Raw genomic sequence first — 72,089 nt, forward strand, 5'->3', positions numbered from 1 at the left:
CATTTTATTTTCCCTTGGGCAATTGATCAGCTACTTCTTTGATCCTTACAAACTGTGTTGTCCGCTGTTCGAATCCCCGTCCGGCAAAAGGTAAAATTAAAATAAAAAAAATCATAAAATTGAATAATTTCTTCTACAATGTTTGTATTACAGAAAAAGGTGCTAAGAACTAAAAAATCTCGTGGAAGTGGGAAAGATGTGAGGGAATATACAATTAGGCAGAAACAAAATTTTGAGCATTCAGGTCGAAAACCTATGTTGTTAGCACCTATATTACCTGTTTATTTTCATAATTCATTATCATTGTAAATATATAAATAAATAAATAAAATTTTGAGCACAATATTGTTTGGGAGAATTTTTTTTAAGCATATAATATTTTTGGGTGCAAAATGCTTCCAAACATATTATATGTTCACATAATAACATATTGTTTTTTGGAAGACAACATTATTGAATTTGGATGCAAAAATACAAAATGTTTGGAACTTAGACTACCCAAACATATATTGTTTAGACCAATATGCTTTCAAACATATTATATATTGGTAGAGATCAAACATATAAATGTTTGGGCAATACCCAAAAATGTATATGCTTGAAGCAAAATATGTTTGGGAGTATATGTTACAGAAGCAATTTTTTGTGAGGGTGTACCAACTGTGGCAACCGTGGTAGTAAAAAAATATTATATTCTAAGTTATATACGTTGCATATTCATGTTTTAAGATAATAGAGTACTTAGAACCATTTTTGTTTTGTAAAATTTTTTAAATTTAACGAAAAATATAGTAGGGAAAATTGTTTGGGAATGTATGGGAAAGTAGGGAACTTTTTTGTCCTTGTAGGGTGAACCGAACATTTTCCGTGGCAACATTGACTATGAGCTATAGTCAGATTGACACAAAGCACCCATAGACATGTACCCCTTAATTTTCTTAAATATGCAACTGCGGTTTATCTCCCAGACCTATATGTTACCCCACAAATGCTTATGATTACTAATTCTGTAATAGTGGTTTAGGGTATGATATAGTCGGCCCCGCCCGACTTTCTACTTTACTTACTTGTTTTTCATATATTCCAGATATGTTCTGAAGATTCCGAAAAGGTGTTCAACATTATATACTACTATATTAAATTTTTACTATGAAACTGTAAAATATGTCTTATTAAACACTTAAAGTCAGAAAAGAACAGTGCTTGATATAAACGAAATGAACTGTGCTGTTGGTTCAATAATACTTTTTTTTACTAAAAAAATAACATTTTGTAACAAACAAATTTTTTTGGTGAAAAAAAAGTTTAAAATTCTCGAAGAAATTCAAAAAACTCTAACAAAAGAAAAACGTTTTCGGTACACGTTTTTTTCTTTGCGTGTAGTTATAATTTATTTTTTTTTTCGAAATTTTCCACAGCCCAATGAAATTTTCCTCTTGTTTGGTATATCTCAAACAGTTTTTGAACTAAATGTGGGTATAAAGTTCAATGACATAAGTTCAATGTGAAATAACGCAAAAGAAAATCTTCGTACGATTTCCAAAAACAATAAGAATGAACTACTGCATGGTTAAAATGACCATGATTGTGCGCCGATAATTTTTTTCTTTACTTTTAGTTCATTTTTCCTTCTACGAGAGGGTGTAATTTCTTGAGCTGTGAAAATCTTAAAATGTGAATATAAATTTAGTTCAATTTTCACACTAGGTAGTTCATTCTTGCTATAAAGCAGTTTCATTTTTTTCGGTGTATTTCAGAGACTTTGAAGATTTACTGCATTTGAATTTTTTTCTGTGTACTATAGGACACTATGCAAGCAACAAGATACAAGTAATGCTAGACCAAACAAAATATCTGAACAACAAATTTATATGTTTTCCATAAGCCAAAAATTACACCAGTAATAGCAAAAACAACATTGAGGACCAATAGATTCACCCCAAACAACTACCGCAATAAGGTAGAAGACATTTTTCTATTACGACAAAATACTATTACGAACTACAAATGCGATTAAGTTCGGTTGTATGTTAGGTATTTGTGGTGCCGGTGCTGGCGGCGGAGGGTTAGATGAATCTACAAAAATATTCTTGTAAAAATATATATCATTACAATAGTGACAACAACAAGATTCTTGTAACCAAAATAAGAAAAAAAAGAGGTGCTGACTAAAAACAAAAAAAAAAAAAACGCACACACACACCAACAACGATGAGGGCTACAAACTTGCCAAACTAGCTGCAGATACTGGGGGTAAATGGTGGTATATGGGCAACAAACCACAGCTAGAACTTCAATTTGCTGCCAACGAAAAAATATAACCAACTAGCCACACGACCAACATCACAAAAGAATGGACCAATAGGACTTACAATGCATAGAGCATAGCCAAGTTTAGATTGTTAACTGCATTGTCAAAGCCAAAGTTATAGCCATAAGCTATAGCTAAGTGATGTCGCATATGGTCATTGAAAAAGGCGCGCATGCGCAGCATGCGTTTATGTTGGCACTGCATGCAAACGTGTGCATTGCTGAAGGTAGTATTTTGCAGTGCAATGATAATAGAGATGGTCGAAAAGAAATCAATTTAGGAAGTGTACCTTTCCTTCGTTCATTCGCGTTTGTTCTCATTAACATTTTGGTTTTGGAAATAAATCATGAACAATGCAACACCATTTTAGCATTTGTATAAAATACACAGAAAAATAAAACATGGGTTAATGGGAAGAACTAGGTTATGTGGCAGCCCGATGTATCAGGCTCACTTAGACTATTCAGTTAATTGTGATATCACAGTGGTGTACTTCTCTCTTATCACTGAGTGCTGCCCGATTCCATGTTAAGCTCAATGACAAGGGACCTCCTTTTTATAGCCGAGTCCGAACGGAGTTACACATTCCAGTGAAACCACTTAGAGAAGCTTGAAACCCTCAGAAATGTCACCAGCATTACTGAGGTGGGATAATCCACCGCTGAAAAACTTTTTGGTGTTCGGTCGTAGCAGGAATCGAACCCACGACCTTGTGTATGCAAGGCGGGCATGCTAACCATTGCACCATTTCAACTGACTCGGATGAAATTTGCTCCTCCAAGAGGCTCCACAACCAAATCTCGGGATCGGTTTATATGAGGGCTATATATGATTATGGACTGATATGGACCACTTTTGGCATGGTTGTTAAACATCGTATACTACCACCACGTACAAAATTTCAACAGGTCGGATGAATTTTGCTTCTCCAAAAGGCACCGGAGGTCAAATCTGGGGATTGGTTTATATGGGTGCTATATATAATTATGGACTGATATGAACCAATTCCTGCATGGTTGTTGGATACCATATACTAACATCACGTACCAAATTTCAACCGAATCGGATGAATTTTGCTCTTCGAAGGGGCTCCGGAGGTCAAATCTGGGGATCGGTTTATATGGAGGCTATATATAATTATGGACCGATGTGGACCAATTTTTGCATGGCCGGTAGAGACCGTATACTTACACCATGTACCAAATTTCAGCCGGATCGGATGAAATTTGCTTCTCTTAGAGGTTCCGCAAGCCAAATCGGGGGATCGGTTTATATGGGGGCTATATATAATTATTGACCTATGTGGACCAATTTTTGCGTGATTGTTAGAGACCATATACCAACACCATGTACCAAATTTCAGCCGGATCGGATGAAATATGCTTCTCTTAGAGGCTCCACAAGCCAAATCTGGGGATCGGTTTATATGGGGGCTATATATAATTATGGACCGATATGGACGAATTTTTGCATGGTTGTTAGAGACCATATACCAACACCATGTACCACATTTCAGCCGGATCGGATGAAATATGCTTCTGTTAGAGGCTCCACAAGCCAAATCCGAGGGTCCCTTTATATGGGGGCTATACGTAAAAGTGGACCGATATAGCCCATTTTCAATACCATCCGACCTACATCGATAACAACTACTTGTGCAAAGTTTCAAGCTTGTTTCGTTCGGAAGTTAGCGTGATTTCAACAGACGGACGGACGGACGGACATGCTTAGATCGACTCAGAATTTCACCACGACCCAGAATATATATACTTTATGGGGTTTTAGAGCAATATTTCGATGTGTTACAAACGGAATGACAAAGTTAATATACCCCCATCCTATGATGGAGGGTATAAAAAGAATTGTGTAGCAAACAAAATTTTGCAAAATTTTTTATAGAAATAAAATTTTGCAAAATAACATATTCTATAGAAACAAAATTTTGACTAAATTTTATATAGAACAGAATATTTCTATAGTAATAAAATTTCGAATACATTTTTATAGCACTGAGCATCAGTAAGAAAAAAAATTTTGAGAAAATTTGCTATAGAAATAAAATTTGACAATTTTTTCTTATAGAAATAAAATTTTGAAAAAATAATCAATAAAAGTACAATTTTAGAAAAATTTTTTTGTAGTAAATAAAATTCTGCAAAATATTATACAGAAACAAAATTTTGATTAATTTTCTATAGAAATTAAATTTTGACAAAATTTTCTAATAAAAAAATTTATTACTATAAAATTTTTGCAAAATTTTCTATAGAAATAAAATTTTGACCAAATTTTCTAATAAAAAATCTATTACTATAAAATTTTGACAAAATTTTCTATAGAAATAAAATTTTGACTTAAATTTTTATAGAAATAAAATTATCAATAGAAATAAATTTAAAAAAAAAATTGTGTAACAAATAAACTTTTGCAAAATTTTCTATAGAAATAAAATTTTGCAAAATATTCTATAGAAACAAAATTTTGACTAAATTTTCTATAGAAATAAAATTTTGGCTAAATTTTCTATAGAAAAAATATTTCTATAGTAATAAAATTTTGACTAAATTTTTATAGAAACATAATTTTGACAAAATTTGCTATAGAAATAAAATGTTGATAAAACTTTTTATGGAAATAACATTTTGACAAAATTTTCTATAAAAAACAACTTTGAAAAAATGTTCTGTCTATATTCCACATATGTATATGGCCTTGAAATAAATTTAAAAAAAAAAATAATTTCTGGCATTAAAATGGATCGCTCCAGCCCATTTGCTAGTCTAACATTCTAGGAAACATCAAAAGATAGCCGTAGTTGGAAGTTGATTTTCATTTACAATCATGCTGCACATTGATCGAATGAATAACGCAATGGAAACTAATTTGCGTAAAAACTTGCTTAGTTACAAAAATGTGAAGTGTTTTAAAAAATTTGGTTTAGCCGGAGTCGAGCAAAATTTTTACGACTCCGACTCCAGCAAAATCTTCAGACTCCGACTCCGGCTCCACAGCCCTGGGTTTTACTGCAATGTGGAACGCCGTTCGGACTCGGCTATAAAAAGGAGGTCCCTTGTCATTGAGATTAACATTAACACTTTATTTTAAAGGCGTTTTTTACTTGAAACATAGTACAATTTCTATTGGAAGTCGAGTCTTAATTTGGAAAATAAAGTTGTCATTAACTCGTTTTTAAAGGTCTTTAATAGCATATGAAGAAAAAAGCTGAAAAAGTGAAAAATTAAAATTTGCTTCCTAGAAGCAAGTACACAGAAACAAAATTTAAAAGAGAATTGTGTCTTAAAAGTATCCTTACTTGTATTCTTCGCTTCTTTAGCTCGGAATCAATACCAACATTTTTAAAGTAAAGACAAAATCTTAGGAAGGGGGCATGCTTTTTTTCAGTGTAAAATCTGTAGATTTTCACCCAAATTATTAAAATGATTACGAGAAGTATAGTCGGAAATAAATATTTCGATGGTGGTATGTATAAAAAATCGGTTCAGATTTAGATATAGCTGCCATGTATATTTATAACCGATGTGGTAATAAATGACGTATTTATCAACCGATCTGCTTCTAATTTCGTATAATCGAATGCTTTATTAGCCTCGTAAATTTTGCAGAATATCAGTCAAATCGACCGATTTACAGTCAATTCGACCGATTTTCATTCCTATGGCTCCAGAGGCCAATGTTTTGTTCCGCTTTACGTGAAATTTTGCACAGGGAGTAGAATTAAAATAAATATGCGTACCGAATTTGGTTGAAATCGGTTCAGATTAAGGTATAACTTTCGCCCGATTTACGTTATGTTCCCATGGCCAGGCACCCATATTAGGTGAATATTGTACTGCTCAGCCATCTCGTTGAGAGATTTGCGGCAGTCGATTGCCGTTTTCGAGTTAAGGAACACAGAGTCCAAGGATTTTATTGCAGGTTGACTGTCTGAGTATATATTAATGCCAATATTGCTTGGAGCATTACTTCTCAGCCAATTCACCACTTCTTTTATTGCTAATATTTCAGACTGAAAAACACTACAGTGATCAGGTAATCTTTTCGCTATTCGAAGTTCCAGATCTTTAGAATATACTCCGAAACCCACTTGGCCATCCAATTTGGAGCCATCAGTGTAGAAATCTATATATCTTTTATTCCCCGGGGTCCGTGTACACCAAGCCTCACTGTTGGGAATTAGAGTCTCAAACTTTTTGTCGAAAAGTGGACTCGCCAAAGTGTAATCCACTACGTTAGGCACATCTGGCATTATTTTGAGGACCGAACTGTGACCGTAATTTTTTTCCGTTGTTGCAGCTGACTGTTTGGCCAAAATGTCTAAAAGCAATATATGCAGCATGACATTAAGGGAATCTGTTCCTGTCTTACTGAATGCGCCTGAGATACACTAGCACGCCATACGCTGAACTTTATCTAAACCTGCCGTATATAGCCAATGCACAATTTTTGGTTTTTGTCCCCACTTTTACCCTATTGCCTTTTTGCCTTTTTGCACGAGTACAAAGCTACCATGGCTTTTCTCGCCCTTTCTTCAATATTAAGCCTACAGTTCAGCTTCCTGTCCAAAATAACGCCAAGGTATTTTGCACACTCACCAAAGGGAATTTCAATACCCCCTAAGGATATGGGCTTAACCGTGGGAGTTTTGCGATCTTTGCAGTACATGACTAATTCTGTCTTGGCAGGATTTACTCCAAGACCATTCTCTTTCGCCCATTTCTCAGTCATCCGGAGGGCTCTGATTGTGGATGGCAATTTTACCCTGACTGCCAGGGCCACATCGTCTGCGTATGCCACCACTTTTATCCTTTCTTTTTCTAGGGAAACCAGAAGGTTGTTTATAGCAACATTCAAAAGAAGATAGAACTCTTCTTTGGGGAGTGCCTCTGTTCACATACCTTTGTATGTTTGCTTGTCCTAGTGTGGCTGACATACGTCTCCTTATTAGCAGTTCGTCTAGCAGCCTAAGTATACCTGGATCAACATTCAGAGTTGCCAGTCCATTTAATATCGAGCTCGGATGGACGTTATTGAATGCCCCCTCGATGTCTAGAAACGCCACGATTGTGTATTCATTGACAGATAGTGAGCTTTCGATAAAACTGACTAGTTCATGCAAAGAGGAGTATACCCGCCCTTCGAGTATGCATGCTGTCGTTTCGAGAGCAAACTTGAATCGACGAGAGCAAATTTGAATCGACGCTAGTTGGTCGGAAATCCTTCGCACTCGAGTGAGACGCTTTTCCTGCTTTAGGTATGAAAACGACTTTTGTTTCCCTCCACTTTTCTGGAATATATGCTAAGTTTATACATCCTTTATATATCACAGTCAACCAAGGAAAATTATGTCAGTCACTGCTTGTAACTTCGCCGGAGTAATTCCATCAGGTCCGGGGGATTTGAATGACCCAAAGCTATTTAACGCCCATTTTATTCTAGATTCCGATACAAGTTTTTCGATAGGAAATGACCGCTGAGACACTGTAGCACCGCCAGAACATGGTCCAACAGTCTGATTTCCAGGAAAATGTGTGTCCAATAGTATCTCCAGCGTCTCCTCACTGGACGTTGTCCAATTACCCTCCGATGTTTTTATGAAACCTGGAGCGGAGTTAGTGGATGCTAGTACCTCCCGTAGTCTGGAAGCCTCGGGCGTAGTATCAATACTGCTGCAGTAAACATTCCAAGAGTTATGCTGAGCCTTTCTGAGTTCTCGCTTGTATCCTTTCAGATTCTTATTGTAAGCGTCCCAATCCTCAGGAGCTCTGGTGGACTTTGCTTTGTTAAAGAGCTTCCAGCAGGATTTCCTCATATTACTTAACTCCGTAGACCACCATGGTGGTCGATTTTTCCCCCTTGGCTTCACTCTAGGGCATGCAGCTTTAAGTGAGATGTTGAAGGCCTTAGTAATCCGCTCCACTGCGTGTTCGATATCTTGCACAGTGCTCATATTTGTCTCTGGTATTTCCGGTATCATCATATTGAACGATTCCCTATACCTATTCCAATCAGCTTTCCTAACATTAGGCGGAAATATGGTCTTTGAAGTACGAAAAGCCAATCTGAAACTGATGTAGCGATGATCTGAGAAGCTATGTTCCCTCAAAACTCGCCACTCAGATATCTTATCATTCTGTTCCGGAGAGGCCAATGTGACGTCCAAAACCTCTTTCCTGTTTTTGGTGACGAAGGTTGGTGCATCGCCTTTATTGCAAACTACCAAGTTACTACGCAAAATAAACTCATTAGCGACTCTCCCCTTGCATTAATATCACTACTTCCCCAAATACTATGATGTGCATTTGCATCGCATCCCATAATGAGTTTTGTCTTTGTTTTCAGTAACCTCCTCCTCGTTCTTAGCAATTATACATGCTCGATTTTTATCTTTACCGGTATTATGCAAAAGTTTGAAACCCGGAGTGCTTAATTCACAGATCTTATTCTTATATATGTATGGTTCTTGCATAAGAACTATATCTATGTCTCCTTTCATCAGGAGAACTTTTAAGGCAGCACAAGCGGCCTTACAATGGTTGGATGGACGCACATTTCGTAATTTGGGCTTTGGCCAAATAAATTTGACAAACCTTGACCATGGTCAAGTGTAGTTTTGACCACTACTACACTTGACCATGGATTGAATACACTTGACCATGCATTGACTAAACTACACTTGTAGTTTAGTCAATGCATGGTTTTAAGCTGAAATAAAAAAAACATCAACGATTAAAGAAAAAACCAACAATAACAAAACAAAACGAATGAAAAAAGAGGAAGCACGCTCAAAATAAACCTAGCCAACTGCACTCAAATCGGTGATTTGACGATGGCAAAGGAAAAGAGATATGTTTGTACGAATTTATTTCGGCATAAGCCGGCTATCATGTAAATCTTTTTTCGGAAGGATCAAGTGTGGTTTACTTTTGGGTTTAGTGAACTGCCTGAATTTATTCTGATAATTGGTTGATAGTTTTGCTGCAAGTAGAGGATGCTGATGAGGTATGTGGTAATTCCGAAACGTGCGTCCATCCATCCATCTTGCAGTCTATAGGGCTTTGCCCAAATAAATTTGACAAACATTATTTTCCTCTGTTAGGTTAGGTTAGGTTAAAGTGGCAGCCCCATTAAGATTCAGGCTCACTTAGACTATTCAGTCCATTGTGATACCACATTAACTAAAAGTACCTATTACATATGGGCACTTCTAGTTTTAACCGCTGAACCTTCTTGATTATTTTTCTTTGTTGAACCAACCAGATTGTTCCAAAAATATTAGCAGACTGCTTAAGTTAACGTTTTCCAGATCCGCCAGTAATCTGAAGCTATATGCTCCTAAAAGTTGTTTGCGCTTTACACAAAATGCAGGACACTCACACAAGAGGTGTTTAATTGATTCTTTTTCCTCAGCATCATGACAGCTCATACAATAGTCATTATACTTCGCGCCAATAGTTTTTGCAAAATCTCCTATCAGGCAGCGACCCGTTATAGCAGATATCAGGAGTGATACCTGACGTCTCGAGAACATTAGCATATCTAGTGTGCGGTTTAAGTTGAAATGGGGCCATATTTGCTTGGTGTCGTTACAACCCTTGCAATTCTCCCATCGAACATTTGCCATCATAACAGCCTTCTCACGCAGCATGAGCTTGCAGGTAGCTAGGGGCATACCAACAAATTCTAGTTCCCCTGGAATATGTAAGGTAGTTCCTAGCCTTGCCAACTCATCCGCTTCGCAGTTCCCCGGTATGTTCCTATGGCCAGGCACCCATATTAGGTGAATATTGTACTGCTCAGCCATCTCATTGAGAGATTTGCGGCAATCGATGGCCGTTTTCGAGTTGAGGAACACAGAGTCCAAGGATTTTATTGCAGGTTGACTGTCTGAGTATATATTAATGCCCACATTTTTTGGAACATTACTTCCCAGCCAATTCGCCACCTCTCTTATTGCTAATATTTCAGCCTGAAAAACACTACAGTGATTAGGTAATCTTTTCGCTATTTGAAGTTCCAGATCATTAGAATATACTCCGAAACCCACTTGTCCATCCAATTTGGAGCCATCAGTGTAGAAATCTATATATTCTTTATTCCCCGGGGTCTGTGTGCACCACGCCTCACTGTTGGGGATTAGAGTCTCAAACTTTTTGTCGAAAAGTGGACTCGCCAAAGTGTAATCCACTACGTTAGGCACATCTGACATTATTTTGAGGACAGAACTGTGACCGTAACAATTTTCCGACCACAGCGATAGTTCGCGCAACCGCACAGCCGTTGTTGCAGCTGACTGTTTGGCCAAAATGTCTAAAGGCAATAGATGCATCATGACATTAAGGGAATTTGTTCCTGTCTTGCTGAATGCGCCTGAAATACACAAACACGCCATACGCTGAACTTTATCTAAACCAGTCGGTTTCTGAAGTGCCGGCCACCAGACTACAACACCATATAGCATTATAGGTCTAACCACTGCCGTGTATAGCCAATGCACAATTTTTGGTTTTAGTCCCCACTTTTTTCCTATTGCCTTTTTGCACGAGTACAAAGCTACAGTTGCCTTCCTCGCCCTTTCTTCAATATTAAGCTTAAAGTTCAGCTTCCTGTCCAAAATAACGCCAAGGTATTTTGCACACTCACCAAAGGGAATTTCAATACCCCCTAAGGAAATAGGCCTAACCGTGGGAGCCTTGCGATCTTTGCAGTACATGACTAATTCTGTCTTTGCAGGATTTACCCCAAGACCATTGTCTTTCGCCCATTGTTCAGTCATCCGGAGGGCCCTCTGAATAATATCTCTGATTGTGGATGGGAATTTTCCCCTGACTGCCAGAGCTACATCATCTGCGTATGCCACCACTTTTATCCTTTCTTTTTCTAGAGTAACCAGAAGGCTATTTATAGCAACATTCCAAAGAAGAGGTGATAGAACTCCTCCTTGGGGAGTGCCTCTGTTCACATACTTTTGTATGTTTGCTTGTCCTAGTGTGGCTGAAATACGTCTCTTCATTAGCAGTTCGTCTAACAGCCTGAGTATACATGGATCAACATTCAGAGTTGTCAGTCCATTTAATATCGACCTCGGATGGACATTATTGAACGCCCCTTCGATGTCTAGAAACGCCACGATTGTGTATTCTTTGACAGATAGTGAGCTTTCAATAAAGCTGACTAGTTCATGTAGTGCGGTCTCAGTAGACCTGCCCTTCGAGTATGCATGCTGTCGTTTCGAGAACAAACTTGAATCGATGCTAGTTCTAAGATAAATATCTATCATCCTCTCCAGAGTCTTAAGTAGGAATGATGATAAGCTGATTGGTCGGAAATCCTTCGCCCTCGAGTGAGAGGCTTTTCCCGCTTTAGGTATGAAAACGACTTTTGTTTCCCTCCACTTTCCTGGGATATATGATAAGTTGATACATCCTTTATATATCACCGACAACCAGGGGATAATTTTGTCAGTTACAGCTTGTAACTCCGCCGGAGTAATTCCATCAGGTCCAGGGGATTTGAATGGTCCAAAGCTATTTAGCGCCCATCTTATTCTAGTTTCCGATACAATTTCCTCGACAGGAAACGACCGCTGAGCAACTGTGGCACCGCCAGTACATGGTTCAACCGTCTGATTTCCAGGAAAATGTGTGTCCAATAGTACCTCCAGCGTCTCCTCACTGGACGTTGTCCAATTGCCCTCCGATGTTTTAATGAAACCTGGAGCGGAGTTGGTGGATGCTAGAACCTTCCGTAGTCTGGAAGCCTCGGACGTATTCTCAATACTGCTGCAGTAAGCATTCCAAGAGTTATGCTGAGCCTTTCTCAGTTCTCGCTTGTATCCTCTCAGATTCTTCTTGTAAGCGTCCCAGTCCTCAGGGGCTCTGGTGGACTTTGCCTTGTTAAAGAGCTTCCTGCAGGATTTCCTCATATTACTTAATTCCGTAGACCACCATGATGGTCGATGTTTCCCCCTTGGCTTTCCTCTAGGGCATGCAGCTTTCAGTGAGATGTTGAAGGCCTTAGTAATCCGCTCCACTGCGTGTTCGATATCTTGCACATTTCTCATATTTGTTTCTGTTATTTCCGGTATCATCATATTGAACGATTCCCTATACCTATTCCAGTCAGCTTTCCTAACATTTGGCGGAAATATGATCTTGGTGATATGAACATCAAATTTGAAACTGATGTAGCGATGATCTGAGAAGCTGTGTTCACTTAAAACCTGCCACTCAGATATCATTTCATTCAGTTCTTGCGAGGCCAAGGTGATGTCCAAAACCTCTTGCCTGTTTTTAGTGACAAAGGTTGGGACATCTCCCTTGTTGCAAACTACCAGATTAGTACGCAAAATAAACTCTATTAGCGACTCTCCCCTTGCATTAGTATCACTAATTCCCCATATACTATGATGTGCATTCGCATCGCATCCCATAATGAGTTTCGTCTTTGTTTTCAGTGACTCCTCCACTAAGGTCTTAACGGCATATGGAGGCATCTCCCTGTCATGTCCCATGTAGACCGAAGATACCCAATATTTGCATTTGGCTATTTCTAAACTTGCAACGACAGTGTCTGTATTGCACATTGAAGGAAGCAGAAACAAGTTGAGCTCGTTTTTAGCAATTATACAGGCTCGATTTACATCATTACCAGTATACTGCAATAGTTTGAACCCCGGAGTACTTAATTTACATATTTTGTTTTTATAAACATATGGTTCTTGAATAAGAACTATATCTATGTCCCCTTTCATCAGGAGAACTTTTAAGGCAGCACATGCAGCCTTACAATGATGAAGATTTATCTGGAGGATCCGTAGGACCATCGAGATTTTCAACAACCGTCACATCAGCCGCTTCAATCGAGTCATCAAGAATGTCCTCTTCAGAGATATCGGTGACTCTCGCAATAACCATAGGTTCAACTTTGGTGAGTTCTGATGCAGTAGAAGCCTCCTCACGCATACGGTATCTATCCATGCCTTCAAATGTCTTGGTATCCCCCTCGACTTCGCAAGAGGATCCGCTTACTTCTGATTCAGACAGAGGCTTGTCCATTTCTGAATCCTTTAGCTGATCGTTTTTATACACCTTCATTTGGATATAATGAAAGCCATAACATACACGGCCCTGGGACTTTGCTAGATGTGGCAAAGACTGAGTGTTCAATATAAACACTGCATGCCGTCTTGGCCCATCCACTTCATCCAAACGGCCAACCTTCCAATCAGCTGTTGGAAGATCTGGATTGCATTGTTTCAGTCTATTTAAAATAGATTCAGGGTCAGGAGGGTTTGCAGGTATCCACGCATGTGCTCTTGGTCTAGCCGGTATGTCTTTCTTCTCGACTAACTCTAGAGCAGCTCCTTCCCAAACTTCACCAATTAGTATCAGAGCAGCTTTAAAACATTCTATAGACCTCTGGTCCTCAAATGCGACTAGCTTAAATCGTCCTTGATACCAACCAGCCTCTTGGTGTCGAGGATCTGGGCCGGGAAACTTTTCCAGCACCTGTGAGTAGACGCCAGACAAAGCATTCTCAATTTCCCCCCATTTTTGCTTTGGAACCATACCGTCCAATGCTCCTTTATTTATGATAGCCATCACAAGGCTGTCTTTAGCAACTGAGGCAAACGATCGTTGATCCCTTTTGGAGGATGGCAGCTCATCCGGTGATCGTTCCCTTTTTCCAGCCTCAAGAATTCCTTGAGCCCATTTTAAGGAATCGCTTTGTTTAGCCGACAACGTGCTTGGGTCGACTGATCCTAATTTCTTTAGGATAAACAAAGCATTTCTGCGTTCTTTGAATCTCTTTCTTGAGGGATTACCTCCTTTTGATGCCGTTACCTTGGAAAAGGTCCGACTTGTCAAATTGTCGCTACCTGTCGACCCGTCTACAGGTCGACTAATTGGGCCTAACTCTTGGTCATTGCCCAAATTTATAACTCCAGTCGATACCCGTCCACTGGGCCCTGAAGTTAGCAACCCAGTGGATGTCTTTGAATTTCTCTGCATGGTGGCCTAATATCCCACCACACTTGAAATTCGTAGTAGGTACTTATTACGATGATTTTATCCGCTATTAAAAAACACGTCCGTTCCGTTCGACGGTTGAAATATATATCCTCTGTTGGTTAAGCTACACTTGTAGTTTAGTCAATGCATGGTTTTAAGCTGAAATAAAAAAAAAAACAATTTTAAAAATTATTTATTTGTCAAAATATCACAAAAATTCTTAATTCACATCCAAAACACTGAATTCACCTCACACCTTAAGAAGTGCTGCGGCTGTTGAAATGTTGGACATCCGTCCTATGACAAGCCCATGTTAAATTCATCGCTTCTGCGTCAATTTGGCACCACTTCCTGGTTCAAAAAGAACATTTTCACTACTCTTTTGGCAACGCTTTTTTAATGGGGTCTTTAATGATTGTGAAACATTATTCAAAATGATCGAAATTATCTTTAAATTTTTTGTCTTTTCTGCATCTTGACAACAAAGCAATAAAGACGTTTTTTACCTGAAACATAGCAATATTTCTACTTGAAATCGAGTCTGAATTTGATCATTTAAGTTGTCGTTTTTAAAGGACTTTAATTGCACATGAAGAAAAAGCAGAAAAAAGGAATAAACTAAAAATTTCTGCCTAGAATAAAGTACGCAAAACTTTAAATTTAAAAGACAATTCTTTTTTAAAAGTATCTTTACTTCAATTCTATGCTTTGGAATCAATACCAAAATCATTAGTGTAAAGGCAAAATCTTTGGAACAGGACATGCTTTGTTTTCCGTTTGCTCGCGCTTTTTGAGTGTATTTATTTTTCGACTGCGGGTATGCTTACACCGAAACACTTTCATCCAATGTCATGTCCGCGTAAAAGTAACATTGTGGTTATGCTGGCGACGAATTGGTTACCGAATTTTGTGCAGGCTTACGTGTACTCATACCTAGTAATACGAGTTTGCTGGCACCCGATGTTATGTTCCAATACTGGGTAAAAATGCTGCGTTTTTGCCTTAGCCAAACCTAAAACCTTTTTATGTTATTTTATTTTATTTTATTTTTTGCTGAGAGTATTACACAACATATCGATATTTGCATCGAATCGTTTTGCTATTCAATCGTTCATAGCGATGTGTTCTATTTGAAAACGCATTTTCGTTCTACAGACTAAATGCTCAGAGTAATGCCGTAACACTATACGGTCTGTTTGTGCTATCTTTGATATCTGAACTATGTTGTCCAAAGGCAAATATGGTCACTAATCGCATTGCTGTCATTACTCCAAATGCACTTGGCCCGAATTGTTGTTGTTGCTGCTGCTATTTTCGTAAGCTGTTTATGTTTGGTCATATCATTTTCCTGTTTTGGCTGGGCTGTAGTACAACGAAAACGCAAACAGCACTAAACACCAACAGTCGGCTGCAGTCGGCTCCAAGTGCATTATAGAGGGATTATGTGTTGTTGTTGTAAAGTACATATTTGTAGTTATTGTTGCATATGAGTTTTGTTGTTGTTGTCTTATGAAATATGTGCGTAGTATTTTGTGTAAAATTGTAATTCATGGAGCATTACATGAATTTAAGCAACGTTTAATGCTCTCCGCACACGACAATGACAACAATAATAATGACTTTGACATTAACTAACGGAATTCTGGTAATGCCCATAAAAACAACTCTGTGTCGACTAAGATGGCTAGAACAACATTACTCAGCTACAACAATAATACTTAAACAGAGAGAACAGGGCTGATTTCTTTTAGAATTGCGGGCAACATTTGTATGAGCTATCCACACTGAGAAAAAATTTTTTCGATTCCAAAGGTTTTTACCGAAAAACAGTGAACAGAATGAACTAACACACATTGAACTAAATTGTATTCCATTTTTCGAGAGGGCATTTTAAAACTTCTTGATTGTATGTTAGTCCATGTGAAGTCGGCCCGGACGAATTGCTTCATTTGAATTGCTTCATTTGAATATATTCCAGGAAAGTGGAGGGAAACAAAAGTCGTTTTCATATCTGACCAATCAGCTTATCTGGAGATTCAAGATTGATCTCGAAACGACAACATGCTTGCCCGAAGGGCAGGTCTACTGAGACCGCATTGCATGAACTGGCCAGCTTTATTGAAAGCTCACTATCTGCCAATGAATAGATAATTGTAGCTTTTCTGGATATCGAAGCGGCATTCAACAACGTCCATCCGAGCTCGTTATTAAATGGATTGAAAAATGTTAGATCAACTTCTAACGAAGCGACGTATTTCAGCCACACTACGACAAGCAAACATACAAAGGTATGTGAACAGAGGCACTCCCCAAGGAAGAGTTCTATCACCTCTTCTTTGGAATATTGCCATACATGGACAATAATTCCAAGGTAGTTGCAGTATTAAAAAAAAAAAAAAAAAAAAAAACAAGTATATACGGCCGTAAGTTCGGCCAGGCCGAATCTTATGTACCCTCCACCATGGATTGCGTAGAAACTTCTACGAAAGACTGTCATCCACAATCGAATTACTTGGGTTGTGGTATCTTAAAACTTATTAACATAGTTTTCTAAATTGTGAGTTAGTCCATACGTGGTATATATTAGGCAAAAAAGTTATGTATAGTTAAGTCTACAAATAATTACGAATCGATATGGACTTTTTGCACGGTACGTAGAGAGCCAGAATTTAAATATGGGGTCGCTTATATGGGGGCTATATGCAATTATGAACTTGATATGGACCAATTTTTGTGTGATTGGAAATCGATTTATTTGAGGGATATATATAACTATAGACCGATATGGACCTAGTTAGGCATGGTTGTTAACGACCATATACTAGCACAATGTACCAAATTTCAACTCAATCGGATGATTTGGCTTGGTACATTGGCTACTCCAAGAGACTCCAAAATTAAATCTCGGGATCGGTTTATATGGGGCTATATATGATTATGGACTGATATGGACCACTTTTGGCATGGTTGTTAAATATCATACCCTATCACCACGTACCAAATTTCAAGCAGATCGGATGAATTTTGCTTCTCCAAAAGGCACCGGAGGTCAAATCTGGGGATCGGTTTATATGGGAACTACATATAATTATGGACTGATAGGACCCAATTCCTGCATGGTTGTTGGATACCATATACTAACATCACGTACCAAATTTCAATCGAATGGGAAGAATTTTGCTCTTCCAAAGGGCTCTGGAGCTCAAATCTGGGGATCGGTTTATATGGGGCCTATATATAATTATGGACCGATACCGACCAATTTTTGCATGGGAGTTTGAGGTCATATATTAACACCACGTACCAAATTTCAACTGAATCAGATGAATTTTGGTCTTCCAAGAGGCTCCGGAGGTCAAATCTTGTGATCGGCTTATATGGGGGCTATATATAATTATGGACCGATGTGGACCAATTTTTGCATGGATGTTAGAGACAATAGTGGACCGATATGGCCCATTTGCAATACCATCCGACCTACATCAATAACAACTACTTGTGCCAAGTTTCAAGTCGATAGCTTGTTTCGTTCGGAAGTTAGCGTGATTTCAACAGACGGACGGACGGACATGCTCAAATCGACTCAGAATTTCACCACGACCCAGAATTTATGGGGTCTTAGAGCAATATTTCGATGTGTGACAAACGGAATGACAAAGTTAATATACCCCCCATCCTATGGTGGAGGGTATAGCAAAAACAACAGAATTCAAGTTCATCCAAATGTCAGTTTTGTTTATAATTTTAATGTTATTAAACAAAAGATATTTATTAAATATTTTCAATTTGTTTTGTTTACATTTTAATATTAGTTACCAATAGTAACCTAAGTAACCAGTAGTTACCTGTCTAACCAGTAGTAACCAGACATGTTTTTGACAATAATAACCTGTGGCATGTAAAACGTAACCAATAGAATCTACGTAACCAATAGTAACCTATGTAACCAATAGTTAACATACCTCTGTAACCAATAGTAACCATACATATTTTTGACAATAGTAACCTGTGGAATGTAAAATGTGACCACTAGTAACAAGACATGGTTTTGACAGTTGGATGTACTTAGCTGTGAACAGCTGACTGTGATGTAGTACATTTAGTAGTTTTATCATGATTGCTATAAACAACCTTTGGTTTCCCCAAAAAAAAAAAAGAATGGAGAAAAGTGGCATACGCATATGATGTGGATCCAGCAGTTAGGGAAAAATACCCATTAACATCAAAAGATATTATACAGAGGGTTCTCTCCAATTAACTGTCATGCTGCATCTATTATCTTTATACATTTTGGCCAAACAGTCAGCTGCAAAAACGGCTGTGCGGTTGCGCGAGCTAATCGCTGTGATCGGAAAAATGGTACGGTCACAGTTCGATCCTCAAAATAATGCCAAATGTCAAAACATGGACCGTCCAATCGGAAGATCGATCTATATGGAGACTATACCAAAATATAGACTGTGAATCGCTATACCTATTTACGGACCTAAAATACCCTTATCTTTTGAATTTCGGGCAAATCTGACGAAACATACCATCTTAGCCACACTTATGGACCAAAAATGCTTTTAGATTTACAATTTCAAGCAAATCGGATAAAAATTATGGTGTTCAGAAGCTCAAGAAGTCAAATGAGGAGATTGGGCTATACCAAAACGTAGACCGAATCACACAATATTCGGCTCACTTACACGCAAAAAAATAATTCTTTTCTCCCAAACGAAATTTTAGACAAACAAAGTTCGTTTCTCATTTGCTTTTCGTTGAAAGGAAGTGTATTTGGAAGAAAAGTATATACTTTTTGTGATAAACGTTTATTCTTTTCCAGCATGTAAAAACAATTTCATAAAGACTAACTCAAAAAAATTTTTTTCTGGCTAATTGCATTTTCCCTCACATCTTTCTCACTTCCACGAAGTTTATTAGTTCTTAGCACCTTTTTCTGTAATACAATCAATGTAGAAGAAATTATACGATTTGATAAATTTTTAATTTTTTTTTTTAACTTTCGCCTGGACGGAGAATCGAACCGCGGACGATGCAATTTGTAAGCCAACACACTATCCACTGAGCTATGTAGCCGTTATTGTCATCAATAGATAATTACCCATATAAGTTATATTTATATAGCATAGCTTGCGGCGCCCACGAGCAGATTAAACAAAGTTTATTTAACAGAAAAATACATTTAGTTGGGCACCGTGGAGCAGTGGTTGCTACGTCCGACTTGCATGCCAAGGGTCGTGGGTTCGATCCCTGCTTCGACCACAGTGTTTTTTTTTTTTACATATATTCCTGATATGGTCGGCAGATTCCGAAAAAATGTTCAACATTACATTCTACTATATTAAATTTTTACTATGAACTGTAAAATGTGTCTTATTAAAACCTAAAGTCAAAACAGAACATTGCTTGATATAAACGAAATGGACTGTGTTGTTGGTTCAAAAACAAGTTTTTTTTATCGAAAAAATAAACATTTTGTAACTAACGAATTTTTTTTTTGGTGATAAAAGCAGTTTGCTAATGTTTTTGGAGCAATCTGGTTGGTTCCACAAGAGTAAATAATAGAGAAGGTTCAGTGGTTAAGATTAGAAGTGCCCATATGTAATAGGTACTTTTAGTTAAATGTCACAATGGACTGAATAGTCTAAGTGAGCCTGAAATTTAATCAGGCTGCCACTTTAACCTAACCTAACCTTGGTGATAAAAATGTATACTTTTCGAAGCAATTCAAAAACTCTAAAAAAAGAAAAACGTTTTCCAAACGTTTTTTTTTCTTTGCGTGTATTTATGCACTCAAAATACCTCTAGGTTTTGAATTTCAACTCGTATAAAAATTGCGGTGTTTAAATGTTCAAGACCCCAAATCGGAGGGTCGGCTTGTATGGGAGCTATATCAAAATCTACACCGCTATAGCCCATCTTCGAACTTTATCTGCCTGCAGATAAACGATGAGTTATGCTAGCTTCATTTTTGAAAATTGTAGCGTGAATACAATAGACAGACAGATACAAAAAGATACAAAATATTTTAAATAAGCCTTAGCATACATTTGAAGCGTATTTATCATTAATTCAAAGATTCAATATTTCAGATAATAAGCAGAAAAACTGATGGATATTGAATGGTACGCACTCCGAAAATGTCATCATAATCGAAATCTCATACACGTGGTTATCAAAAATCTATATTTCGCTGAATGCTAACAATACCCCTTTCGGATGGGATGGAGGCTATGGCTGTACACCAGAGTGCCATCCATCTGCTCAAGAGCTTCTGCAATCCGCATTATTACTGTACGAGTATTATGAATAAAATCTGCAGCTATTTTATGACGATCCATTGAAAATCATGTAGCAAGTAATCCCTCTATACAAAGTAAACCTCCAAACTGTGGAGTCGAGTAAACATTAGAATCCCTTAGGATAGTCATCCTATTGTTGTTCTTTAACCTTTGTTTTACTCTTCGTATTTGACGGCGCCGTACAAAGGGGAATGTGCTGCTATGCAAGCTCTTTAGTCTCTGGAATCATTGGCCATTTGCTGCAGAATGTATGACACAATCGTGTGTTAGCATTTCTTTGCCGGCTGCTCGGTTAGAGTCCCCAGCCGTCCATGGAGGTGGTACTGGTGTGATATTTTTTTTTTTTTTTTTGGATTTCTGTACCGTTGTTTTACCCATAAACCCATAAATTGTGCACATCACCAAATAATAAGTAATGGTCTAACTGATTCTCGTTCTCTATCGAATGAATCGAAATGAAGCAAAGAAGCGAGACATCAATACCTGACAATGGCAGCCTTCGAATGAGACACAAGGTAATACTCTTCATTGTTGTCAGACAGTGTGCCACTGGAGTACTGAAATGTTGACGCAGCATCTATCTTATCTTAGCTTTTAGTATTTGTTCTATTCTTGGTGATACACTGTGCTGCAATATTTTCTTGAAAACAAAAGTATATCTAATATAAAATTATGATAATGTAATTAAAACAAGTATATACGGCCGTAAGTTCGGCCAGGCCGAATCTTATGTACCCTCCACCATGGATTGCGTAGAAACTTCTACGAAATAATATCATCCACAATCGAATTACTTGGGTTGTGCTATCTTTAAACTTCTAAATTGTGAGTTAGTCCATACGTGGCATATATTAGACAAAAAAGTTGTGTAGGTAAGTCTACAAATAATTACGAATCGATATGGAGTTTTTGCACTATACGTAGAGAGCCAGAATTGAAATATGGGGGTCGCTTATGTGTGGGCTATATACAATTATGAACTTGATATGGACCAATTTTTGTGTGATTGGGGATCGATTTATCTGAGGGCTATATATAAGTATAGACCGATAAGGACCTAGCTAGGCACAATGTACCAAATTTCAACTGACACGGAAGAAATTTGCTCCTCCAAGAGGCTCCAAAACCAAATCTCCGGATCGGTTTATATGGGGGCTATATATGATTATGGACTGATATTGACCAATTTTGGCATGGTTGTTAAATATCATATACCACCACATACCAAATTTCAACCAGAGCGGATGAATTTTGCTTCTCCATAAGGCACCGGAGGTCAAATCTGGGGATCGGTTTATATGGGAGCTATATATAATTATGGACTGATATGAACCAATTCCTGCATGGTTGTTGGATACACCCAGAGAAGGAATATGATCATCTCAAACATGTTTCAAGAGCAAAATGTTATTTTGGGTGGTGACCATGTAACATGGTTTTCGTAACCATGTTATTTTCTCGGAAATCATGTATTGATTTCGGCATGCAGGTTATATTTGACGAGAAAATAACATTTTAGTGACAAACATTTTACATGGTCACCATACAAAAATAACATTTTGCTCGTGAAAAATGTATGAGGTGATCATATTTCTTCTCTGCGTGTACAATATACTAACATCACGTACCAAATTTCAACCGAATCGGATGAATTTTGCTCTTCGAAGGGGCTCCGGAGGTCAAATCGGGGGATCGGTTTATATGGGGCCTATATATAATTATGGACCGATGTTGACCAATTTTTGCATGGCTATTAGAGACCATATGCTTACACCATGTACCAAATTTCAGCCGGATCGGATGAAATTTGCTTCTCTTAGAGGCTCCACAAGCCAAATTTGGGGATCGGTTTATATGGGGGCTATATATAATTATGGACCGATGTCGACCAATTTTGCATGCACGCAAAATAATAATTCTTTCCTCCCAAACGAAATTTTAGACAAACAAAGTTCGTTTCTCATTTGCTTTTCGCTGTAAGGAAGTGTATTTGGAAGAAAAGTATATACTTTTTGTGATAAACGTTTATTCTTTTCCAGGATGTAAAAACCATTTCATAAAGACTAACTCAAAAAAATTTTTTTCTGGCTAATTGCATTTTCCCTCACATCTTTCTCACTTCCACGAAGATTTTTAGTTCTTAGCACCTTTTTCTGTAATACAAACAATGTAGAAGAAATTATACGATTTTATAAATTTTTAAAATTTGTTTACCTTTCGCCTGGACGGAGAATCGAACCGCGGACCATGCACTTTGTAAGCCAACACACTAACCACTGAGCTATGTACCTGTTATGGTCATCAATAGATAAATATCCATATAAGTTATAATTATATAGCATAGCTTGCGGCGCCCACGAACCGAATAAACAAAGTTTATTTAACAGAAACAAACATTTAGTTTGGCACCGTGGAGCAGTGGTTGCTACGTCTGACTCTCATGCCAAGGGTCGTGGGTTCGATCCCTGCTTCGACCAAAGTTTTTTTTTTTTTTTTTTTTTTTACATACATTCTACATATGTTCGGAAGATTCCGAAAAAAATGTTCAACATTACATTGTACTATATTAAATTTTGAACTGTAAAATGTGTTTTATTAAAGACCAAAAGTCAGAAAGGAACAGTGTTTGATATAAACGAAATGGACTCTGTTGTTGTTTCAAAAATAACTTTTTTTATTGAAAAAATAAAAACTTTGTAACAAACGAATTTTTTTGGTGATAAAAGTTTAAAATTTTCGAAGCAATTCAAAAAACTCTAACAAAAGAAAAACGTTTTCGGTACACGTTTTCCAAACGTTTTTTTTCTTTGCGTGTGGTTGTTAGAGACAGATCGGATGAAATTTGCTTCTCTCAGAGGATTTGCAAGCCTAATTTAGGGGTCCGTTTATATGGGGGCTACACGTAAAAGTGAATCGATATGGCCCATTTGCAATACCATCCGACCTACATCAATAACAACTACTTGTGCCAAGTTTCATATGGTGACCATGTAACATGTTTGTCACTAAAATGTTATTTTCTCGTCAAATATAACCTGCTTGCCGAAATCATATACATGATTTCCGAGAAAATAACATGGTTGCGAAAACCATGTTACATGGTCTTCACCCAAAAATAACATTTTGCTCTTAAAACATGTTTGATGTGATCATATTCCTTCTCTGGGTGTACTTTTTAACTACAGCTCACGAAATTACACCCTCTCATAGAAGAAAAATTAACTAAAATAAAGAAGAAAATCATTGGTGCAAAATCATGACCATTTTAACAATATATTACTTCATTCTTACTATTTTTGGGGATTGTACGAAAATGTTACTTTGCTTTAGTTCATATTGAACTTTATACCCACTTGTAGTTTTATGAATATGTTTGAGAAATATTTAAAAAAAAAAAGTAAGTTTTCATTAAGCTGTGGAAAATTTCGAAAAAAAAAATAATAAAATTTAACTACTAGCAAATAATTATTTTACAATAAAAATAAGTTAAATTTAGTGTTAGTTTAACTACGGAATTTTTTTTTCTGTGTGAGTACGTCTCAACCAAAGGCCGAAGACCTGTCACTTATATATCATTGTGGAGAACTCCCATATTCTTGTCCAGAGACCGGCCACTTAAATCTCTTTGGAAGTTCATATGAGAAAGTATTTAATTCCGACTAAAGACCGACTATATGACAACACCTTAAACCTCTAATATTTGATTGTTACTTTCTCATGTAGAATGATCCTAAGTGGACCACGTCTATAGAAGAAAGCCTGACTATCCGCCCGAACGACGGCCACGCAAACCCCCAATTTGATGAAATTGAAATATATATAAGAACTTTGTAATAAAACCTTGCTTAAGCTTGCAGCAATATTTTGTAATTATGTTCTCAAAAGGTGTTATATGAGATATTTATGGATGCTGCCTATGGTAGGGTGTTTAACCATAATTGATTTTGTGGCTATGGACTGTGGGAGCCTTTGAAAGCTAACTTCAGTCGGGCAATGGGGGGTTCTTGTCCATTTCACACAAAACAGTCTTAACAGAAAATTATTTTAGACTCCCTTTCTTATAAATCATACCGGGCTATGGGATCAAAACTAAATCAAAAATCAAAATGGATACTGAATAGATAAAAGGATTTGTATTCCCCTCCATACAATGTGATCTCAGATATTATGAGATCTGCGCCTCTTGACCCTCCCGATCCTATTGTCCTGATCGCGCTCTATATCAGAACCCCATACGACTTTACCTTAGTCACACATCACCACATTTGTACGAAAACGCAAAATTTTAGCTCACCAATTCATTTTAGAATATATATAAATTTATTCAAATCATTATCCTAGAGTATATTAATAATTATTTAACAACGAAATTTAAATTATTCGAGTATATTCAAATAGTATATAAAAATTATTTCGACAAATAGTGATATGAAAAAAATTGACATTTTAAACGGAGATATAAATTTTAGATAAAAAGTTTACGATTTTTCATTTTCTTTGTTTGAAGATCGAATTCAGAAAAATATAAATCTAGTCATGAAAATTTAGATTTATAAGTATTAAGAAAAAATCCGAAAATATCAAATTATAACATGACAAAACGATATATTAAACAATGGCAACTCTATGAATCTCAATTAAAATGAGAATGCAATCCGGAACTAAATCGTGAGAAAAAACTAGCCACACTTGATTCGAGATGTTTCACAAATTCCAACTTCTTAAAAATAACACAAAACTGCATTCAAAAGTTTTTTTTATTCTTTTTGTTTACTCACCGGTCATGCAAATATTCGATGAAGGCCTTCAGGAATGTTTGATGCGGGGGAGAGGTAATTATTTTATGTTGCAACGTAGATGTTCGATGATGCGCAGGTTTGGTATGCGGTTAATGATCATTAATACGATCGATTGCCTTGCTGAGCATTTCAATGCACTTATGAATGGAGTTTTTTGATGATTTTTGTTGAGAATGAAATGTATTAGGGTGGTTCTTAAAAACTATTGAATTTCAAATGGGGCTGGTTTCACTCTTTATGAAATCGAATTGCCTTATCAAAAAAAAAATAATAATTAAATTAGTTCGTTTTTTTTTTTTTCTTAAGCAAACAAGAAAATCGTGCAAAAATTGATATATACTTAACTTAAGAAATTTTTTTATTATTTTTTGACCATAATGAATAATTTTACTTTTCATTATGGAGACATTTCTGTCATATAATTTCTGCTTCTATTACGGGTTTGAAATTTTATGATGAGGGTCTTGATTGGGGTTTTATTGTAGATGAATTTTGTACGGCATAACTTCTTACATTATGACAATTTAAATCGAGTGCAGAAATTGGTCAAACTATGGTTGATGGGTTTTCTTTCCACAATTGCAAAAAAAATAACCTTCCCTCCTCTCTGCCTGTAGAACACCGTAGGCTTCTTGGAATTTGGCAATCAGGAGGAGGGTGAAGAGAAAAAATGTGCTTGACCACAATGAGGCAACTGCAAAATCTTTTTATATTGCTTCGCAAAATTCTTCCTTCACAACACAAAATTACGTGGCACTTGGACTGGATCTTTTGGCCTTTGGTAATATCCAATTTTCTATGGAAAAATTAAATACAAAATGTGTGAGATATTACAAATCTCAAATTTTCCGATTTTCACAGAAGTTCACAAAAATACATTGGCGTATTACCTTTTTGTAAATAAAAAAAACTGATTAAAGAATTTTTGTAGAGTACTGCTGCGTTGATTACACTGAAATTTTTCAATTAATTTGAACTTTTATGGATTCACGTTTATGTGATATTTTGTGTATTGATCACTTTTATTACGTCTGTACTCTATGAAGCGTTCAAAAGGAAGGAAGTTTCTGGATTTTTGATAATTATGCTTTTGACATGCTCTGAGCCGATGAGAGCGACCATTAATCGAAACATTGATTAACTTATCAATAACCATCGATTCATGATACCATTAAGGTATTAGCAAAACAGGGTTGCCTCAAAGCATTTTAAATATTAAATGCTTAATTGAAATTTCATCAGATTAAAATTGCTTTGTCTATTACGTTAAATCTAAATCATTTCTATGATTTTTTTTTGTGCCAAAATATTAATAATTCAATGTGGTAAAATGAAAATTAATAAATTTGTCAATGATCGGAAATAGAAATAAATTTTTGTAAAAACAATTTAAAATTTGTGCCCACGTTTGAAAGCAATATCAAAAATTATTTTGCACCCAAAAAAAAAAGGGAAATTTTGTGATTGGAAAAAATGAAGAAAACCCCATTACAAAACCAAGTAATATTATCCTTATAGGATAAAATATTAATTGGAAATAAAATCTATGGGCGAATATCTTTCGCATGGAAAGTGCCTATAGTTTTGCCGTTCATATCCTCTAAAATATAGTAGTGTTTCCCAACTTTATCTTTGATTCTGGATTTAATGAAAAGCGGGGATAATTTCGAATTGAAATGTTTTTCAGCCGAACTTTGGGCGAAATTTCGCCTGAAAACTTCTTGACCTATCTCAAAACTAATTGGCCTAGCTCTTAAATTGTAGGTATGCTGGTTCCGATTGTAAGCCTCAGTTATGTGGGTTTTAAGATTGTACCTAAGAAGTTTTAAGTCATCGTCCCTTGACAAAATATTCATTGGCTCATCTAAGATTTTCAGATTTCGTAAAAGTTTATACGAGCTCCCATGTGTTATCATGTCAAAACCAAAAAGGGCATGATACGGAGAACATTTTATCGATTGATGCACAGAATTTCTAAGAGCACAACTTATCGAACTTAGATTTTCATCCCACAAGCGATGATCTTCCTTCAAAAATGACCTAATTCCCGAAATAATGGAACGGTTAACGCGTTCAGATGCGTTCGCTTGTGGGGAATATAGTGCCGTATAAGTATGAGTAATCCCAAAACTAGTTAAAAAGGCATTAAAATCGTTTGATTTGAATTGGGAACCATTGTCACTAATAATGACTTCCGGTATCCCAAAGACGTGAAAAATATGATTCAGTAAAAAGTTTTGAATAGGTTTCGTGGTGAACTTTTTCATTGGGCATAGCCAATGGAACTTGGACATATGGTCAAGAACAATGAGAATTCCTATGTTGCCGCTTTTACTTCTTGGATACGGACCAAGTAGATCGATATATAATCGTTGGAAAGGTCTTTCAGAAATTGCTTGCATGCCCATATCAGGTCTCATGATCTGATTGGTTGGTTTTGTGGTCTTGCATGTTTCACATTTTCTCAGAAATTCTCGAACGTCTCTTACCATGCCTGGCCAAAAGAAATGCCGTCGGATAAGCTCCAGCGTCTTTTGTATGCCACCATGACAAGCCGTAGGAGAACTATGGAAACGATCGATAATTGGAAGCCTTAAATTAATCGGAATCCAAAGTTTCCAAGAGTTTTCCTCTTGTATTTCATCGCCAGTGTAGTGTTCGGCCCTAATATAGACATATTTGTCTATGATTCGAATGTCTGGGTATTTGGATTCATTTTCCCGAATTTTGCGTTTCAAATCGACGTAGTCATCATCAGAAAAATAAGGTGAATCGAGATCTATCTCGGGATCAGAAGTGTTTATAGCCGATACCTCGCTGTGCATTCGGGAAAGGGCGTCCGGTACTATGTTGTCTTTCCCTTTTCTGTGGCTAAAGGTAAACTTGTACCCCTGGAGCTTGAAGACCCAACGAGCAAGTCTGCCCGTGAGATCTTGTTGTTTCATCAGCCACAGTAAACTGGAGTGATCGGTTACGATCTCAAACTCCTGTAATTCAACATAGCACCGGAATTTTTTAATTGCCTCTACAGCCGCGAGACACTCCCGTTCCGTTACGCTGTAATTCCGCTGTGCGGAATTCAGCTTTTTAGACATGAATGCGATTGGTTTCTCGTCGCCGTTTTTATCCAACTGCACTAGTACTGCACCAATTCCAGAATCACTCGCATCGCAATGAATGAAAAATTTCTTTGTAAAATCTGGATTGGTCAGTACTGGGGCTGTTGTCAAAAATGTTTTTATTTCATTAAATGCCCTATCAGCCTCGGGTGTCCAAACAAATTTCTTTTTGGAGGATAGTAATTCTGTGATCGGAAAAGCTTTGGAGGAATAGTTTTCAATAAAACGACGGTACCATCCTGATAATCCGAGGAAACCGCGTACCTGTTTTACATTTTTGGGCACTGGCCACGAAATAATAGAATTAATTTTGTCGGGATCTGTTCTCAAGCCACCATTACCGATCACAAAACCCAAATATTTCACTTCCGTGACACAAAAGTTACTTTTAGAGACATTTATAGTCAAGTTCGCACGCCTAAATTGCTCTGAAATTCTGACTAAAACTGCTAAATGCGTCTGAAAATCTTCAGAGACAACGATTAGGTCATCTAGGTAGCCAAATACACAATATCTTAAGTCAGGAGGTATTAATTCGTCCATTAAACGGCACATAGTTTGTGGGGCATTACATAGCCCGAAAGGCATGACCACAAACTGATAAAGGGGCCGTCCCGGAACTGTAAATGCCGTTAATGGTTTGGCTTGATCGGCTAGGCCGATCTGCCAAAACGCATCTTTCAAATCAACTTTTGAAATTATATTAGCTTTTGGTAATCGCGCGAAAATCCCTTCTATGCTTGGCAGCGGGTATGCGTCCTTCTTAGTGACTGCATTTAATTTCCTGGCGTCTAGGCACAAGCGGACTTTATTTGGTTTTACAACCAATCTCATGGGAGAACTCCATGAAGAGGTGGAAGGTTCAATAACTCCCAATGCCAACATTCTATCGATCTCTTTGTACATCAGTCCCTCCACCGCTGGAGAAACTGGATAAAACCGCTGTTTGACGGGCTTAGCATCGCCTACGTCAATATCATGCTTAATTAAGCCGGTTTTCCCTAACCCTTGTTTTTCAAAATTTGGAAATAATTCTTTTACAGCTTCGAGCTGTTGAAGTTGGACTGGAGTTAGCGGGTATGAACGGAATTTTGAATCAATAGATTCTTTATTTTCAGTACAATCAGACGACATTTCGGACTTTGAAGCGGACAAAGTAGACAAGACCTTGGACAATTTTGCGCTCTCGGACGGACTGGACATTATAACTGATTCGAAAATATCAGGGGCAAGGTTAAATTTCTTCCAGAAATCTAAACCAAGTATAAGCCGTTGATTTAAAGATGGTACTACTAAAATACGAAGTTCTCTCACTTGACTTTTAAACGAAACGTTTACATCTAGATATCCTAAAACTCTTTGACGATTTCCATCAGCAGTTTGGACTGAAGCTCTAAATTCGTGGAATTCACTAAAACGAGAAAAATTCTCCCGAGCCAATTCTGAACCTATACAGGATACATTCGCACCTGTATCTAATAGACCATGCTCAATAAATTCCAAAAACGAAACTTTAGCATACAATCTCTGATCCTGTGGATCATTAAAGATGCTAGATATAATATATTTGGACGACATTCGTCTTTGTTTATAGTATCGACGAAGTCGAAGTGTAGATCTTTTTGGCTTTCGAGCAGGCTGTGTAGAAATTGATGCGGCTCCAAAAATAAGCTCCTTCCTTTTCATATAATCTGACCACCGTTCATGATATGGTCTTATAGGTCGTAAATCATGGTGTTGTTGTTCTTTATGTTCAGTCCCAGATTTTTTCAAAATAGTAATATGACGATTAGAAACATCCTGAATGTGAGATTCGGATGGGTTGCCATCTATATCGTCATTGACCAAATCTAGTTTTTTGATAAATTTGTCGGATTTAAATTCTTAGGAACAAAAAGTTTTCTATTGTTGCACTTGAGACAGTTCGGTTTGTAGGTGTCTTTAGCACCGCAACCGTAACAAAATACAGACCTGTCTTTTAGGCAGTCCTCCCAGAAATGTCCTGCCTCTTGACAGTTCCAGCATTTGTATGATGTAGACGGAAGTGCTACGGCTTCAACTGCTAAACTACTTTCCGACTCTTGCTCCTCACTAGGGTCATTCAAGAATTCGATTTCCGCCACATTTCGGCGAGGATGTTGAAAATTAGACATTTTATTAGCCAGTTGTCGACGACAGGTTTCGTCATTTAATAAATTCTCCCGCATCTGAATTAATTTGCGAAGATGTGCAATCGAAAATATAGGGACATATAGTAACTCATGCCTGATTTCAGGACGTAAATTCCTCTTGACAATTTCGATCAATTCCATTTCAGGAATAGGAGTACTCAACCGATCTAAAATAGCAGAAATGGAATCATAATAAGTTTCAAAATTTTCTCCAAGCCTTTGCTTTCTGCTGCGAAGTTCTTCGCGTATATCTGCATCGGACTTGAAATCTTTGTACTGGTATCGAATGGCTGCGCAAAAATCTTCCCACACTATAGATGGGACTTGCTTTCGATAACGCCAGAACCATTCTCTAGCTTTACCGGTTAAAAGTATATTTAAATGTTTACAGATGATAGAGTAATCCTCATCAAAATTGTCAACAGTCAGTAACCTAACACGGTACAAAAATTCCTCTACATCGAGACCTTGTGGCGATCCATCAAACTGAAGATTCCAGTTTTTTATAATGGAAGCGATTCGATCAGTTCCAAGAGAAAAATGACTCACTGGAGAAAAATTTCTTATATTCGATGGAAGTTCATTATTAACCCGTGGAATACCATGAAGATTAAATTGTTGAGTTCGATTATCAATCATCGGGTTTGTTGTCGTATTCTGATTAACAGAATTTGAAATTGGATTTTGGTTAATCGGATTGGGAATCACTGGTCTTGAAACTGGATTCGAGTAACCCTGTGGTAATTGATTAGAAACTATGTTCAAATTTTGTAAAATTCTAGTTACACTAGATTCAATCAAATGATTCAACCTGGCATAATCTATCATATTGTTAATAATACCAGACCGTTGTGGAGTCTGTTGACCTTCATTTGAATTTCGGTGTAAATTAGGATTAGGAGTGGCAGTTTCATCTCCCTGACCCGTAAGAATATCTGATATATCTGGTAACAACGAATGACTAGTGTCATTAAATAAATTTCGACTTGTACTTCTTGTGTTGTAGTGCTTCGCAAGTGCACCACGACCTTTTCCACGATTTTGAGATACCTTTGGCTTTGTAATTGGTTGAGACAAATTTGTCTGGTCCCCCAAATCGTCTCGAGTGGGTTTTGGATTTTGAATGCGAGCATTCAGAGATCGGAAATCGGATAATTCACAAGGACGTTTACATATAGGACATTCATTTGAATTTGATAAATGTTTTTCCATGCAATTCCTGTGGAAAGCATGGTTGCATTGTTGTATATATACACAATCGTGAGATTCGAGCAATGGCTCATTACAAATCGAACAATTTGAAATTGGATCATTGCCTCCCGATGCGGTTGGCTGTGGAGATCTCATCAGTGACATTTCCTTGCATTAAATGTTATACTTGATAGACAGAAAATTATTATTACCAGGTATAATATGATTTTATATTTCTTTTTTCGGATAAGAACAAAAGACAATATATGCGAAATATCAAATTTATATTCAGGTTATGCGTTTTCGTTCATAGTGGTTGTGGACTAAGGATTTTTTTAAAATATTAAATTAAATTGAATGGAGAGTGGAAACTATCTTGTCGGGGAATGTGCATGCAAAATAATTCAGTGAAAACAGAAATTAAATCGAGCAAACCGAAAACAATAATTTGCCTATATTTTTGATTACAATCACCGGACATTTACTCGCAAGCAGCATGAAAATGTATTCCTAATAATTGTAATTTTCCCATAACTAAGCTCAAAAAAATACTAATTTCATTAAATATTTCACTAACACAGGTAAATGAAATGAAGTGTTCATTAGGTACAAAAATAAAATTCTATAAATGATAAATCCCTTCCAGGAACTACACGGTCAATCTGCTCGAACTGGAGGTCCTCAAGCGGTTGAATATCCTGATAAGTTCTGAAAGCTATTCTCAATATAGACTTTCAATTTGAACTTAATATACACACCATTTCCATTAATTTTAAATAAAGCATTTGGGGCGCAAAAAAATACATAAAAATATGTACCTATCAGGCCCCACGTTGGGCGCCATTTCTGTAATAAAACCTTGCTTAAGCTTGCAGCAATATTTTGTAATTATGTTCTCAAAAGGTGTTATATGAGATATTTATGGATGCTGCCTATGGTAGGGTGTTTAACCATAATTGATTTTGTGGCTATGGACTGTGGGAGCCTTTGAAAGCTAACTTCAGTCGGGCAATGGGGGGTTCTTGTCCATTTCACACAAAACAGTCTTAACAGAAAATTATTTTAGACTCCCTTTCTTATAAATCATACCGGGCTATGGGATCAAAACTAAATCAAAAATCAAAATGGATACTGAATAGATAAAAGGATTTGTATTCCCCTCCATACAATGTGATCTCAGATATTATGAGATCTGCGCCTCTTGACCCTCCCGATCCTATTGTCCTGATCGCGCTCTATATCAGAACCCCATACGACTTTACCTTAGTCACACATCACCACATTTGTACGAAAACGCAAAATTTTAGCTCACCAATTCATTTTAGAATATATATAAATTTATTCAAATCATTATCCTAGAGTATATTAATAATTATTTAACAACGAAATTTAAATTATTCGAGTATATTCAAATAGTATATAAAAATTATTTCGACAAATAGTGATATGAAAAAAATTGACATTTTAAACGGAGATATAAATTTTAGATAAAAAGTTTACGATTTTTCATTTTCTTTGTTTGAAGATCGAATTCAGAAAAATATAAATCTAGTCATGAAAATTTAGATTTATAAGTATTAAGAAAAAATCCGAAAATATCAAATTATAACATGACAAAACGATATATTAAACAATGGCAACTCTATGAATCTCAATTAAAATGAGAATGCAATCCGGAACTAAATCGTGAGAAAAAACTAGCCACACTTGATTCGAGATGTTTCACAAATTCCAACTTCTTAAAAATAACACAAAACTGCATTCAAAAGTTTTTTTTATTCTTTTTGTTTACTCACCGGTCATGCAAATATTCGATGAAGGCCTTCAGGAATGTTTGATGCGGGGGAGAGGTAATTATTTTATGTTGCAACGTAGATGTTCGATGATGCGCAGGTTTGGTATGCGGTTAATGATCATTAATACGATCGATTGCCTTGCTGAGCATTTCAATGCACTTATGAATGGAGTTTTTTGATGATTTTTGTTGAGAATGAAATGTATTAGGGTGGTTCTTAAAAACTATTGAATTTCAAATGGGGCTGGTTTCACTCTTTATGAAATCGAATTGCCTTATCAAAAAAAAAATAATAATTAAATTAGTTCGTTTTTTTTTTTTTCTTAAGCAAACAAGAAAATCGTGCAAAAATTGATATATACTTAACTTAAGAAATTTTTTTATTATTTTTTGACCATAATGAATAATTTTACTTTTCATTATGGAGACATTTCTGTCATATAATTTCTGCTTCTATTACGGGTTTGAAATTTTATGATGAGGGTCTTGATTGGGGTTTTATTGTAGATGAATTTTGTACGGCATAACTTCTTACATTATGACAATTTAAATCGAGTGCAGAAATTGGTCAAACTATGGTTGATGGGTTTTCTTTCCACAATTGCAAAAAAAATAACCTTCCCTCCTCTCTGCCTGTAGAACACCGTAGGCTTCTTGGAATTTGGCAATCAGGAGGAGGGTGAAGAGAAAAAATGTGCTTGACCACAATGAGGCAACTGCAAAATCTTTTTATATTGCTTCGCAAAATTCTTCCTTCACAACACAAAATTACGTGGCACTTGGACTGGATCTTTTGGCCTTTGGTAATATCCAATTTTCTATGGAAAAATTAAATACAAAATGTGTGAGATATTACAAATCTCAAATTTTCCGATTTTCACAGAAGTTCACAAAAATACATTGGCGTATTACCTTTTTGTAAATAAAAAAAACTGATTAAAGAATTTTTGTAGAGTACTGCTGCGTTGATTACACTGAAATTTTTCAATTAATTTGAACTTTTATGGATTCACGTTTATGTGATATTTTGTGTATTGATCACTTTTATTACGTCTGTACTCTATGAAGCGTTCAAAAGGAAGGAAGTTTCTGGATTTTTGATAATTATGCTTTTGACATGCTCTGAGCCGATGAGAGCGACCATTAATCGAAACATTGATTAACTTATCAATAACCATCGATTCATGATACCATTAAGGTATTAGCAAAACAGGGTTGCCTCAAAGCATTTTAAATATTAAATGCTTAATTGAAATTTCATCAGATTAAAATTGCTTTGTCTATTACGTTAAATCTAAATCATTTCTATGATTTTTTTTTGTGCCAAAATATTAATAATTCAATGTGGTAAAATGAAAATTAATAAATTTGTCAATGATCGGAAATAGAAATAAATTTTTGTAAAAACAATTTAAAATTTGTGCCCACGTTTGAAAGCAATATCAAAAATTATTTTGCACCCAAAAAAAAAAAGGGAAATTTTGTGATTGGAAAAAATGAAGAAAACCCCATTACAACTTTGGCTAAATAAGTAGAGCAGTGTAGTATTTGACATACATCTTTTTACCCTTTAGTTTGGGAAATATTTGGGCATGTCAACAAAACTGAAAAACAAAGGCCGAAACGACATCAAACAAAAACACGATTCCACTGTTTATCGTTATTCAATGTCAACTCGCCTGGGGATCTGCAAAACCGTGAACACATATTTCATAAGATTTTGCCATAACTTTGTCATTTCTTTACCATCAACACTGCATTTTGCATTTATGCCACATGTCATCGTCGACATTGTTGCGGCTCTGCCAGCATATTGAAGCAATTCAGATTTTTTTTTTTTGCATGAACAAGCCTCAAAAAAGATTCGTTCAAGTTAATAATGATTTTGAGCTTTGTACTGTCAACTACGACATAATCGTCCTCATCATCAACAAGCGACATTGTCAGTGTCATCAGCAGAATCGAGAATGTCAGCGCATTTATTCTGGACTGAATTTGTTGTTGGTATGGTTTATCCTACCGCATTGTGGTATCTAATATACGGCAGGAATATAGTGTGAGAACCAACTTGGTAACCTATGTGGCGATAAAAAGAGCATGTATGGAAGTAAAATGTGTTTTCCTACATCCTTTTATCCTTTAAATGGCATTTGCTGCATTATTGCCAAACAGAATGTCACCAAACGCAATTCTTTATTCTTGAGATATTGCTGGCAAATGTGAATTGTATGAAAACCATAGAATACAAAAAAAAACTCAATATGTACACTGTATGAGTCTTATGTTGCGGATTCTTTCAGTGTCTCTCTCTCTCTACCCCTCTCTCTCCTAAAACAAACATTCATATTCGAAAGGTATGAATATACACTTTACATAACATAAAAATATTAAAGAAGCTATGTTTTTGTTCATACTTCGAACGATGTCCTTTTTTCTTACAAAGTACACTGACAAAATACTGAGCTAATATGAAAGATAATATAGCATACATTTTAGAATACTAAAGTCGAATTTCTTTTAATTTCTTTTAATATCGGAAATGGCTTTTGTAGATACATTTCATGCTATGGTGGGTAATAGAAAAACAATAAAGCAAAAAGGCTTTAATAAGATAAAATAACTCACTTTAAAAGCTATCACCTTTATATTACACTCTAAATAATAGCTTGCGTAAAAATGTTTTACCCACGAATGTGTCGGACGCAATTCTTACAAAAATAACAAAGAATCTAAAATTTTAGAAATTAAAAAAAAAATCTACTAATTCCTTTCATACAATGATAATGTTTGACGGCTAGAATATGTACACGCAAAAAAATAATTCTTTCTTCCCAAACGAAATTTTAGACAAACAAAGTTCGTTTCTCATTTGCTTTTCGTTGAAAGGAAGTGTATTTGGAAGAAAAGTATATACTTTTTGTGATAAACGTTTATTCTTTTCCAGCATGTAAAAACAATTTCATAAAGACTAACTCCAGAAAATTTTTTTCTGGCTAATTGCATTTTCCCTCACATCTTTCTCACTTCCACGAAGTTTTTTAGTTCTTAGCACCTTTTTCTGTAATACAAACAATGTAGAAGAAATTATACGATTTTATAAATTTTTAAATTTTTTTTTACCTTTCGCCTGGACGGAGAATCGAACCGCGGACCATGCCCTTTGTAAGCCAACACACTAACCACTGAGCTATGTACCTGTTATGGTCATCAATAGATAAATATTCATATAAGTTATATTTATGTAGCATAGCTTGCGGCGCCCACGAACCGAGTAAACAAAGTTTATTTAACAGAAACAAACATTTAGTTTGGCACCGTGGAGCAGTGGTTGCTACGTCCAACTTGCATGCCAAGGGTCGTGGGTTCGACCAAAGTTTTTTTTTTGTTTTTTTTTTTTTTTACATATATTCCAGATATGGTCGGAAGATTCCGAAAAAATGTTCAACATTACATTCTACTATATTAAATTTTTACTATGAACTGTAAAATGTGTCTTATTAAAGACCTAAAGTCAGAAAAGAACAGTATTTGATATAAACGAAATGGACTGTGTTGTTGGTTCAAAAATAACTTTTTTTATTGAAAAAATAAAAATTTTGTCACAAACGAATATTTTTGGTGATAAAAGTGTATACTTTTCGAAGCAATTCAAAAAACTATAACAAAAGAAAAACGTTTTCGGTACACGTTTTCCAAACGATTTTTTTTTTCTTTGCGTGTACAAATTAATTGACTATCACAAAGATAAACCCATAGCAAAAATCATGAACGGCGTGCATGTATCAAAACGATCCGTTCATGAAAGTGTATCTAAACACATGTTGTGTCATACCGAGAACAGACGATGACAATCTGACAACAACCAGCGTTCATGATCTGAAACCGCAATGGCTACGAATTTATAAAAATTCCGCTACCGGGACTCGAACATGGATTGTCTGCTCCATACGCGTTAACAATGGTATTAGCACATTACTCTACCGAAAAAGTCGCCATAAGAACATCTAACGAATATTTTAAGACTTGCTACCCAAAAGAAAAACTGTCCGTCGAACTGAACGGACGTGTTTTCTAATAGCGGAGTATTTCATCGTAATAAGTACTTATTACGAATTTCACGTGTGGTGGAAATAATAAACCACCATGCAGCGAAATTCAAAGTCATCCACTGGGTTGCTAACTTCAGGGCCCAGTGGACGGGTAACGACTGAAGTTATAAATTTGGGCAGCGACCAAGAGTCAGGCCCAATTAGTCGACCTGTAGACGGGTCGACTGGTGGTGACACTTTGGCAAGTCGAACCTTTTCTAAGGTGACGACATCAAAAGGAGGCAATCCCTCTCGAAAGAGATTCAAGGAACGAAGAAATGCTTTGTTTATCCTAAAGAAATTAGGATCAGTCGACCCAAGCACGTTGTCGGCTAAGCAAAGCGATTCCTTAAAATGGGCTCAAGGAATTCTTGAAGCTGGAAAAAGGGAACGATCACCGGATGAGCTACCATCCTCTAAACGGGATCAAAGATCGTTTGCCTCAGTTGCAAAAGACAGCCTTGTGATGGCTATTATTAATAAAGGAGCATTGGACGGTATGATTCCAAGGCAAAAATGGGGCGTAATTGAGAACGCGATGTCTGGTGTCTACTCAGAGGTGCGAAAAAAGTTTCCCGGACCAAGTCCTCGACAGCAAGATGCTGGATGGTATCAAGGACGATATAAGTTAATAGCTTTTGCAGACCAGAGGTCTATGGATTGCTTTAAAGCTGCATTGATGCTAATTGGTGAAGTTTGGGAAGGAGCCGCTTTGGAGTTAGTCGATAAAAAAGACATACCGGCTAAACCTAGAGCACATGCATGGATACCGGCAAACCCTCCTGATCCTGAGTCAATACTAGAGAGACTAAAAGAATGTAACCCAGATCTTCCATGTACTGCAAAGATCGAAAAACTCCCACGGTTAGGCCCATTTCCTTAGGGGGTACTGAAATTCCCTTTGGTGAGTGTGCAAAATACCTTGGCGTTATTTTGGACAGGAAGCTGAATTTTAGGCTTAATATTGAAGAGAGGGCGAGAAAAGCCACGGTAGCTTTGTACTCGTGCAAAAAGGCAATAGGGGAAAAGTGGGGACTAAGACCAAAAATTGTGCATTGGCTATACACGGCAGTGGTTAGACCTATAATGCTATATGGTGTTGTAGTCTGGTGGCCGGCACTTCAGAAACCGACTTGTTTAGATAAAGTTCAGCGTATGGCGAGCTTATGTATCTCAGGCGCATTTAGTAAGACAGGAACAGACTCCCTTAATGTCATGCTACATCTATTGCCTTTAGACATTTTGGCCAAACAGTCAGCTGCAACAACGGCTGTGCGGTTGCGCGAGCTATCGCTGTGGTCGGAAAAAATGTACGGTCATAGTTCGGTCCTCAAAGTAATGCCAGATGTGCCTAACGTAGTGGATTACACCCTGGCAAACCCACTTTTCGACAAAAAGTTTGAAACTCTAATTCCCAACAGTGAGGCGTGGTGTACACAGACCCCGGGGAATAAAAGATATATAGATTTCTATACTGATGGCTCCAAATTGAATGGACAAGTGGGGTTCGGAGTATATTCTAAAGATCTGGAAATTCGAATAGCGAAAAGATTATCTAATCACTGTAGTGTTTTTCAGGCTGAAATATTGGCAATAAGAGAGGTGGTGAATTGGCTGAGAAGTAATGTTCCAACAAATATTGGCATTAATATATACTCAGACAGTCAACCTGCAATAAAATCCTTGGACTCTGTGTTCCTTAACTCAAAAACGGACATAGACTGCAGCAAATCTCTCAACGAGATGGCTGAGCAGTACAATATTCACCTAATATGGGTGCCTGGTCATAGGAACATACCGGGAAACTGTGAAGCAGATGTGTTAGCAAGGCTAGGATCTACCTTACATATTCCAGGGGAACTAGAATCTGTTGGTATGCCTCTGGCCACCTGCAAGCTCTTACTGCGTGAGAAGGCTGTTATGATGGCCAATATTCGATGGGAAAATTGCAAGGGTTGTAACGACACCAAGCAAATATGGCCCCATTTAAACTTAAACCGCACACTAGATATGCTAGTGTTCTCAAGGCGTCAGATAGCACTCCTAATATCTGCTATAACGGGTCGCTGCCTGATAGGCGAATTTGCAAAAACTATAGGTGCAAAGTATAATGACTATTGTATAAGCTGCCATGACGTGGAGGAAAAGGAATCAATTAAACACCTCTTGTGTGAGTGTCCTGCTTTTTGTGTAAGGCGTAAGCGAATTTTAGGAGCATATAGCTTTAGATTACTGGCTGACCTGGAAAACGTTAACTTAAGCAGTTTGTTAATGTTTTTGGAGTAATCTGGTTGGTTCCACAAAAGTAAATAATAGAGAAGGTTCAGTGGTTAAGACTAGAAGTGCCCATATGTAATAGGTACTTTTAGTTAAATGTGGTATCACAATGGACTGAATAGTCTAAGTGAGCCTGAAATTTAATCGGGCTGCTACTTTAACCTAACCTAACCTAACCTAAAAGAAAAATGAAAGCCGTTTATGAAATCGTGAAATCCTGTGAACAATCCGTTTTGATTTTCCGTGAACGTGTTTCCATTTCATTTTGTTACCGCCCGTGCACGAGTTTTGAAGGTATTTTTTCTATTGGTGCATAACTGCAATGTTGAACATTTATTTGGAGATTTGTTTAGATTAACTTAGTGGGGTTAAAATCAATATCGTTTAGTTTATTAGTGTATAATTAATACACACCAACAAATTCTTTTCACCCAAACGAAATGTTAGTGGAAATTAAAACTTCTCTTGTTGTGAAAGGAAAATTAATTGATACGGTCAAAATTTGGTCAATATAAACTTGACGTATTTCTTTCAATTGTGCATTTAAAAAACCTGAACACCCCTCATTTTGAAGGTGTGTGTGTGTGTGTAGAATGTTGCTCATATTTTGATTTTTGAATTCACTCTTCAGTTGTCAAAATGCCGTCCAAGCAAGAAGAGCAGCGTATCAAAATTTTGTTCGCGCATCGCGAAAATCCGAGCTACTCGCACGCAAAGCTGGCAAAATCGCTAAAAAACGCCAAATCAACCGTTACAAATGTAATTAAAGTGTTTGGGGAACGTTTGTCGACAGCCAGGAAGTCTGGATCGGGGGGAAATCGAAAACCGGAAGCCGCTGAGACGACAATGAGAGTTGCCGGTAGTTTCAAGCGAAACCCTAACCTCTCTCTCCGAGATGCCGCAAATAAGCTGGGTGTATCGTCTACAACAGTGCATCGAGCCAAAAAACGAGCCGGACTATCGACTTACAAGAAGGTAGTGACTCCAAATCGTGATGATAAACAAAATACGACGGCCAAAGCGCGATCCCGGAGGCTGTACACGACGATGCTGACAAAGTTTGACTGCGTGGTAATGGACGACGAAACCTACGTCAAAGCCGACTACAAGCAGTTTCCGGGACAGGAGTTTTATACGGCAAAAGGAAGGGGAAAGGTAGCAGATATTTTCAAGCACATAAAACTGTCAAAGTTCGCAAAGAAATATCTGGTTTGGCAAGCCATCTGTACCTGTGGCTTGAAAAGCAGCATTTTCATAGCTTCCGGGATTGTCAACCAAGAAATTTACGTGAAAGAGTGTTTGAATAAACGTCTGTTGCCTTTCCTGAAGAAACACGGTTGTTCCGTACTGTTTTGGCCGGATTTGGCATCTTGCCATTACGGTAAAAAGGCCATGGAGTGGTACGCCGCCAACAACGTGCAGGTGGTTCCCAAGGACAAGAACCCTCCCAACATGCCAGAGCTCCGCCTAATTGAGAAATACTGGGCTATTGTCAAGCGGAACCTAAAGAAGACCAAAAAAAAACTGCTAAGGACGAGCAGCAGTTCAAAGCAAACTGGCTTTCTGCGGCGAAGAAGGTGGACAAGGTGGCTGTACAAAATCTGATGGCAGGTGTCAAGCGTGAGGCCCGGAAATTCGGATTTGGAAAAGCGAAAGCCTAACTGAATATTTTTCCTGAATTTTATACTAATTGAACTTGAAAAAGAAATTTAATTTGATTAAAAAAAAAAAAACGATTTCACCGATTTACACGCGTTTTCCCTTGACCAAATTTTGACCTATAACCCTTTAACAACCTTGGCAAGATCCTGGATTGAACTAGTGAAAATGGTCTGACTTTAAACTGACAAAATCGGAGGCAATTTTAATTCATAAGATGTCCACAAGTCCAGAGACTGTGACCTTCATTGAGAATTTAATTTGGTCCCTATTATGTTGTATTGTTTTGAGAATTTCGCTTCAAATTATATATCTCCCAAACAGTGTACAAAATATCTTGTTCAAAGCAATTAATAATTAATTTAATACCCTAATTAATGAATTCCTTATTTTTATATTTTTTATATTATGTACATATATTTTATATATTATATACACTAAAAGAAGAGGTTTCTTTTCCGAGGAACGAAATTTTAGACAAATGAAGTTTTCTTTTGAAGCTAATCAATTTTCTTTAAAAACAAATGAAAAGATTGGAGACATTCGTTTGATAGTTTGTCATAAATACGGATTAATTTGCTCTAAAATTTACGGAGGAAAGAATTTTTTCTTTGGGTGTGCATATTTGATAGACTTCACATATATTTGTTTAAATTCAGATTAAAAGGTTAACTTTTACTTACCCAAATTAATTTAGCAGGAAATTTAAATTAATTTGTATTAGGAAGATCAAATTAATAAGTAAACAAGTATATACGGCCGTAAGTTCGGCCAGGACGAAGCTTATGTACCCTCCATCATGGATTGCGTAGAAACTTCTTCTAAACACTGCCATCCACAATCGAATTACTTAACTTCCGGTAACGCTTGCCGATGGCAAGGTATCTTAAAACCTCCTAACACCATCTTCTAAATTGTATGTAAGTCCATACGTGGTATATATTAAATCAAAAAAGATCGATCAAATACGTATGTAATTCAGTTTGACAAAATAGACATAAAATTTTGACAAAATTTTCTACAGAAATAAAATTTTAACAAAATTTTCTATAGAAATAAAATTTTCACAAAATTTTCTATAGAAATAAAATTTTCACAAAATTTTCTATGGAAATAAAAATGTTGTCAAAATTTTCTATAGAATGAAAATGTTGACAAACATTTCTACAGAAATAAAATTTTAACAAAATATTCTATAGAAATAAACTTTTGACAAAATATTCTATAGAAATAAAATCTTGGTAGATTATTTTTGGATCGAGTGGCAACCATGATTATGAACCGAATAAAATGTGAACAAAATTTTCTATAGAAATAAAATTTTGACAAAATTTTCTATAGAAATAAAATTTTGACAAAATTTTCTATAGAAATAAAATTTTGGTAGATTATTTTTGGCTCTAGTAGCAACCATGATTATGAACCGATATGGACCAATTTTTGTGTGATTGGACCAATTTTGGTATGGTTGTTAGCGACCATATACTAACATCACGTGCCTAATTTGAACCGGATCGGATAAATTTTGCTCCCCCAAGAGGCTCCGGAGGTCAAATCTGGAGAATGTTTTATATGGGGGCTATATATAATTATGGACCGATATGGACCAATTCTGGCACGGTTGTTAAAGATCACATACTAACACCATGTTCCAAATTACAACCGGATTGGATGAAATTTGCTTCTCTTGGAGACTTCGCAAGCCAAATCTGGGGATCGGTTTATATGGGGGCTATATATAATTATGAACCGATGTGGACCAATTTTTGCATGGTTGTTAGAGACCATATACCAATATCATGTACCAAATTTCAGGCGGATCGGATGGTTTCTTCTCTTGGAGACTTCGCAAGCCAAATCTGGGGATCGGTTTATATGGGGGCTATATATAATTATGAACCGATGTGGACCAATTTTTGCATGGTTGTTAGAGACCATATACCAATATCATGTACCAAATTTCAGGCGGATCGGATGAAATTTGGTCTTCCAAGAGGCTCCGGATGTCAAATCTGGTGATCGGTTTATATGGGGGCTATATATAATTATGGACCGATCAATTTTTGCAAGGTCATTAGGGACCATATACTGGGTTTATATGGGGGCTTTATGTAATTATGGACAGATGTGGACCAATTTTTGCATGGATGTTAGAAACCATATACTAACACCATGTACTAAATTTCAGCCGGTTGGGATGAAATTTGCTTCTCTTAGAGCAATCGCAAGTCAAATTTGGGTGTCCGTTTATATGGGGCTATACATAGAAATGGACCAATATGGCCCATTTGCAATACATCAATAACAACTACTTGTGCCAAGTTTCAAGTCAATAGCTTGTTTCGTTCGGAAGTTAGCGTGATCGACTCAGAATTTCACAACGACCCAGAATATATATACTTTATGGGGTCTTAGAGCAATATTTCGATGTGTTATAAACGGAATGACAAACCCCCATCCTATGGTGGAGGGTATAAAAAACAAAAAATATTGGCTCTTTTACAGGATGTGAAAACAATTCAATAAATATTTTTTTTTGAATTTTCTCTACAAACAAAAAAATATTTTTTATCTTCAATCATGAAGTTAATTGATCCAATTAAGTTTTAATTGAAATGTCTTCAATAACAAAAATGATGGTATCAATTAAAAAATTAAATTAAAGTCAATTTAAAAAATAATTAATCCAATTAAAAAAATTATTGATTCTATTAAGTTTTGTGATTGCTTTTTGTTTCAATTAAAAAATTTGTTGAATCAATTATATTTTTAATTGAATATTTTTTAAAACTCAATTAAGATTTTAATTGGAAAAATGTTCATTAATTTTTTTCTGTGTAGTAGCATCTTTCGTCATATATTTCTCACTTCCAGGTGGTTTATTTACTTCTCATCGCAGTTTCTGAATTTATCGAATTTTTAAATTTTACTTTTCGTCCAGTTGGAGAATCGAACAGCTTACCATTATTTATAAGTAAACTAGGCCATGTAGCTCTTACTATCCTCAACCCACAATTTAACTATATAACCATCAATGCAAAAGCAACCCATACAATCGAGCTGTTCTAATTACACGCTCATAAAAAATCGCTTCTGTAACATATACTCCCAAACATATTTTGCTTCAAACATATACATTTTTGGCTATCGCCCAAACATTTATATGTTTGATCTCTTCCAATATATACTATGTTTGAAAGCATATTAGTCTAAACAATATATGTTTGTGTAGTCTAAGTTCCAAACATTTTGTATTTTTGCATCCAAATTCAATAATGTTGTCTTCCAAAAAACAATATGTTATTATGTGAACATATAATATGTTTGGAAGCATTTTGCACCCAAAAATATTATATGCTTAAAAAAAATTCTCCCAAACAATATTGTGCTCAAAATTTTATGTATTTATTTATATATTTACAATCATAACGAATTATGAAAATAAACAGGTAATATAGGTGCTAACAACATAGGTTTTCGACCTGAATGCTCAAAATTTTGTTTCTGCCCAATTGTATATTCCCCGACATCTTTCTCACTTCCACGAGATTTTTTAGTTCTTAGCACCTTTTTCTGTAATACAAACATTGTAGAAGAAATTATTCAATTGTATGATTTTTATACCCTCCATCATAGGATGGGGGTATATTAACTTTGTCATTCCGTTTGTAACACATCGAAATATTGCTCTAAGACCCCATAAAGTATATATATTCTGGGTCGTGGTGAAATTCTGAGTCGATCTAAGCATGTCCGTCCGTCCGTCCGTCCGTCCGTCCGTCCGTCCGTCCGTCTGTTGAAATCACGCTAACTTCCGAACGAAACAAGCTATCGACTTGAAACTTGGCACAAATAGTTGTTATCGATGTAGGTCGGATGGTATTGAAAATGGGCCATATCGGTCCACTTTTACGTATAGCCCCCATATAAAGGGTCCCTCAGATTTGGCTTGTGGAGCCTCTAATAGAAGCATATTTCATCCGATCCGGCTGAAATTTGGTATATGGTGTTGGTATATGGTCTCTAACAACCATGCAAAAATTGGTCCATATCGGTCCTTAATTATATATAGCCCCCATATAAACCGATCCCCAGATTTGGCTTGTGGAGCCCCTAAGAGAAGCATATTTCATCCGATCCGGCTGAAATTTGGTACATGGTGTTGGTATATGGTCTCTAACAATCGTGCAAAAAGTGGTCCACATCGGTCCATAATTATATATAGCCCCCATATAAACCGATCCCCAGATTTGGCTTGTGGAGCCCCTAAGAGAAGCATATTTCATCCGATCCGGCTGAAATTTGGTACATGGTGTTGGTATATGGTCTCTAACAATCATGCAAAAAGTGGTCCACATCGGTCCATAATTATATATAGACCCCATATGAACCGATCTCCAGATTTGGCTTGTGGAGCCTCTAAGAGAAGCATATTTCATCCGATCCGGCTGAAATTTGGTACACGGTGTTGGTATATGGTCTCTAACAACCGTGCAAAAATTGGTCCACATCGGTTCATAATTATATATAGCCCCCATATAAACCGATCCCCAGATTTGGCTTGCGAAGTCTCCAAGAGAAGCAAATTTCATCCGATCCGCCTGAAATTTGGTACATGGTATTGGTATATGGTCTCTAACAACCATGCAAAAATTGGTTCACATCGGTTCATAATTATATATAGCCCCCATATAAACCGATCCCCAGATTTGGCTTGCGAAGTCTCCAAGAGAAGCAAATTTCATCCAATCCGGTTGTAATTTGGAACATGGTGTTAGTATATGATCTTTAACAACCGTGCCAGAATTGGTCCATATCGGTCCATAATTATATATAGCCCCCATATAAAACATTCTCCAGATTTGACCTCCGGAGCCTCTTGGAGGAGCAAAATTCATCCGATCCGGTTCAAATTGTCAAAATTTTATTTCTATAGAAAATTTTGTCAAAATTTTATTTCTAGAGAAAATTTTGTTAAAATTTTATTAGGCTCATAATAAAATTTTCATCATTGTCAACATTTTATTTCTATAGAAAATTTTGTCAAAATTTTATTTCTATAGAAAATTTTGTTCAAATTTTATTTCTGTGGAAATTTTTGTCAAAAAGTTCTTTCTATAGAAAATTTTGTCAAAATTTGTATTTCTATAGAAAAATTTGTGAAAATTTTATTTCTATAGATAATTTTGTTAAAATTTTATTTCTGTAGATAATTTTGTCAAAATTTTATGTCTACTTTGTCAAACTGAATTATATACGTATTGGATCGATCTTTTTTGATTAAATATATACCACGTATGGACTTACATTCAATTTAGAAGATGGTGTTAGGAGGTTTTAAGATACCTTGCCATCGGCAAGCGTTACCGCAACTTAAGTAATTCGATTGTGGATGGCAGTGTTTAGATGAAGTTTCTACGCAATCCATGATGGAGGGTACATAAGCTTCGGCCTGGCCGAACTTACGGCCGTATATACTTGTTTTTATTTTAATTTTACTTTTTGCCGGACGGGGATTCGAACAGCGGACCACACAGTTTGTAAGGATCAAAGAAGTAGCTGGTCAATTGCCCAAGGAAAAATAAAATGTTAATTTTGTAATAACAAGCAACAACCACCAACTTAATTCAATATCGCTCCCTGTTAAATAGCGCTCCAAGCTACTAAACACATATATGTTTATAGGCTATTTCTAAATTAATATATGTTTGCATCCAAGCATATTATATTTACAAACATTTTATGTCCCAAACATAATATGTTCTAACATATTAACATATATGTCCCAAACATGTTATGTAGTTTATGAACATTATATGCTTGCACTCAAAAATATTGTGTTTAAAAATTTGTGTTCCAAACATATAATGTTTATAGCCAAACATATGAAAAACAGTCGTTTTCATCCGTGTACAGACCACATTTTTAGGCACAGACAAAGCCGATTTAAACAAACTCTATTTAAAGAAAACAAACTACATTAGTCGGTTACATTCTTACAAACGGTGTACCAAATATTAATTTTAGAAACGAAAGTAACTAATTTTGAATATATGTATGTATTTCAAACACCTTCGTAAGATTTCCAGTGGGAGTTCGACCTTGCACGCTACTCTTTAAATTTTAAAGTAAGAAAACAAAAAACAAATAATTCTTGATATGGACGAAATATACTACGATTTTGGAGAAACAAGTATCTCTTTAATTGCAAAAATGGGAATGAACAAAAAATAACAATTGTTTGTTCAGTGATAAAAGTTTGAATTTTTCGAAGAAATTCAAAAAGCTGACACAAAATAACATCGTGTGCGATATCCATTTTCTATACGTTTTTCTTTGTATAGAAATAATATTAAAGTGAAGGAAACTTTCTCATGGTGAGAAAATTTTAATTAAAGCATACAAAATTGGCTGTTTTGTTCACTGTTTTCTTAATGTACTTCATGGAAATGAAATCAACTGTGATTTTGAAATAAACAGTTATTTATTTACTCCAGAGATACAAATTTTGTACAATTCTAATTTAATGATAAACGTTTTTTACTTGTGGAAGAATTAAAAAATTCTAATAAAAGAACAATGTTTGCGACACCTGTATACATAAGATCTCTGAAAATCGATCAAGAGCATGAAATATCGATACTAGTATTCGGTCTACTCTTGATTATATCTATTTAATTTGTTTAAACTACATTCATATATTTTATAAAAAAGGCATTAACAAACTCTTGAAAACAATCGCACCCATTAACCGTCTCTCTCTCTCTCTCTCTCTGTTCAGCGAAAATAGCATAAATCACAATTAAATTAAAACTACTCAAAACAAATTTAATTACAATTGTTTGTATGCCCATTCATATACAGCAGTAAAAGTATACAGGTTAGCCTATACTTGGGTCTATAGACCACTGCGACCATTGCCACGAATAAAGAAAGGTAAACAAAGCAAAATTTCTTTGTTTTACTATTTGTTTTGTTAATAAATTATTACAACTACAAAAGGTAAAAAAGCAACACCCAAATATAGACAAAATGTACTATACATAGACATCATAAAGTTAGAGTAACAAAACATTTTAACCGTAAACTCGAGCAAAACATCAAACTAATTTCATGCCGTCACGAGTAACAACAGACACAGAAATCACGCACCCATGTACGCAACGCAGTGCAGTTGTGCTTTTTTGGATCTGTATGTCTAGCTTCCTGCCGGCGACATTAAATATCACGCATACGCATACACGCACCTAGTATGTATAACTAAGAGCCATCATTAATAGTGATCAGCATACAATGCCGGCAACGACTACGACAACAATAACAATAGAACCGGCATACATCGCCATAAATCAAATGGCTCTGAAGTTAAACATCTCTCCCAAACCCACAAACGAGCAGTTAATTTGTAACAATTGAATTTATAACGGAATGTCTATTAACTGACTCATTCACTCATGGAGGCTGTTGGTAACATTGTTTTAACTCTCTCCCTCTTTTCAGGGTACTCTGTTAGTTGGTCATATGGTGTGAGATTGTAGTTGTCTATATAGAGGTACATGAATATCACTAAGTAAATTTCTATGGCATTTATTTTGTTTCTCACTTCATTATAGCTTTTAATTTTCCTCTCCTCACCCAGTACCCCACTATAGAAATCATTTTTTTTTTCTCGATAGAGAACTGAAACACCATTGCCCATCGAAATAGAAATTAACAAAGACAACGACTTTAGAAAGGTGTAAATGGAAGACATCTAGAAAAGAACACTTTCTGGTCACATTAATACTTTTCGTATGTACATTGTCGTAGTTCGTCATGCCTTGCCACACGACCAGAAGAGAATACTAGTAAAACCAGCGGCTAGACCAGATTCTCGTCGATGAGGAGTGGTGATGGGGTTGGTGGTTACGGTGATGGTGCTGTAATGGATTCTTCAAGTTTACGTTCCAGAGCTGGAGTGCCGCAACTAAATGAAATGTATAACATTGTGGGCGTAGATAATTGATGTGTGTCGGCGTAAGTCTAAATGTGATTTGTGTTCGTTCGTTTGTTGGTTAGTTGGTTGGTTGACTGGTTGGTTTCATTGTGCAACTTTTCTTCCTCAATGCTAAATGCTGATGTTGATCACATTACAGCATTTAAGGTCATTAGCATACTTTTAATGGACTTCCAGTACAATAAATAAGCACATAAAAAACAAAAGAACGGGAAAAATTGATGTGGGGGCAGAAAATAGAAATTCTTTCGTATTTAGTTTAGCGATTTGTCTCCCGGCCTGTTTAGCCTTTCTCTTGATTTTTTATTGGACACAACACACAATTACGGGCGATTTGATCGATTTGCTATTTTTGTAGATTTTCAGAGTTTAAGTTTTTTTTTCACATAATATAAGAGGATTCTAAATGATAACAACCGGTAGTTTATTTGTATTGTATATTGCATGAACATAATTTAAATTTTTATATCCACCACCATTGGATGGTGATAGGGGTATAATAAGTTTACAATTCCCTTAGTAACACATCGAAATATCGATTTCCGATAGCCAAATTTTTTGTTTCTTTTTACTAGTGTTAGCCAACCACGCAACTATGAACGAAAAATCGGTCAATGTTTTATATAGCCCCATGTGGACCAATTACCTTACTTGGCATGGAAACGTCTCAATTCATCCGATTTGCTTTAATTTAAATCATAATTTAAATCATTACTTTTAATGTACATCCAATGTTTTCTAGAAATTAACATAATTATCACTTCAAAAAAAGATATATTGGGGTGATATATTAGTTGTGTTCCTTTACGTACTACTAGTTACTACCCAGCAAAAAAAATTGGAAGTTCTTCGAAAGGCACAACTTTAAAAGCACTTCCAGAAGATGCACTCCCAATGATGTTCTTTATTTTAACTACCCAGGAAGTTCTTTTAATTCAATTTTTTATAACTTGGTTTTTTCATACTTTTAATGGCTAATTTTAACTTTTTTTTTTCGACATTTAAATTTTGTCGAAAAAAAATCCTAATTCCAATCTGAAAAATTGTGAATTTTTGAAAATATTTGTAGTCAAACGTTTCCGACAAGCGTTAGAATCTATTAAAATTATAAAAAAATTATAAAAATTATTTATTTGACAAAATATAACAGAATTTGTTTATTTACATCCAAAACATTGAATTCGGACCACTCCTAAGGAATTGATGTAAATTCAGTGCAGCGGCTGTTGAAAAGGAGGACTTCCGTCCTATGACAAGCCCATGTTAAATTCATCGCTTCTGCGTCAATTTTGCACCACTTCCTGATCCAACAAGAAAATTTTCATTACTTTTTTGCCGACGCTTTTTTGCTGGGTACTTTTACTAGTTTTTATTGGAAACCGTTCCTCAACCCCAAAAAATAGTAAAAGTAGTGAACAATTTTAAGAGAACAATATCAAAATGCATGTCTCTTTTAAATTTTTTTTTTACTACAAGTTACTCGACAAATTCTTTGGAGTAAAATTGGTAGATATGTCATGACAAAAATAATTATTTCTTTTTAAATTTTACAAACTAGAGTAGTTCCATGTCGCGTTTTTTTTTCGAAATAATTCTGTAACTTTTGAATGGATTAAGATATCAACATAATTTTTGTTTTATGTCAAAGCTGAGATGTAAGTTCTACGTATTCTAGAGGAAAAATATGTGCACCTTTGTACTTTAGATTAAACAAAACAATGTCGAACCAATACCACTTATATCGAAAAAAATACCAAAACATTGACCGACTCACACCAAATTCGGCACACCCATTAATGCACCAAAAGTACCTCTACGTTTTGAATTTAATGCAAATCGGATAAAAGTTTTAATGTCTATGTGCTGAAGACCCCGGTTTATATGGTTGCTAAATCGAAACTTAGGACGATGTAGCCCATTTTCGAAATTGTCCTGCTTGTAGAGAAAATACGTGTATTCGCAAAATTTCAGCACTATAGGTTCGTTATTGAAGGATGTATCCTGATTACAACAGATAGCCAGACAGATTTACAACGTTATATCGACATATAATTTCTCCCTGATTACGGCTATATATACCTTCTATAATCAAAAATCGTAATTTGTATGTGTTACAAACGGAATGGCAAACCCCCCATAACAGATACTGATAATATGCGCTATTACTGTACTTATATGGACCGGAAGCCTGAATATTACTTTGACATAAAATTTTGCACAAAGAGTACTATTAATAACACAGTAAAAAACATAGCTCTTTTCCATCGTAATAAGGATTTCAAAGTTTCCTGCAAAAAAATCTGCCATTTGTCCAAATAATTGCGATATAAAAGTATTTAACGTACCTGCTTCCATGTTTTGAATTTTTTTTTTTTTTTTCAAATCACAATACTTCTTTTGTTTTTTATTTGGCAGTTTTACTATTTTTCACTATATTTTCGTTTCTGTACATTTAACAAATTTTGAACTATGAGAGGATTTTCAATATTTCTCTCTTTTAGTACTTTTTACTACGAGTAAAGTAAGGGAACACAACTATTATAATCCGGTTACAAAAGAACAAATAATATAATGGAAATTTCAAAAAAAAAATATTTGAATTATTTCTTGTTCTCCATGGATTTTTTGTGAATTATGTGCTAGTATTGTTTTAGAAGTCCTTATTAGCATTTTTTACATTTTTTTAAATTTTTATTTTGCTGATTTTAACGGAAATTTTTCTACGAGAGTATGCACTCATATAACCACAGGAATCAAAGTTTCGCTACGATTTGATTCGAAATTTTATGCGTAGAATAGAAATTAAAATTTTTCCAATATGAAAAAAATTTCCTAGGCTATAACAACTTTTAGTCTAGGTTAGTAAAATTAATTAAAACAGTGAAAAAATAGAACTTGAACTTCGCTAAAAGCATTTTTGCAATTTTGAACTGCAATTTTTTCTGTCAAACTACGAAATGTACATTGAAACGTGGAGAAAAACATTAATTATGTCAAATATATTTTCTTGACCTAGTAGAAAAATAGATTACTTATTTTTATGAAATCGGGGTTTGCAATAAAGGTTAGTTAACATTTTCTAAAATTATCCTACATTTTCATTGGACAATTTCGCTATAAAATGTAGGAGAACGTTCAGCCTGAAACTTCGTTGGCAGCCGTTTGGGAGAATACTTCACACGATAATAAATTGCTCATATAAATTTTTCACCTTACATGCATTCGAACTGTCAACCTGCAATTGAATTCCTCTGGGGTGACAAATTGGGAAAGATGTAAATCAAGGACATTTCAGGAAACTGCAATATGGATGGGTTAACAAGACTACACACAAAAAATCTATCAGACGTTTAATTTAATATTATTTTCGAAATTTTCCGCAATCAATGAAATTTTCCTTATTCTAGGTATGTCTCAACAACAATATAGACGGTTATCGATAGGAATATATAATTTTAGTATTTGTTAAAGTTTCTTTATGTTTTTATACCCACCACCATAGGATGGGGGGTATATTAACTTTGTCATTCCGTTTGTAACACATCGAAATATTGCTCTAAGACCCCATAAAGTATATATATTCTGGGTCGTGGTGAAATTCTGAGTCGATCTGAGCATGTCCGTCCGTCCGTCCGTCCGTCCGTCCGTCTGTTGAAATCACGCTAACTTCCGAACGAAACAAGCTATCGACTTGAAACTTGGCACAAGTAGTTGTTATTGATGTAGGTCGGATGGTATTGCAAATGGGCCATATCGGTCCACTTTTACGTATAGCCCCCATATAAACGGACCCCAAAATTTGGCTTGCGAGGCCTCTAAGAGAAGCAAATTTCATCCGATCCGGCTGAAATTTGGTACATGGTGTTAGTATATGGTCTCTAACAACCATGCAAAAATTGGTCCACATCGGTCCATAATTATATATAGCCCCCATATAAACCGATCCCCCGATTTGGCTTGCGAGGCCCCTAAGAGAAGCAAATTTCATCCGATCCGGCTGAAATTTGGTACATGGTGTCAGTATATGGTATCTAACAACCATGCAAAAATTGGTCCACATCGGTCCATAATTATATATAGCCCCCATATAAACCGATCACCAGATTTGTCCTCCGGAACCTCTTGGAAGACCAAAATTCATCTGATTCAGTTGAAATTTGGTACGTGGTGTTAATATATGGGCTCAAACTCCCATTCAAAAATTGGTCGATATCGGTCCATAATTATATATAGGCCCCATATAAACCGATCCCCAGATTTGACCTCCAGAGCCCCTTGGAAGAGCAAAATACTTCCCATTCGGTTGAAATTTGGTACGTGATGTTAGTATATGGTATCCAACAACCATGCAGGAATAAGAAGTTTTAAGATACCACAACCCAAGTAATTCGATTGTGGATGACGGTCTTTCGTAGAAGTTTCTACGCAATCCATGGTGGTGGGTACATAAGATTCGGCCTGGCCGAACTTGCGGCGGTATATACTTGTTTTTTTCTTCTTTTGTTCTTATTTATTTTTTTTTTTCAAATTAAATCCGAAATACTGAAATAGCATCCCATCTTAAGAATTAATTCAAAATCAAAGCAGGGGATATTAAAAAAGATATGAGGATATTAAAGAAGATATGATAACTCCATGCAAAATTCACTGCTTTTTATCCGATCTAAAAGGAACATTTTCATTCCTTTTTATACTCAGCCCAGAATATATATATATATATATATATATATATATATATATATATATATATATATATATATATATATATATATATATATATATATATATATATATATATATATATATATATATATATATATATATATATATATATATATATATATATATATATATATATATATATATTCTGGGTTGGTAAAATTCTGAGTCGATCTAGCTTCCGAATGAAACAAGCCCTCGGCTTGAGACTTGCCACAAGTACACTGAAAAAACAGTGAACCCACCAGGAAGACAACTTTCGGCTCATTTTAGAAAATTTTGCATATTTGTAGAAAATTTTAACTAAAGGGTGATACGGTCAAAATTTGGTCAAGGGAAAACGCGTGTAAATCGGTGAAATCGTTTATTTAAAAAATCAAATTAAATTTCTTTTTCAATTTCAATTAGTATAAAATTTAGGAAAAATATTCAGTTAGGCTTTCGCTTTTCCAAATCCAAATTGCCGGGCCTCACACTTGACACCTGCCATCAGATTTTGTACAGCCACCTTGTCCACCTTCTTCGCCGCAGAAAGCCAGTTTGCCTTGAACTGCTGTTCGTCCTTAGCAGTTTTTTTGGTCTTCTTTAGGTTCCGCTTGACAATAGCCCAGTATTTCTCAATTAGGCGGAGCTCTGGCGTGTTGGGAGGGTTCTTGTCCTTGGGAACCACCTGCACGTTGTTGGCGGCGTACCACTCCATGGCCTTTTTACCGTAATGGAAAGATGCCAAATCCGGCCAAAACAGTACGGAACAACCGTGTTTCTTCAGGAAAGGCAGCCGACGTTTATTCAAACACTCTTTCACGTAAATTTCTTGGTTGACAGTCCCGGAAGCTATGAAAATGTTGCTTTTCAAGCCACAGGTACAGATGGCTTGCCAAACCAGATAATTCTTTGTGAACTTTGACAGTTTTATGTGCTTGAAAATATCTGCTACCTTTCCCCTTCCTTTTGCCGTATAAAACTCCTGTCCCGGAAGCTGCTTGTAGTCGGCTTTGACGTAGGTCGTCCATTACCACGCAGTCAAACTTCGTCAGCATCACCGTGTACAGCCTCCGGGATTGCGCTTTGGCCGTCGTATTTTGTTTATCATCGCGATTTGGAGTCACTACCTTCTTGTAAGTCGATAGTCCGGCTCGTTTTTTGGCTCGATGCACGGTTGTAGACGATACACCCAGCTTATTTGCGGCATCTCGGAGAGAGAGGTTATGGTTTCGCTTGAAACTACCGGCAACTCTCTTTGTCGTCTCAGCGGCTTCCGGTTTTCGATTTCCCCCCGATCCAGACTTCCTGGCTGTCGACAAACGTTCCCCAAACACTTTAATTACAGTTGTAACGGTTGATTTGGCAACTTTTAACAATTTTGCCAGCTTTGCGTGCGAGTAGCTCGGATTTTCGCGATGCGCGAGCAAAATTTTGATACGCTGCTCTTCTTGCTTGGACGGCATTTTGACAACTGAAGAGTGAATTCCAAAATCAAAATAGGAGCAACATTCTACACACACACACACCTTCAAAATGAGGGGTGTTCAGGTTTTTTTTAAATGCAAAATTGAAAGAAATACGTCAAGTTTATATTGACCAAATTTTGACGTATCACCCTTTAAACAGTATTACAAACGTTGGCATCACGCCGATGTCATAAAAATAAGTAATTATTTTTCGACAAATTCAAGAAAATTTATTAGACATAACTAAGTTTTTTCACTTGTTAAAGAAAATTTTGTAGTTTGAAAGAAAGATTTGGAGTTCAAAATTGCAAGAATGTCTTTAGTGACATACGAAGTTCATGATGGACGCATTTTTGGTAAAATTTACAAATTTAAAGAAATTCTGAACTATTTTGTGGAAGACACGAATTTAGTTAATCTTTATGCTTCATTTGAGTATATTTTTTCCTCTGTTTTAGTTAATTTAACTAACGTACACAAAAAATGTTTAGGGTAAAGGAAACTTTCTCCAAACATAATAATTCAATGAACTAAAATAAAGTTAAATTGGCTTTAGTGAAATAGAGGGTTCACTTTTTTTTGAGTGTAGTTGTTATTGATGTAGGTCATATTGGACCACGTTTACGTATAGCCCCAATATAAACCGATCCCTAGATTTGGCTTGCGGATGCTCTAGGAGGAGCAAATTTCATCAGATCTGTTTGAAATTTGATATGTGGTGTAAGCATATGACCTCTAACACCCATGCAAAAATTGGTCCATATCGGCTCATAAATATTTATAGCCCCTATAAAAACCGATACGAAGATATTGCAAATTTCATTTGATCCGGTTGAACTTTGGTACGTGATGTTGGTATATAGCCTCTAACTTTCATGCTAAAATTGGTTCATATAGGTCCATAATTATATATAGCCTCCATATAAACCGATCCCCAGATTTTACATCCGGAGTCCCTTGGAGGAGCAAATTTCGTCTGATTCGTTTAAAATTTGGTACGTGTTGTTAGTATATGATCACTAGCAACCATCCAAAAATTGGTCCATATCGGTCCATAATATATATAGCCCCCATATAAGCCGATCCCCAGATTTGACCTCCGGAGACTCTTGGAGGAGCAAAGTTCGTCCGATTCAATTAAAATTTGCTACGTTATATTAGTATAGGGTCTCTAACAACCATGCCAAACTCGGTCCATAGCGGTCTACAATTATATATAGCCCCATGCAAAAATTGGTCCACCGGATCGGATGAATTTTCTTCTCATTTTTGCGATATTGAGCATGAAGATGAAAATTTTCCGAAGTAATATATTCATTATTTTTTTGGCCAAGCCAAGAGCTACATCTTCGCTAAATACATTAAAAACGATTTCACAGCATTTTCGAGCTATGGCCATACGAAAATTGCAAAAAAGTGCTGAAAATCGAATTTGGCGACAAAACTTTAGAGGCTCATAAAAGACCAACTGCAACCAATCTAGCAAAATCCAGAAATTACTTTTCTCCTCCCATCGAGTACTTTCGGCTGGGATAAGAGATTTTTTGTTTGGATTTAAAAAGTTGAATTTTGCGTCACTATGTCTGTGGACTTTTGGCAAAACAACATAAGTCGAGATATGACAATTTGCATTTTTTTTAATCATATGGGTGATTTTCGAAGGCGCATCTTTTGGTCTAGTCAGCGTCTTCCTACGATATATAGATCGGAAGATATAAACATCGAAAAATCAACATAAGTCGTGTTTTTACTTATTTGCATTTGACAAAATAACTTATTTCAATTAAGTTGAAAAATCGATCAATTTAAAAAAAAAAGCTGATATCAACATTTGACAAAACAACGTATTTCGACTTGTCAGTCAATGTTATTTTATAATTTGCTTTTTACAAAACAGCATATTTCGACATATGTTCTTTTGTCAAATGTAGATATTGAAAACCCGCTTTCATAAGTGGAATTATGTTGATTTTCTTCATACGAATGTTGCGATTTATTAATTTGACAAAACATCATATGTCGACGTAATAGGTTTTGTCAAAATCAAAAGAAAAGAAACCGTGTTCTCATCTCTACATATGTGCTTTTGTCGTGTGCATTTGGAAGAAAATTAAATAAATGCGATCTCTTCATTACATAACAGACCACAATGGAGAGAGGTCGCTTCCTTGCCGACATGGCAAGAAAAATTTCATATGAGGGAGAAAACATGTTTGATAAAAATAAATTCGGTTTCAAGTACTACCGAGAAGAAAGGATGGAACCCATTCCTAATGAAACACAAACTTCGTTTGATGTTGGGGCGATTAATAGCACTTTATTGAAACTTAGGCAGTATAAAGGTCAAATGATTGAAAAGGTGGATAGCCAGAGCCAAAGTGAAGAAGATGATTTTCATGAAACTGACTTCGATGATTCTGACTATATTCCTTCAGATAGTAGTTCCAATTCAGAACTGAACATAACATCCGAATGTGTTCAGGCTATGGCTAATGTTCTGGAGTCAAACATGTGCAACGACAATGTGTCGGAGCTCGACAAAATTGACTTATTTACTTCTAATTCATCATTGAAAAATGGAAACAAACTTAAGAAAAACCTAGGGTTACAATATGTTACGTACAAAAATAAAACTATGCCGGCAAGAAAAACTCAAGAATTAGGAATGTGCAGACTCAAATGCCATACTAAAATTAATTTTGAACAGCAAACAAATGTTTTCGAAGCTTACTGGAGTTTGGGAGAGTATAATAAGCGCCGTCAATTCCTGTCAAACTTAATTGAAGTTCAAACTAAGAAAACAAAGTCAGTTAAAATGTCTGAAACACAAAAAAATCGAAAATTTGTATATTTATATCATTTTGGAATCCACGGCATCAAGACAAGAGTATGCAAGCAATGTTTCCTGAAAATATTTGGCGAAACCGAGCAAAGTGTAAGAACTGTCTGCAAAAGTAAGACTCAAGATGAACTACCAGGGGTTTCTCAACACGACATGCGTGGAAAACATGATCCTGCTCATAAAATATCAATTGAGAAACATAATGAAGTTCTGGAATTTATTAATTTAATTCCGAAGTATCAAAGTCATTATAGTCGCCGGCATACCAAGAAAGTATATTTTCAGCGCGGACTTAACCTTTCAACATTGTATACCCTTTATAGGAATAAGATCTCGTTACCCGTTTCAAAGTCAAAGTTTGAAGAAATATTTCGCACTTTGGACTTAAAGTTTAAAAAACCTCAGCTAGATTTATGTACGCAATGTGAGACATTAAAAGCAAAAATAAAAAACAACAAGAATGATGTAGAAAAATCAGAACTTTCGCAACAGCTAACTAACCATCATAATGAGGCTGATTTCGCCTATGAATGTAAAAGAAATGATAAAAGACTTTCTATGAGTGATAAGTCCGTAAAAATGTGTACATTTGATTTGCAGCAGTGTCTGCCAACTCCGTATTTGAGTGCATCGATATTTTTTTACAAGCGTCCTTTATGGACTTTCAACTTTACTATCCATGATGGTGCTACAAACAAAGCTGACTGCTATATTTGGCATGAAGGTATTGCAAAACGAGGAGCAAATGATATTGGTTCTTGTATTTATAAATACCTTTCGGAACTACCATATTCAGTAAATCACGTTATTTTATATAGTGATTCGTGTCCTGGACAAAATCGAAACTCGTATGTCTGCGCAGTGTTCGAGAAAATCCTGCAGGATCATCCAAGTATTCAAACAATTGATCACAAATTTCTTATCGTAGGTCATACTCACCTTGAGTGTGATACAGTTCATGCACAGATAGAAAAAAAGAAAAAAAATTCTTCTGGTTCCATACAACATCCACATGATTGGGCGAACTTAATAGCTGCTACAAATAAAAAATATGTTGTCCATGAATTGAAACAAGATGACTTCTACGACTTTCAAGCTTTTTTGAAGCAAAATTTTAGTTGGAGAACAAATAATGTCACAGGTTGGTATATATATTTTAAGCATAACTTTTAACTTCTTTCTAATACAGGCTATAATTTATAGGTGAGAAATTTGAATGGAAGATGGTGCGATGGATGCGATATGAGAAAGACAAACTTGGAATACTACAATATAAACATTCTCACACAATGGAGGAAAAATTCAAAGAATTGAATATAAATCAACGTCGTCGAAAGGAACAAACAGCATCATTAACCCAAAGTTATACCTCTGATCTGCCTATTTCAATGAACAAAAAACGTGATTTGATTGAAATGCTGCCATTGATCAACGAAAATTTTCACAATTTTTATCAAAATTTAAAGACTGAAGGAGAATGTTCAATTGAAGTAGATTCCGATTTGGACGAAATAGACAACGATGAATAATTTTATATAAGAGTAAAGTTTAATTTGTAATACATTTCAATGAATTTTGTGTAATTTTTATTTTAGGAAATATTTTTATTTAAAATACATTTAATGAATTTTTCTTTTTAAGTTTCCAAAATCTTCAATAAAACGCATTTCGAAAAACAACACATATCCCATTTTTTTCTCTTGAACAATTTGATAAAACATTGTAACTCGACTTATGTTAATAAATCTAGTTTTGGGGTTTGGAAAAATTAATTTGACATAACAACATATATCGAATTATGTTGATTTTTTTCTAAAATTTTTTTTTGACAAAACATCATATCTCATATTTTCTAAAATATTTCCATAAATCTAAACCCTAATTAATTTTAAAAACAATCAGCAGATAGAACATAAAAAGTTTCATAATAAGAAATTTTAAAATTTTCTTAAATGTAAATACAGCATGACTATTTTAATACATTAAAGCTTTTTTTCGCTCTCCTGAACAATTTGAAAAATAGACATATGTTGTTTTGTCAAAAGTCCACAGATGTAATTGTATACGAATCCCAATATTTCACTTCTGCCTCTCTTTTTACCGGGGGAAAATTCATAGCGGTTAAGAACTTAATTATATAGGTTTTTAATCCGATGGTAAAGTCTTAAAATACCTTGCCATCGGCAAGTATTACCGCATCCAAAGTAATTCGATTGAGGATGACAGTCTTTAGTAGAAGTTTATACGCAATCCATGGTGGAGGGTACATAAGATTCAGCCTGGCGGAACTTACGGCCGTATATACTCGTACTTGTTATACCCTCCATCATAGGATGGGGGTATATTAACTTTGTCATTCCGTTTGTAACACATCGAAATATTGCTCTAAGACCCCATAAAGTATATATATTCTGGGTCGTGGTGAAATTCTGAGTCGATCTAAGCATGTCCGTCCGTCCGTCCGTTGAAATCACGCTAACTTCCGAACGAAACAAGCTATCGACTTGAAACTTGGCACAAGTAGTTGTTATCGATGTAGGTCGGATGGTATTGAAAATGGACCATATCGGTCCACTTTTACGTATAGCCCCCATATAAAGGGACCCTCAGATTTGGCTTGTGGAGCCTCTAACAGAAGCATATTTCATCCGATCCGGCTGAAATTTGGTATATGGTGTTGGTATATGGTCTCTAACAACCATGCAAAAATTGGTCCACATCGGTCCATAATTATATATAGCCCCCATATAAACCGATCCCCAGATTTGGCTTGCGGAGCCTAAAAGAGAAGCAAATTTCATCCGATCCGGCTGAAATTTGGTACATGGTGTTGGTATATGGTCTCTAACAACCATGCAAAAATTGGTTCACATCGGTCCATAATTATATATAGCCCCCATATAAACCGATCCCCAGATTTGGCTTGCGGAGCCTCAAAGAGAAGAAAATTTCATCCGATCCGGCTGAAATTTGGTACATGATGTTGGTATATGGTCTCTAGCAACCATGCAAAAATTGGTCCATATCGGTCCTTATTTATATATTGCCCCCATATAAACCGATCCCCAGATTTGGCTTTTGGAGCCTCTAAGAGAAGCATATTTCATCCGATCCGGCTGAAATTTGGTGTATGGTCTCTACCAACCATGCAAAAATTGGTCCACATCGGTCCATAATTATATATAGCCCCCATATAAACCTATCACCAGATTTGGTTTGCGGAGCCTCAAAGAGAAGCAAATTTCATCCGATCCGGCTGAAATTTGGTACATGGTGTTGGTATATGGTCTCTACCAATCATGCAAAAATTGTTCCACATCGGTACATAATTATATATAGCCCCCATATAAACCTATCCCCAGATTTGGCTTGCGGAGCCTCAAAGAGAAGCGAATTTCATCCGATCCGGCTGAAATTTGGTATATGATGTTGGTATATGGTCTCTAACAACCATGCAAAAATTGGTTCACATCGGTCCATAATTATATATAGACCCCATATAAACCGATCTCTAGATTTGGCTTGCGAAGCCTCACAGAGGAGCAAATTGCATCCGATCCGGCTGAAATTTGGTGCATGGTATTGGTATATGGTCTCTAACAACCGTGCAAAAATTGGTCCACATCGGTCCATAATTATATATAGCCCCCATATAAACCGATCCCCAGATTTGGGTTCCGGAGCCTCAAAGAGAAGCAAATTTCATCCGATCCGCCTGAAATTTGGTACATGATATTGGTATATGGTCTCTAACAACCATGCAAAAATTGGTCCACATCGGTCCATAATTATATATAGCCCCCATATAAACCGATCCCCAGATTTCGCTTGCGAAGTCTCCAAGAGAAGCAAATTTCATCCAATCCAGTTGTAATTTGGTACATGGTGTTAGTATATGGTCTCTAACAACCATGCAAAAATTGGTCCACATCGGTCCATAATTATGTACAGCCCCCATATAAACCGATACCTCGATTTAGCTTGCGAGGCCCCTAAGAGAAGCAAATTTCATCCGATCCGGCTGAAATTTGGTACATGGTATCAGTATATGGTCTCTAACAACCATGCAAAAATTGGTCCACATCGGTGCATAATTATATATAGCCCCCATATAAACCGATCCCCCGATTTGGCTTGCGAGGCCTCTAAGAGAAGCAAATTTCGTCCGATCCGGCAGAAATTTGGTACATGGTGTTAGTATATGGTCTCTAACAACCATGCAAAAATTGGTCCACATCGGTCCATAATTATATATAGCCCCCATATAAACCGATCCCCCGATTTGGCTTGCGAGGCCTCTAAGAGAACCAAATTTCATCCGATCCGGCTGAAATGTGGTACGTGATGTTAGTATATGGTCTCTAACAACCATGCAAAAATTGGTCCACATCGGTTCATAATTATATATAGCCCCCATATAAACCGATCACCAGATTTGACCTCCGAAACCTCTTGGAAGACCAAAATTCATCTGATTCAGTTGAAATTTGGTACGTGGTGTTAATATATGGCCTCAAACTCCATGCAAAAATTGGTCGATATCGGTCCATAATTATATATAGGCCCCATATAAACCGATCCCCAGATTTGTCCTCCAGAGTCCCTTAGAAGAGTAAAATTCTTCCCATTCGGTTGTAATTTGGTACGTGATGTTAGTATATGGTATCCAACAACCATGCAGGAATTGGTTCCTATCAGTCCATAAATATATATAGCTCCCATATAAACGGATCCCCAGATTTGACCTCCGGTGCCTTTTGGAGAAGCAAAATTCAGCCGATCTGCTTGAAATTTGGTACGTGGTGGTAGTATATGATATTTAACAACGATGCCGAAAGTGGTCCATATCAGTCCATAATCGTACATAGCCCCATACAAACCGATCCGGAGATTTGGTTTTGGAACCTCTTGGAGGAGCAAATTTCATCCGAGTGAGTTGAAATTTGGTACATTGTGCTAGTATATGGTCGTTAACAGCCATGCCCATATCGATTCGTAATTATTTGTAGACTTAACTATACATAACTTTTTTGTCTAATATATACCATGTATGGACTAAATCACAATTTAGAAAACGATGTTAAGAAGTTTTAAGTTACCACAACCCAAGTAATTCGATTGTGGATGACAGTCTTTCGTAGAAGTTTCTACGCAATCCATGGTGGTGGATACATAAGATTCGGCCTGGCCGAACTTGCGGCCGTATATACTTGTTTGGAATTAACTTATTGAATATGCCCATGACCAAACAACAGAAAATTTAAGCCTCGTTTGTCTAAATTCTTGTGTTATTTTAGCGTGTACCATCTTTTAAATGTGACCATCCGTTTTTGCAATGCTACCAATTTTGACATTCCAAGAATCTTTATTACTTGTTGTGTTTAAGTGTTCTTATCCGATTTTATGTTTTTAAGATATCCACAAGCATCCATTGTCTAAGCAATACGATTGGATGCATTTTCTTATGCAGATTCGTCTAACCGTAGTGGAAATGACTAAAAGGGCAGATGGGGGTGGTTTGAGCATTATTGATGACGACCTCAATTTTAAAATGCATTTGCATTTTAAAAGCCCCATCATTGTTCAATATCGAAAACAATGTCAAGTTTTATACAGGACTTTAAATATATAACATATGCATATACTTATACATGTTGGGTTGATATATTTTTCAAATGTATTCTCAAGGCTTTGCTCTTTAATATCATGGCAAGTAATTTTGAAGAAGCGAGAAAGGGCTAAAGTAGTAAATGATGTCAACCCAAAAGTCCTTGAACTTATTATCGTGTAAAAATTAGCAATCGAGGTAGTGTGGAAATTTTATAAAAATTAATTCTTGAGGTATAGGATTCTACCAGTCATCGTTGTACGCATTTTTCCTCTACACTGGTAGAAAAATGCTTCGTACTATTAACAAATGGGCTTCGATGATTATTTTTCGTTAATATTACGAAATTTTTCGTTATAAGAACGAAAGTGATCGTTAATACAATGAAATCAATCGTAAAAAGACAATTTTGTAGTTTCGTTTTTCGTTATATTAATGAAATAAGTTTCGTTAATATTACGAATATAAACTTTGTATTTTTTCGAGAATTAGAATAAAAATTTTTGCAAAGATGGAATTACGAGAGCGGTTCGTAAACTTTTTAGCCTATCAATGAAAGAGAATTGTTAGTTTTTCAAAAATATTTTTATTTTTCAATATAATCTCCTGAAATTTCAATACACTTAGTCCAACGCTTTTCTAGCAATTCTATCTCTTGATTAAAAAAGCTTTCCTCAAGGTCTTCAAAATAGTGGTTTACAACTGTAATTGCATCTTTATTTGAGGTAAAACGCTTGCCAGCAAGGAATTTTTTTAGATTTGGGAACAAGTAAAAATCACTGGGAGCTAAATCAGGAGAATAATGTGGGTGGTCAAGCAACTCGTACTTTAATTCGTTGATGAATTTCTTGTCCCGATAAACTTTTTATGTAAATATTTAATGACAGCACGCATTTATAATTTTTCCATTGTAAAAAAATTGCGGATGATTCTTTTTTGAACACCTGTTTCTATATGAAAGAGTTGCCAGATCGAAACAAAATTTATCATGTGTTCATAACAGAGATGGAAGTTTCCAAAACACTTAACTTTTTTCTGTTTATATCGTGCCTTTTGTGCTAGGCTAAGAAGTTTCCGAACTGCCCTCGTACCAATGACTACACTAAAATACATTAATGGGTTAGGTTTCATTAGTATAACGTTTGTGTTCATTAATACAACGTTCGTCTTTCATTCAGACAATGAATGATTTTCGTTAATACAACGAAAAGGCAACGTTATAGCAACGTAATTATTCGCTAATACTACGAAATGTATTCCATAAAGGGTTTCGTAAATATAACGTTGTTATAATGAAATGCTACGTTGGGTGACTTTTAATGAAGAATTTCGTTAATACAACGTAGGAATTCATCGTATTAACGAAACTTTTTCTACCAGTGTGGGGATCGGTTTATATGGCATCTACTACATCGATATGGATAGATTTTTACAACTTCAACCGGAGACGATAAAATTTTCTCTTTGAGAAAGCTGTCACTAAATTTTTTGCACAAAAATTGTAATTTTGAGGACCTGCCTTAATTACTTCAAGAGCTATATGAGTTTGTTCTGAAAACTCAATTCTTGAATTCTGATCAAAAAGCCTCCTATATATCTTTTAAAGTGTCAGAAAAAATACAAAAAAAACGCGAAATATATCAGCTATAGTTTTTGTCTGAATGTCCATTTTCTAAAGACACACTGAAAAAAATATTGTCGTGAGGTCAAAGATTTCATGTCTTTAAAATACGAATACAAATTTTGCTTAGCATAGTAGACGCATTTCTCTAAAATAAAGTTATTTTCCTTGTCCAAAAGTCAATAAACTTTTCAATGAAGTCGTATTGTCCTTATAATTAAGTGATTTGACTTAAAAATGGGTATCTTAACATGAAAGAAAAAAATTATAGGCTAAGGTCAACTTGACTTTAATAATTCAGAAAAATTCTTTAAATTTAATGAAATTGTCTTTAAATTTGTTGTCTTTTTGCATCTTGACTACAAAGCAAAAAATGCGGCAAGCGTTACCGCAACTTAAGTAATTCGATTGTGGATGGCAGGGTTTAGATGAAGTTTTTACGCAATCCATGTTGGAGGGTACAGAAGCTTCGGCCTGGCCGAACTTACGGCCGTATATACTTGTTTTTCTTCATATGCTATGAAAGTCCTTTTAAAACGAGTTAACTACTACTTTATTTTCCAAATTCAGACTCGTCTTCAAGTAGAAATTATGCTATGTTTTAAGTAAAAACGTCTTTAAAATAAAGTGTTGAAAAACATGTCCTATTTTTGAACGATTTTTTACTTTGTGGTAAAGATGGGGCCACCGTGGTGCAATGGTTAGCATGCCCGCCTTGCATACACAAGGTCGTGGGTTCGATTCCTGCTACGACCGAACACCAAAAAGTTTTTCAGCGGTGGATTATCCCACCTCAGTAATGCTGGTGACATTTCTTAGGGTTCAAAACTTCTCTAAGTGGTGTCACTGGAATGTGGAACGCCGTTCGGACTCAGCTATAAAAAGGAGGTCCCTTGTCATTGAGCTTAACATGGAATCGGGCAGCACTCAGTGATAAGAGAGAAGTTCACCACTGTGGTATCACAATGGACTGAATAGTCTAAGTGAGCCTGATACATCGGGCTGCCACATAACCTAACCTAACCTAAAGATGCAAAAAGACAAAAAGACAAATTTTTATTTTAAAGAATTTTTCTGAATTATTAAAGTCAAGTTGACCTTAGCCCAAAAAATTTTTTTTTCATGTTATGATACCCATTTTATAGTCAAATCACTTATTTGCATTCCTATTTTAAGGACATGAACTGTTAATGGAAAATATTAACAGCTCTACTTTAAAATAACATCGAGAAACAAATTCAAACTAAGGGGGGAATGGATTTTGGTGTCATTTTCGAATGTCCTCCTAGGTGGACATAGGTAGTCAAAGGGTTAATGATATTAGTTATACAACCAATCGACTCAGAGTTTCACGACATATATCATAGGGGATCTGTGACCAATATTTCGATTCGTTGCAGACATGGTCGTATGGGAAGTTCCCTACCAAATAAAAAGTGTGTACCCCATATTATCTTATATACCATATTTCCTCAAACCCATATTAACTCTATATATTTGCCCAACATCTTCTAAAATGTTTAAGTTAATCTGAGAAGTTACCCCACTCCCTTGCAAATGTCAAAAAATCGGAAATTATTGTTTCCATTATTTATGTTGGTTTTATTTTGGGCTTATGGTTGTGGATAATATAAGTTCTGATCAAGAGATAACAATTATGTATTTATACCCTCCACCATAAGATGGAGTATATTAACTTTGTCATTCAATTTGTAACACATCGAAATATTGCTCTAAGACCCCATAAAGTATATATATTCTGGGTCGTGGTGAAATTCTAAGTCGATCTGAGCATGTCCGTCGGTCCGTCTGTTGAAATCACGCTAACTTCCGCACGAAACAAGCTATCGACTTGAACTTGGCACAAGTAGTTGTTATTGATGTAGGTCGGATGGTATTGCAAATGGGCCATATCAGTCCACTTCTACGTATAGCCCCCATATAAACGGAGACCCAGATTTGGTTTGCGGAGCCTCTAAGAGAAGCAAATTTCATCCGATCAGGTTGAAATTTGGTACATGGTGTTGGTATATGGTCTCTAATGACCATGCAAAAATTGGTCCACATCGGTCCATAATTATATATAGCCCCTATATAAACTGATCACCATAGTTGACCTCCGGAGCCTCTTGAAAGGCCAAAATTCATCAGATTCAGTTGAAATTCGGTTCGTGGTGTTAATATGGCCTCAAACACCAATGCAAAAATTGGTCAAAATCGGTTCGTAATTATATATAGCCCCATATAAACCGATACCCAGATTTGACATTCGGTGACGTTTGGAGAAGCAAAATTCATCCGATCTGGTTGAAATTTGGTACTTGGTGGTGGTATGTGATATTTTACAACCATGCCAAAAGTGGTCCATATCAGTCCAAAATCATATATAGCCCCCATATAAAACCGATCCCGATATTTGGTTTTGAAGCCACTTGGAGGAGCAACTTTCATCCGAGTGAGTTTAAATTTGGTACATTGTGCTAGTATATGGCCGTAAACAACCATGCCTAGCTAGGTGCATATCGGTCTATAGTTATATATAGCCCTCAGATAAATCGATCCCCAATCAAACAAAAATTGGTCCATATCAAATTCATAATTGTATATTGCCCACATATAAGCGACCACCATATTTCAATTCTGGCTCTCTACGTACAGTGCAAAAGTCCATATCGATCCGTAATTATTTGTAGACTTACCTACACATATCTTTTTTGTCTAATATATACCAAGTATGGACTAACTCACAATTTAGGAAACGATGTTAAGAAGTTCTAAGATACCACAACCCAATTAATTCGATTGTGGATTACAGTCTTTCGTAGAAGTTTCTACGCAATCTATGGTGGAGGGTACATAAGATTCGGCCTGGCCGAACTTACGGCCATATATACTTGTTATATATACTTTTTTTGAAGAAGTACAGTATACAGCGTTCATGATCTGAAAACGTACTGTTTACGAATTTATAAAAAAAACAAAAAACCAAGTATATACGGCCGTAAGTTCGGCCAGGCCGAAGCTTATGTAACCTCCATCATGGATTGCGTAGGAACTTCATCTAAACACTGCCATCCACAATCGAATTACTTAAGTTGCGGTAACGCTTGCCGATGGCAAGGTATCTTAAAACCTCCTAACACCATCTTCTAAATTGTATGTAAGTCCATACGTGGTATATATTAAATCAAAAAAGATCGATCCAATACGTATATAATTCAGTTTGACAAAGTAGACATAAAATTTTGACAAAATTTTCTACAGAAATAAAATTTAACAAAATTTTCTATAGAAATAATATTTTCACAAAATTTTCTATAGAAATAAAAATTTTGACAAAATTTTCTATAGAAAGAAAATTTTGACAAAAATTTCTACAGAAATAAAATTTTAACAAAATTTTCTATAGAAATAAACTTTTGACAAAATTTTCTATAGAAATAAAATCTTGGTAGATTATTTTTGGCTCGAGTGGCAACCATGATTATGGACCGCATAAAATTTAACCAAAATTTTCTATAGAAATAAAATTTTGACAAAATTTTCTATAGAAATAAAATTTTGGTAAATTATTTTTGGCTCTAGTGGCAACCATGATTATGAACCGATATGGACCAATTTTTGTGTGATTGGACCAATTTTGGTATGGTTGTTAGCGACCATATACTAACAACACGTTCCTAATTTGAACCGGATCGGATGAATTTTGCTCTTCCAAGAGGCTACGGAGATCAAATCTGGAGAATGTTTTATATGGGGGCTATATATAATTATGGACCGATATGGACCAATTCTGGCACGGTTGTTAAAGATCATATACTAACACCATGTTCCAAATTACAACCGGATTGGATGAAATTTGCTTCTCTTGGAGACTTCGCAAGCCAAATCTGGGGATCGGTTTATATGGGGGCTATATATAATTATGAACCGATGTGGACCAATTTTTGCATGATTGTTAGAGACCATATACCAACACCATGTACGAAATTTCAGCCGGATCGGATGAAATATGCTTCTCTTAGAAGCTCCACAAGCCAAATCTGGGGATCGGTTTATATGGGGTCTATATATAATTATGGACCGATGTGGACCAATTTTTGCATGGGTGTTAGAGACCATATACCTACACCATATACCAAATTTCAGCCGGATCGGATGAAATATGCTTCTGTTAGAGGCTCCACAAGCCAAATCTGAGGGTCCCTTTATATGGGAGCTATACGTAAAAGTGGACCGATATGGCCCATTTTCAATACCGTCCGACCTACATCGATAACAACTACTTGTGCCAAGTTTCAAGTCGATAGCTTGTTTCGTTCGGAAGTTAGCGTGATTTCAACAGACGGACGGACGGACGGACATGCTTAGATCGACTCACAATTTCACCACGACCCAGAATATATATACTTTATGGGGTCTTAGAGCAATATTTCGATGTGTTACAAACGGAATGACAAAGTTAATATACCCCCATCCTATGATGGAGGGTATAAAAATATATTTTTTAAAAAAATATTTGATAAAAAAAATTACCGCTGGTGAGAATTGAACCTGCGTTTCTTGTTTTTTCATTCATACTAATAAAGAACATATCGAGAAGCAATTAGAATGTTATTCCTTGGTGTCGTATTATGATCATACCACAAACATTTGAATAGACCTTCACAGAAAAAATATCACCAAAATATTTCCAATTAAAAAGTTAATTGAAGTTGAAAATTTTTTCAATTAATAAATTAATTGATACAATTAACTTTTTAATCATGATAGAAACATTAAGTTAATTAAGTCAATGATTGGAATTTTTAAAATGTTTAATTAAAAAATTAATTGATACAATTAACTTTTTAATCAAATTCGGAAGACTAATTCAGTTAAAAAAGTGCTGATTTTTTTTTACTTTTTTAATTAAAAATGCATTTCAAACAATCATTTGTTAATCCAAATAAAGACTCTAAGCCAATCTAACTAAGTAATTAAAAATAGTTACCTTTTTAATTAATAAATTAATTGCGATTTGCAATCAACATCAATTAAATTTTTAATTAAATCAATTAAAAAATTAATTGAATTTTGCTGAAAAAATCAATTAATTTTTTAATCAAGAATTTTTTCTATGCCCAATTAAAACTGTGATTGATACTATCATTTTCGTGATTGAAGACATTTCAATTAAAAAATTAATTGGATCAATTAATTTGGTGATTGAAACAGAGAAAAAATTTTTTGTGTGTTTCGTCGCTTTATGTTCAATGGCGTTTGTGGTTGAGTGTGCTAAGGCGTTCTGTTATGGTGCCAACAACCCCAGGTTCAACCCCTGGTCGGAGCGAAAAAGGTTTTCAAATGTAAAAAATATATAATAGGAAAATAATAGTGTAATAAAAAATATGGATGAAAAAAAGTGAAATTGGTTGAAAAACAAAATTTTTCGCTTTTTAAATTTCTTCATTCAAATTAACTTCCAGGGCACAACTTCTAAAGCAATGCAAAGGATCCAAAAATGAAGTACTTCCGTCCTATGACAAGCCCATGTAAAATTCATTGGAGATGATCCAAGTTTGCACTACTTCCGGATCACAGATTGGGGATCCAAACTACTTTTTTGGAAGCTCTTTTTTTACTGGGTAATTGATGTGAGCCTTCAAAATTAAAATTTTTTCAACGTGCTGTTAGTACAAGTAAACAATGAAGAATGAAGTTTTTATACCCTAAACCACATAGTGGTCAGGGTATAATAAGACCCCATAAAATACGTCCGTACGTCCGTCCGTCCGTACAGGGTACAGGGAGTTTTTTGTGCACAAGGACGAACGCTATTGAATTTGGAAGAAATCGGATCAAATTTAGATATAGCTCCCATATATATGTATCGCCCGATTTCGACAAATGGGGTCACGTTGCGTTTTTTTTTTAAACGGATCGTCACCAAATTTGGCAAAAGGTAATCTTTTTCATCGCCCTTCAAGTCTGCAAAATGTCATCCAAATCGGTTCAGATTTAGATATAGCTCTCATATATATGTATCACCCGATTTTCCCAAATTTGGCCACAAAACCTTTAATTATCAACCGATCTTACTCAAAGTTGGCTAAATGTAAT

At 35.8% G+C, this 72,089-nt stretch overlaps 1 protein-coding gene across 1 annotated transcript; it reads left to right on the top strand.

The window, feature by feature from the left end:
• Positions 1-49,629: 49,629 nt before the first annotated feature.
• Positions 49,630-60,291, top strand: LOC142239896 (uncharacterized). The gene is made up of 3 exons (XM_075311641.1): positions 49,630-49,743; positions 58,060-59,899; positions 59,962-60,291. Exons 1-3 carry the CDS (start codon positions 49,630-49,632, stop codon positions 60,285-60,287), a joined length of 2,280 nt encoding a protein of 759 aa, XP_075167756.1. The 3' UTR covers positions 60,288-60,291.
• The last annotated feature ends 11,798 nt before the right edge of the window (positions 60,292-72,089 follow it).

This window comes from Haematobia irritans, chromosome 5, assembly GCF_050003625.1.
Source record: "Haematobia irritans isolate KBUSLIRL chromosome 5, ASM5000362v1, whole genome shotgun sequence".
NCBI lineage: Eukaryota > Metazoa > Arthropoda > Insecta > Diptera > Muscidae > Haematobia > Haematobia irritans.

What these genes read in the sequence shown, in the direction of transcription:
- LOC142239896 (XM_075311641.1), top strand. Translation starts at nt 49,630, where the DNA reads ATGAGGAGTGGTGATGGGGTTGGTGGTTACGGTGATGGTGCTGTAATG. An exon ending in AAATGTATAACATTGTGGGC is followed by an intron (nt 49,744 to 58,059) that starts GTAGATAATTGA and finishes ATTACATAACAG; the next exon opens with ACCACAATGGAGAGAGGTCG. An exon ending in GAGAACAAATAATGTCACAG is followed by an intron (nt 59,900 to 59,961) that starts GTTGGTATATAT and finishes TATAATTTATAG; the next exon opens with GTGAGAAATTTGAATGGAAG.